A 72,089-nucleotide genomic window follows, 5' to 3' on the forward strand; every position below is an offset into this window, starting at 1 on the left:
GGATTCGCCACCCCTCGCAGACTCGACAAATACCTCCACTGGATGGAAACAGAGTGCAGACAGCCTTTCCTTCCTTGCAGCAAAAATTCTGTAATCCAATTGATCGTTTTGCCAAACATTTCATCTCATGTGCCACGGATGCATCAAGCAGAAGAAAAGCTGGACAACGTCACACCTCCAGCACCTGCAGTGCGTTCTGATTGCGTCACAAGGACGCTCTCTCTCTCTTCAGTGGAGCTGGCACAGGGGCTGCAAACACACACACGTTTTTCTGAACTCATGAGTCAGTCACCAGAGACAATACATCATCCATTAAGGATTACCAGGTCACTTTTTCCAAGCCTCAGCAAGATAGCCCGTTCAAGTTCTGCCTTCTCATGTACAATCTCGGCCCACAATTACATTTAAGATACCCAATCTTTGTGTTCTGCTTCAAAGACCGTTCCCAGCACCACGCAAGGCGAAAGTGTTGGAGCAACTACGAGACCATAATGCAACATGGATGTTTCAAAATGTGCTGAAACTCGTTAGAAAACAAGGCTAAGATCACAAGTGCCAATTATGGGTGTACTTTTACCTGCATACATCATTTTACAGGTCCAGAACTATGAAATAAGTGCCAATGTTGTCAGCTTTTGATTTGCCTTTTGACAAACTGCAGGCCATTGATTTTTACTAAGTGCCTTCCATTGCTGCAGAGACAGTTGTCCTTCTGGAAGGTTCTCTTCTTTCCACAGAGGAACGCTGTAGCTCTGTCAAAAAATTATTGGTCACCTTCTTGATAAAAGCCCTAAACATACTGGGGCGGAAGGTACAGGGACCGGAGTGGACAGGGGACCGTGCGTACTCAAAGTGAACATCCGCAAGGCCCTTGCGCGCAAAGAACCCATTTTAGGACCACGTGGACTGTGCTGTGCACACCCTTTTCACACAAAACACTGCTCGGCTTGTATTTTCACCATCCACCAGCACTAAATGTGACATCGATCGACATTTTACCACCAAAGCATATCATAAAATTTAAATCAAGCCAATGTATGAATGAAAAACAACACTCTTGGTGTGCCCAGTCAATAACTGCAAAATGTTGCTCGGAGCAGCTGGTAGCGAACACTTCTACCCAAGAATACTCCTTCTTTATCTCTTGTGGAATTTAATGACCACACATTCCACCTCTTTAGTTCACTGCTTTGCAAAACAAGCCTGTAGAGCAGTTCCACTTCCTCTTTGTCCGTTTGGGGCGCCATGACGGACAAGGATTGTGGGAAGTATAGTGTTGTTCCCTATGGTTATGGTGTTAGTTCATTTCGAACAGTTTGGAAATTCTTTTTTAAACCTTCCCACCGACCCGATTCTTGGCTTTAGTAGTATAGTAACGGAAACTAACATGCTTTATGTTAGTTGACCCGGCTCACACTTCCGGTTCCGGGTCAACGTGAATGACTGCTCGCTGACTGCTCTTGTTGCAAAAAAGCTAAGTATCGTTCTATCTGTGTGATTTTAACTGTTTTGCAGCTTTATTTACAACTTATCGAACATATTTAATAGTTCAATTTAACTTGCAAATCACCCGATCTCTGTCTCACCACTTCGCCCTCAGCTAGCTAGCTGCTAAGCTAACGAGGCTAGTGGAGAAAGGCAGCGCCGGTCTGAAGGAAGCTTCTCCCCCGCCACCGTGACCACCACTTCCCGAAGACAGCTGGCACCCCACTCGGCGACGGAAAGTTTCTGTGAATATGGCTTCCTGCGCTTCGTGCACTTTACTCATGGATAGGTTGGCTTTGCTAGAGAGCCGTGTCCGCCAGTTAGAGGAGTGTAATTTCGTAACTTTAGATGTTGCGGACACATCTGCTAGCGTTAGCTGTAGCGAGCTAACTAGCCCAGCTTGTAGCAGCCCTAATCGGCCTACAAGCTACGGTGTACCGGTTGAGACGCATAATAGATTTAGCCCTTTAGCTAGTCCTACACCCCAGTCTACCGGGCACCACACTTTAGTCATAGGGGACTCCATCACCCGAAACATAAAGCTTAGCAAACCAGCCACAATTAAGTGTATTCCCGGGGGCAGAGCACCTGACATTGAAGCTAATCTCAGGGAGCTAACTCGCAACAGGTATAGTAAACACGTACGGCAGGCTAACCGCACCACTAGTTATGCGAATATAGTAATACACGTTGGCTCCAATGACGTTAGGATGAGACAATCAGAGACTACAAAGAGAAACATAGCCAGGGCTTGTAATCTCGCCAGAAAGATGTCCAGGCATCGAGTAATTGTCTCTGGCCCCCTGCCTGGGAGAGGCAATGATGAGAGATATAGCAGATTAGTCTCTCTTAACAGGTGGCTGGATAGCTTCTGCAGACAACAGGGATTTACGTTTATTGATAATTGGCCCTCTTTCTGGGGCAAACCTGGCTTGCTGAGGAGAGACGGCCTTCACCCTAACCAGGAAGGCGCTATCCTCTTGTCTCGGAACATAGACTTCGCATTGAGCCACATTTGACTAACTGCACTAGAGCAAGCCCGGTCACAGGCAATTACAGAGCCTGCTAGCCTGGGTATGGAGTCAGTTAAGTTAGAACTAGCCAGCGCCAGGCTGGATGATCCCTGTACACATAGCAATTTTCGTAGAATAATACACAACTCACAAAATGTTTTTTCTACTGTGTCTATGACTACGTCAGAGTTAGACATGCGTTCTACTGAGGTGGCAAATTATGATGCGTTCAGTTTATCGCAGCGCCAAGTAGACAATCTGAAAATTCCCGTCATATCAATTCCTAGATATGGTCGTAATTATTTTAAGTACACTGCGCATAATAAACGCAACATTATTAATATTGCTACTACGGATAATTTTATCAACAACTCCTTAAAACAGCCCACTACCTATAATATGGGCTTTCTAAACATCAGATCTTTGTCTCCCAAAACGTTATTAGTCAATGAGGTCATTAGAGACAACAACCTTAACGTCATCGGTCTTAGCGAAACCTGGCTTAAACCAGACGACTTTTTTGCGATAAATGAGGCATCCCCTCCTAACTATACGAATGCGCATATTGCCCGTCACCTCAAAAGGGGAGGGGGTGTCGCACTAATATACAACGAAAACTTTAACTTTAGTCCTAACTTAAATAATAAATATAAATCGTTTGAGGTGCTTTCTATGAAGTCTGCCACACCTCTGCCTCTGTGCCTGGCCGTTATCTACCGCCCCCCAGGGCCCTATTCGGACTTTATTAGTGAATTCTCAGAGTTTGTTGCTGATCTAGTGACGCACGCCGATAATATAATTATAATGGGGGACTTTAATATCCATATGAATACCCCATTGGACCCACCGTGCGTGGCGCTCCAGACTATAATTGATAGCTGTGGTCTTACACAAATAATAAATGAACCGACGCATCGCAGCGGTAATACGATAGACCTAGTGCTTGTCAGAGGTATCACCGTCTCCAAAGTTATGATACTCCCGTATACTAAAGTAATGTCCGATCATTACCTTATAAAATTCGAAGTTCAGACTCATGTTCGGCAAGCTAATAATAATAATAACTGCTATAGCAGCCGCAACATTAATGCTGCCACAACGACGACTCTTGCGGACCTACTGCCCTCGGTAATGGCACCGTTCCCAAAGTATGTGGGCTCTATTGATAACCTCACTAACAACTTTAACAACGCCCTGCGCGAAACCATTGATAGTATAGCACCGCTGAAGTTAAAAAAGGCTCCAAAAAGGCGTACGCCATGGTTTACTGAAGAAACTAGAGCTCATAAATTATTATGTAGAAAGCTGGAACGCAAATGGCGCACGACTAAACTTGAGGTGCACCATCAAGCATGGAGTGATAGTTTAATAACTTATAAACGCATGCTTACCTTAGCTAAAAATAATTATTACTCAAATCTCATCCGCATTAATAAAAACGATCCAAAATTTTTGTTTAGTACAGTAGCATCGCTAACCCAACAAGGGACTCCTTCCAGTAGCTCCACCCATTCGGCAGATGACTTTATGAAGTTCTTTAATAAGAAAATTGAACTTATTAGAAAGGAGATTAAAGACAATGCGTCCCAGCTACAACGGGGTTATAGTAACACAGATACGATTGTATATACGGCGGATACTGCAAATATCCAAAATAGTTTCTCTCGTTTTGATGAAATAACATTAGAAGGATTGTTACAACGTGTAAATGGAATAAAACAAACAACATGTTTACTTGACCCACTTCCTGGGAAACTTATCAAGGAGCTTTTTGTATTATTAGGTCCATCAGTGCTAAATATTATAAACTTATCACTTTCCTCGGGCACTGTTCCCGTTGCATTCAAAAAAGCGGTTATTCATCCTCTCCTTAAAAGACCTAACCTTGATCCTGACCTCATGGTAAACTACCGACCGGTGTCTCACCTTCCCTTTATTTCGAAAATCCTCGAAAAAATTGTTGCAGAGCAGCTAAATGAGCACTTAGCGTTTAACAATCCATGTGAAACCTTTCAATCCGGTTTCAGGGCAAATCACTCGACTGAGACAGCCCTCGCAAAATTGACTAATGATCTATTGCTAACGATGGACTCTGATGCGTCATCTATGTTGCTGCTCCTCGATCTTAGCGCTGCTTTCGATACCGTCGATCATAATATTTTATTAGAGCGTATCAAAATACGAATTGGTATGTCAGACTCAGCCCTGTCATGGTTTAACTCTTATCTTACTGATAGGATGCAGTGCGTCTCCTATAACAGTGTGACCTCGGACTATGTTAAGGTAACGTGTGGAGTTCCCCAGGGTTCGGTCCTTGGCCCTGTACTCTTCAGCATCTACATGCTGCCGCTAGGTGACGTCATACGCAAATACGGTATTAGCTTTCACTGTTATGCTGATGACACCCAACTTTACATGCCCCTAAAGCGGACCAACACGCCGGACTGTAGTCAGTTGGAAGCGTGTCTTAATGAAATTAAACAATGGATGTCCGCTAACTTTTTGCAACTTAATGCCAAAAAAACGGAAATGCTGATTATCGGTCCTGCTAGACACCGACCTCTATTTAATAATACAACTTTAACATTTGACAACCAAATAATAAAACAAGGTGACTCTGTAAAAAATCTGGGTATTATCTTCGACCCAACTCCCTCCTTTGAGTCACACATTAAAAGCGTTACTAAAACGGCCTTCTTTCATCTCCGTAATATCGCTAAAATTCGCTCCATTTTGTCCACTAAAGACGCCGAGATCATTATCCATGCGTTTTTTACGTCTCGTCTCGATTACTGTAACGTATTATTTTCGGGTCTCCCCATGTCTAGCATTAAAAGATTACAGTTGGTACAAAATGCGGCTGCTAGACTTTTGACAAGAACAAGAAAGTTTGATCATATTACGCCTGTACTGGCTCACCTGCACTGGCTTCCTGTGCACTTAAGATGTGACTTTAAGGTTTTACTACTTACGTATAAAATACTACACGGTCTAGCTCCAGCCTATCTTGCCGATTGTATTGTACCGTATGTCCCGGCAAGAAATCTGCGTTCAAAAGACTCCGGCTTATTAGTGATTCCTAGAGCTCAAAAAAAGTCTGCGGGCTATAGAGCGTTTTCCGTTCGGGCTCCAGTACTCTGGAATGCCCTCCCGGTAACAGTTCGAGATGCTACCTCAGTAGAAGCATTTAAGTCTCATCTTAAAACTCATCTCTATACTCTAGCCTTTAAATAGACCTGCTTTTTAGACCAGTTGATATGCCGCTTCTTTTCTTTCTCCTATGTCCCCCCCTCCCTTGTGGAGGGGGTCCGGTCCGATGACCATGGATGAAGTACTGACTGTCCAGAGTCGAGACCCAGGATGGACCGCTCGTCGGGACCCAGGATGGACCGCTCGCCTGTATCGGTTGGGGACATCTCTACGCTGCTGATCCGCTTGAGATGGTTTCCTGTGGACGGGACTCTCACTGCTGTCTTGGAGCCACTATGGATTGAACTTTCACAGTATCATGTTAGACCCGCTCGACATCCATTGCTTTCGGTCCCCTAGAGGGGGGGGTTGCCCACATCTGAGGTCCTCTCCAAGGTTTCTCATAGTCAGCATTGTCACTGGCGTCCCACTGGATGTGAATTCTCCCTGCCCACTGGGTGTGAGTTTTCCTTGCCCTTTTGTGGGTTCTTCCGAGGATGTTGTAGTCGTAATGATTTGTGCAGTCCTTTGAGACATTTGTGATTTGGGGCTATATAAATAAACATTGATTGATTGATTGATTGATGCTTCAAACCTGGTAACAATCTGAGACAACGGTTGGTGTACACTCCAAGGACGAGACCTTAATCTGGTCTATGCTGTCCATTTCAGTGAAGAATGCATAGATTTATTGACTCTGAGGAAACCAAGCAGTCGCTGAGCAAACACTTGTCAAAACTCAGACGGGCTAACTCTTCAGGTCAAGACTAGTCCGTGTATAATTTTAGAACTGAATATGAACAAGGTCGGACCAAAGCTGTCTTATCTCACATCTGAGCGTGATTTGATGAAACCTGCTAACATAAGAGGTGACTCATTCAAGACAACCTGAGCAGTCTGGATGCCATCAGTTCAATGCCTCGAACTCAACCAAGATGAATGCGAATATTCAGACATTTCTTCTACTCACAGATGATGGAAGTCACTTTGCTCATCGGGACTTTCAGAGCAACAGAACATTTTTTGAATTGTGTTTAGGCCTGGAAACAATTCTTTTGACATCATATTTGGTCTGTGCTGACATTCACTGTCAACTGTAGGCCAATTCAATCGACAGGTTTGCGCCGTTTCAAATCATGGCATATCAACCCTTACCTTTGTTAGAAACATCTCAAGGATGAGCCAGGGAAACAAAATGCAATGGAATTTAATTTTTGAGCTTCACACCAATCAGTGTGAATACATTAGTACATTTCTTATATATATATATATATATATATATATATATATATATATATATATATATATATATATATATATATAAGAATTATTTCCCATTGCACTGTATATGTGTTGCTGCATTGCGAGCTTGATGTTTTTTTGTTGTTGTTGTTGTTTTTAAATGCTGTCCTTTTATTTCCCTCCGCCAGTGAGTCCATTCAGGCCTCGGCCACCTTCTGGAGGCTGTCACGTTCCACACGGTGAGACCAGTTGAAGGACGGCGGAGACGTCGCACAGTTGGACAACAGCCATTTGTCACCAAATTCAGCAGTGAGCGTCAAAGAAGTAATACTGCAAGATGACTTCTTGGCCTTTTATTTCTTTTTAAATGCCCCCATGTATCAAGTGCGATATCTGCTATCCTCTGGCTCCAGACAACACGCGTCTTTTTTAAAGTCAATGAAATATATCTAACATGCGGTGGTTGGCTCTCGCGTTCGATTACCGGGCTCTGGATTTGTCTGTGTGTTGGCCCTGCTATGAGAAGGCCACTGGTGCAGCTGGAATAGGCGGTAGAAAATTGGATGAATATTGGATAATTGTTTTTGGTAAAATAATACCAACATAAAACAAAATGATCCAAACATTTTAAGTGAATATTTTAAAATGTACCGATTAACTATTTTTGGAACAATTTTTGCTAATATATTTTTTTTAATCGCAATAATGAGTTTTTAAAAACGTTATAACAAGGAATACCACAGCCAGATTCATTTTTATCTTTACTATTATTTTTTTTAACTCTGATTTTAAAGTCAAACATCATTGTCATGTTTATGGAAAAATTCAATGTTGGAATCATAAAGTGAAAAAAACATTATGAAATAAAATATGTTAATTTTACAAGTAGTAACATGATTTTTAATATGATTAATTAAATAACTGGACATATACAAGTAGTGTAATAAAAACAAAAACATATTAATTTTAGGAATTTTGCAATTTTACAGCTAACAAAGAAAAAAGGATACAAATATTGTCATTTTGCCAGTTACTATTGTATTGTATTTGACAACTCTAATGAATTCACATATAATTGTATAAATAAAAAACAATAAATTAAAAAAGATTATGCTTTGATAAAATATTGTAATTTTACAAGGTAGTGTAGTGAAGTGAATTATATTTATATAGCGCTTTTCTCTAGTGACTCAAAGCGCTTTACATAGTGAAATCCAATATCTAAGTTACATTTATACCAGTGTGGGTGGCACTGGGAGCAGGTGGGTAAAGTGTCTTGCCCAAGGACACAACAGCAGTGACTAGGATGGCGGAAGCGGAAATCGAACCTGCAACCCTCAAGTTGCTGCCACGGCCACTCTACCAACCGAGCTATACCGACAGAAATGGCGCATGGATCATCAAAATGAAGTTTGTCGTTTTACTGTGTTGTAATTACAGTAAAACAGTATACAAATTAGCATTTTTGAAATGTAAAACAAAATCCATTAAAAAAGTGGATAATAACCCTGTTTAACCCTTTTTTTACAAGAAGTCTTGCAATTTAGATGAAGCAAAAATGAATCATAAAGTACCACTGTTTAATACTATTCTGTTTCATATCTGCTGCGCCTGCATTGTTCTGATCATTACACAAATGTTTTATAAAATTGTTAACAAAAAGTGTCTAATTTGGTGTTCTGCTTGTTGCACCTGCTTGTTGAATCCAATCGCGTTAGCTCCGTCGATGACTACTTGACCATGAAGGTCACATGGCTTAGGGTCCGCCCTCTCTATCTGCGCACACTGATATCTTGCTCCATCCTGAAAACCGTGATCATAAATCAGCCGCCCGCCTGCAGTCAAGCGGCGGCATCGCTATTTGTCCTGCCAATCACGGAGGCGTTGGTGGCGACACAGCCACCAGTCATGTGTCTGCAGGTGGACAGCATGTGAGTGATTGGTGGTAACAAGCCCAGAAAGAAAAAAAAAAACATGGATTGACTTTCGTGTCATCATCATCGGACCAAAAATAGAGTTTTGACTTGTAACAAAGCCGTGGGGGTTCGGCCAGCGTTTAGGCGTCATGGGAGTCATGCTGGAGGCTTTTTGAGCTCCTTCTCAAGGTAATTTAGGAGGCAGGTATCTTGAAGAAAAATCACAATCACGATTTAACAGAGAAAACGAATAAAAAAATAAAAAAAAAGTGCAAGCGTCATAATTCCATTGACTCAGCAGGCACAAGACATTGATACAACGTTGATTATACGATGGTATATTTCGGACTATAAGTCGCAGGTTTTTTCATAGTTTGGCCAGGGGTGCGACTTATACTCAGTAGCGACTTATGTGTGAAATTATTAACACATTACCATAAAATATCAAATAATATTTTATACTTCATCCATGGCCACCGGACAAGGGAGGGGGGACATAGGAGAAAAAGAAAATGAACGGCAGATCAACTGGTCTAAAAAGGGGGTCTATTTAAAGGCTAGAGTATACAAATGAGTTTTAAAGTGAGACTTAAATGCTTCTACTGAGGTGGCATCTCTAACTGTTACTGAGAGGGCATTCCAGAGTACTGGAGCCCGAATGGTAAACGCTCTGTAGCCCACAGACTGTTTTTGGGCTCTGGGAATCACTAATAACCCGGAGTCCTTTGAACGCAGATTTCTTGCCGGGACATATGGTACAATACAATCGGCAAGATAGGCTGGAGCTAGACCGTGTAGTATTTTATACGTAAGTAGTAAAACCTTAAAGTCACATCTTAAGTGCACAGGAAGCCAGTGCGGGTGAGCCAGTATAGGTGTAATATGATCAAACTTTCTTGTTCTTATCAAAAGTCTAGCAGCCGCATTTTGTACCAACTGTAATCTTTTAACAGACATGGGGGGACCTGAAAATAATACTTTAAAGTAATCAAGACGAGACGTAACAAATGCATGGATAATGATCACAACGCCATTGGTGGACAAAATGGAGTGAATTTTAGCGATATTAAGGAGATGAAAGAAGGCCGTTTTAGTAACGCTTTTAATGTGAGACTCAAATGAGAGTTGGGTCGAAGATAATACCCAGATTCTTTACCGAGTCACCTTGTTTAATTGTTTGGTTGTCAAATGTTAAAGTTGTATTATTAAATAGAGGTCGGTGTCTAGCAGGACCGATAATCAGCATTTCCGTTTTTTTGGTGTTGAGTTGCAAAAAGTTGGTGGACATCCATTGTTTAATTTCATTAAGACACGCCTCCAGCTGACTACGATCCGGCGTGTTGGTCGGCTTTAGGGGCATGTAGAGTTGGGTGTCATCAGCATAACAGTGAAAGCTAACACCGTATTTGCGTATGATATCACCTAGCGGCAGCATGTAGATGCTGAAGAGTGCAAGGCCATAGACCGAACCCTGGGGAACTCCACACGTTACCTTAACATAGTCCGAGGTCACATTGTTATGGGAGACGCACTGCATCCTGTCAGTAAGATAAGAGTTAAACCAAGACAGGGCTAAGTCTGACATACCAGTTCGTGTTTTGATACGCTCTAATAAAATATTAAGATCGACGGTATCGAAAGCAGCGCTAAGATCGAGGAGCAGCAACATAGATGACGCATCAGAATCCATCGTTAGCAATAGATCATTAGTCAATTTTGCGAGGGCTGTCTCAATAGAGTTATTTGCCCTGAAACCGGATTGAAAGGATTCACATAGACGCTAAGTGTTCATTTAGCTGCTCCGCAACAATTTTTTTCGAGGATTTTTTAAATAAAGGGAAGGTGAGACACCGGTCGGTAGTTTACAATGAGGTCAGAATCGAGGTTAGGTCTTTTAAGGAGAGGATGAATACCCGCCTTTTTGAATAGATCATTAGTCATTTTTGCGAGGGCTGCGAGTGATTTGCCCTGAAACCGGATTGAAAGGTTTCACATTGATTGTTAGACGCTAAGTGTTCATTTAGCTGCTCCGCAACAATTTTTTTCAAGGATTTTTGAAATAAAGGAAAGGTGAGACCCCGGTCGGTAGTTTACCATGAGGTCAGGATCGAGGTTAGGTCTTTTAAGGAGAGGATGAATAACCACTTTTTTGAATGCTAGGGGAACAGTGCCATAGGAAAGTGATAAGTTTATAGTATTTAGCACTGATGGACCTAATAATACAAAGAGCTCCTTGATAAGTTTCCCAGGAAGTGGGTCAAGTAAACATGTTGTTTGTTTTATTCCATTTACACGTTGTAACAATTCTTCTATTGTTATTTCATCAAAACGAGAGAAACTATTTTGGAGGGCAGTATCTGTGTTAATAGAAACCAGTTGTAGCTGGGACGCAATGTCTTTAATCTCCTTTCTAATGAGTTAAATTTTCTTATTAAAGAAATTCATAGAGTCATCTGCCGTGTGGGTGGAGTTACTGGAAGGAGTCCCTTGTTGGGTTAGTGATGCTACTGTACTAAACTAAAATTTAGGATCGTTTTTATCAAGGCGGATGAGATTTGAGTAATATTTAGTTTTAGCTAAGGTAAGCATGCGTTTATAAGTTATTAAACTATCACTCCATGCTTGATGGTGCACCTCAAGTTTAGTCGCGCGCCATTTGCGTTCCAGCTTTCTACATAATAACTTCTGAGCTCTAGTTTCTTCTGTAAACCATGGGGTACGCTTTTTTGGAGACTTTTTTTTTACTTCAACGGTGCTATACTATCAATGGTTTCGCGTGCGGCGTATTTAAAATTGTTAGTGAGGTTATCAATAGAGCCCACATACTTTGAGAATGGTGCCATTACCGAGGGCAGTAGGCCAGCAAGAGTCGTCTTTGTGGCAGCATTAATGTTGTGGCTGCTATAGCAGTTATTATTATTATTAGCTTGCCGAACATGAGTCTGAACTTCGAATTTTATAAGGTAATGATCGGACATTACTTTAATATACGGGAGTATCATAACTTTGGAAACGATGATACCCCTGACAAGCACTAGATCTATTGTGTTACCGTTGCGATGCATGGGTTCATTTATTATTTGTGTAAGACCACAGCTATCAATTATAGTCTGGAGCGCCACGCACGGTCCGATGGGGTATTCATATGGATTTTAAAGTCCCCCATTATGATTAAATTATTGGGGTGCGTTACTGGATCAGCAAAAAACTCTGAGAATTCATTGATAAAGTCCAAATAGGGCCCTGGGGGGCGGTAGATAACAGCCAGGTATAGAGGCAGCGGTGTGACAGACCTCATTTAGCACATCAAACGATTTATTATTTGGTTAGGACTAAGGTTAAAGTTTTCATTGTATATTAGTACCCCCCCCCCCCCCCCCTTTAAGGGGACAGGCAATATGCGCATTCGTATAGTTAGGAGGAGAAGCCTCATTTAGCACAAAAAAGTCGTCTGGTTTAAACCAGGTTTTACTGAGACCGATGGCGTTAAGAGTGTTGTCTCTGATGACCTCATTAACTAATAACGTTTTGGGAGACAATGATCTTATGTTTAAAATGCCCACATTACAGGTAGTGGGCTGTTTTAAGGAGTTTTTGATCAAATTATCCGTAGTATCAATATCAATAATGTTGCGTTTATTATGTGTAGTGCACTTAAAATAATTACGACCATATCTAGAAATTGATATGATGGGTATTTTCAGATTGTTTGCTTGGTGCTGCGATAAACTGAATTTATCATAATTTGCCATCTCAGTAGAATGCATGTCCAACTCTGGCACAGTCATAGCAAAAAAAAATTATTATGTGGGTTGTGCATTACTCTAAGAAAATGCTATGTGTGCCGGGATTATCCAGCCTGGCGCTGGCTAGTTCTAATCTAACTGACTCCTCACCCAGACTAGCAGGCTCTGTAATTGCCTCCGAAAAATGCGGTACATGTCCTTAAAAACTGACCTGGAAACAACGTTGAAAAATAGTTGTATTTGTACATTGAGACAACGTTGATGTCTAACGTTTGATCCACGTTGTTGATTGGGAAATGACCAAATTTCACCATCAAATCAACGTCAGAACCCAACGTTGATTAAACGTCATCAAAAAGCATGTTGTTTCAACATTGTATTTGTGTTGTAGAATATTGATTTGAAAATTACCAAATTTCAATGGTCAAATCAAAGTCACAACCTGGCATTGAATAAACGTCATCAAAAAGCATGTTGTTTCAACGCTAGGTTTGAGTTGCTCAACGTCAGGACCTAATTCAACAAGTTCTCAACTTTTTTTTATTGTCTTGTGCCTCTTGGGATGAACTCTACTCAGCTCCGTATGGCTTTTTAGTGTTTTAGCCTGAGCTGTGGAGAGTATTTACAGCAGGACTCTACAGTCTCCACTTTGCTGCCCTCAGTCTCTTCCCGGAAAAAATGTGTCTCTGACTACGATTGCACTACATGCCAAAGTAGCTAGCCCAAATTTGATTTTTTAGAAATCTGATTTTGTTCCAGCTGACTATTTACACTGCATGGAAAATGTGATCTTTGAGAAATACATAAGCCGCACAGGCCCCAATGTGGCCCCGAGGTCACTTGCATGTGAAAACAAAGGAAGTTGACCAGATTCAGAAAATGAACAAGAAGGTCGCTAATACTATTACTTTGCAAAATAAAGGTTGCGACACCTTAAAAATTGACAGGGTTTTTTACATAAAAATAAAGTAAAAGTAATATAATGTATGACTGGATATATATAGTGTAATATATTTGGGAGGGTTCTAATCTTTTAATGGCTGTTAAGTAGATTGGATCTATGTTAGCTTTATTTTTCAACTCACTAAGTAGACAATTTACACAATGTACAAAACATGTAAGCGAATATGTAAATTCCAGTCCTTCAACAATCGCTATTTCTACAGAATCAAAATATATATTCCTATATTAAAAACCCCGTTTCCAAATGAAATGTGAAATTGTGTTAGATGTAAATATAAATGGAATACAATGATTTGCAAATCCTTTTCAATCCAAGATATTTGATGTTCAAACCCATAATCTTTAATTTTTTTTTTGCAAATAATAATTAACTTATAATTTCATGGCTGCTACACTTGCCAAAGTAGTTGGGAAAGGGCATGTTAACCACTATGTTACATCACCTTTTCTTTTAACAACACTCAATAACAGTTTGGGAACTGAGGAAACTAGTTGTTGAAGCTTTGAATGTGGAATTCTTTCCCATTTTTGTTTTATGTAGAGCTTCAGTCATTCAACAGTCCGGGGTCTCCGCTGTCATATTTTACGCTTCATAATGCGCCACACCTTTTCGATAGGAGACAGGTCTGGACTACAGGCGGGCCAGGAAAGTACCCGGACTCTTTTATTACAAAGCCACGCTGTTGTAACATGTGGCTTGGCATTGTCTTTGTTACACCAAGGAAATCATGTTTTGTTTTGGTCATGTTATGTTTTGTTTTTTGGACACTTGTTTCCTGCTTTGCACTTAGGGTAGGATAGGATAGGATAGGTGTTTATCGTCATTGCACAAGTACAACGAAACTTTGTTTTCAGCACAAACCTGTTCAAGGTTAGATAAACAGTGTACAGGGTTACAGAACAAGAACGCTGATGGGTCGTCATAAGGCGCCCCGTAAAAGATGGGAAAAAGGTAAACGCTGGGGAAGGATGAGTAAAAAAAATACAATACAGACTGGGCTCCTAAGGGGGCCCAGTTCGGAGTTGGAAAAAACTTCCATAGCAAACCACATATACATACTACAACATACATCTCGAGATATCCAGCAACAGAGTGAAGGTAGTTCAAGGTCATGGTGGTAGGTCGCAGCTCTCAGGCGCTGACCATCCATTCATCACCCCTACGGGATTTGCGTCCAGGGCATTGGGTTGGGAGGGGGGGGGGGGGGGGGGGGGGGGTTGTGTGGAGTATATTTTTTGTGTGTGTGTGTGTGTGTGTGTATAAGCCCGTAGTGTGTCTCTGTTCCGCGGCCCTGATGTATTGGACCGTCTTGTCCAAAGTCAACAACAACAGGTGTGTGTCCATGAGAGACAAGAAGGGAGTTGTGTCTTCGCTGTGCTGTTCTTTGGGAGAGTCTCAAAGCCAGGGAAACAATCCAACTTCGAATGATTTTGTATGCGGGTGAACATAAAATTTGCTTTTCACTCTAAATTGTCTATGACTGGTCCTAAAACCTGCGGGACAGTCCAATGTAATCCACAGTTTTTCCTGCATCCTCCAATCATTTGTGGCAGCTTTGGGGTATTTTGAACACTGCCAGCAACTTCCAATTTGTCGACAAACCAGAGTAACGCTTACTCCAATCAGTAGATGTCCTGTTGTCATAATTCTGAATAGGTGGATAGCTTCACGTCCTCGAAAGAAAAAGGGTCGCCAGGCACGCAGCACTCCTTCGTCTCCCAAAAGTCCGTCGTGTGTCCAGCAACAACCGCTTTGTCACAACAGCAGGTTCCCCCAAACCCAAGATCTTGTCAATTTTGTTGAGGCCAGTTGAATAGTTCCAATGTTTAGATTTGGAGAGCAGTGCAAAAAGAGGCAACAAGAAAGTTAAGACAAGACAAAACAAAGAAGCAAGCAGGAAGATAAGGGAGAGGAAAGGGGAGCGTCCACCCTCGTTGAGAGCCAGAGAGAAAGAAAGCCTGGTTTGTTTTCTTTACGATGCCAACTCATTAGTTTCAGCTGTCATGTCACGCTCCTGTTCCATCACTAATTATGTCACTGCTATTTAAAACATTTTGTTTCTGTTCTTCGGCCAGGCAACTTTGTACCTCCACATTCTGCATCATCTGCTTCATGCCTTACTGTTTGTTTTAGTCCACGCCACGTAAGTTTTGTATTCATGCCTCAGTGCAAGTTTAGTTTTTTCATGCCACACTGCATGTCTTTTTGTTTCATGTTTGTAGTTTATAGCATTTATGCTAGTCTTTTGTTTTTTCATTAGCCAAGTTTGTTTTCTGCCCCCGTGCGCACCCTTTGTTTCCTTTGTGTAGTTTTGTTAGAATATTAATAAATATGTGTTCACGTTCACGCCTGGCTCGTGCCAATCATCCTTTGCGTTGGAAAAACAAAATATCCCATTGTCCAAGTCCATGTTTGACAGAAAGTTGCCAGCAGAAATGTTTTTCCGCAAGTTTGGACGGGCCAGACAATTTGGACGAGGCTTCTTTGGCGGTCCTGCGAGCCAAGGAAGACGAGACGCTGCACTATTCCTCCGTGGATCACCGAGAGATGATGTGGGGGCCAGATGTAAGACTGGTGTCGCTAACATCCATTTGGTCCGAGGACAACGCCATGTTGTGAAGATCCCGGAAGCATCGCTCCCGACGAATGCCGTCAGGGAAGGCTTCCACAAGCGGACAGGAAGCGTCTCTCCCGCAAGCTCCTCCCACTCCGGGCAGGAAATAGGCTGCAGCCTGCCCGGATTCTCCAGGACAACGTCACGCCACCGTCAGCAGACGACGTCACATCTCAGGAGGGTTTTTTTTTCAGAACTTTCACTCTTGATCTCCTACTTCCACCAGAAGACTCTAGCCCCACAACAATGATTAAATACTACCAGAACATGATTTTGAACATCAGATCTATTCAGTCACAGCCATCTAAATTTCATGCCACGCCCCCCAAGACTCAAGCCTCGCCCACATCACACAAAAAAATAATTCTTCACCCTCTCAAACCAAGACCGAAGAAAAAAGACTTTTGGGACAATATAAAGGGGAGGATTCTGCCCCCCTCCTTACCTCCCTCTGCCCCCGTCCTTACCTCCCTCCGCCCACCCCAAGAGACTGTTCCGGATCGCGATGAGTGCGTCTGGTATACGCCCCTTGAGGAAGGGGACTAGGGCTAGGGCTTGGGACTGTTCAGATGAAGCCAAGCCACAGGCGCCAGCTCGCCCGCCACCACCAGTCCTTCAGCCTGCCAAGCCACAGCCGCTAACACGGCCGCCACCACCGGTCTTTCGGCCTTGCTAACCCGCAGCCTCCAGCTAGGCCACCGCCACCTGCACCACGGCTAGCTGCACCACGGATCGCACCTGTCGCTACTCCAAGGCTAGCACCAAGTCCAAGACCTGCACCAAGTCCCAAGGCTAGCACCAAGACCAAGTACAAGGCTAGCACCAAGTCCACGCCAAGCTCCAGTGCCTGCACCATGTCGGTTCCCAGTGCCTGCACCACGCCAAGCTCCAGTGCCGCCAGTAGCTGCACCACGCCAAGCACCGATGCCTGCACCACGCCAAGCACCAGTGCCTGCACCACGTCGGGCCTCAGGGCCGTGTACCAGGTATGACCCCTGTGCCTGCACCACAAGAAGTACCAGCGCCTGCACCACATCGGGCTCCAGTGCCTGCACCACATCGGGTCCCAGTGCCTGTACCACACCAAGCTCCAGTACCGCCAGTAGCTGCACCAAGCCAAAGCTCCAGTGTCGCCAGTGCCTGCACCACGCCAAGCTTTAGTGCCGCCAGTAGTTGCACCACGCCAAGCTCCAGTGCCTGCACCACAATAGGTACCCCGTGCCTGCACCACGCCGGGTCCCAGTGCCTGCACCACAAAAGGTACCAGTGCCTGCACCACGTCGGATCCCACTGCCTGCACCACGCCAAGCTCCAGTGCTGCCAGTAGCTGCACCACGCAAAGCTCCAGTGCCTGCACCACGCCGGGCCCCAGTGCCTCCACCATTACAGGTACCAGTGCATGCTCCACGCCAACACCAGTGCCTGCACCACGCCAAGCTCCAGCAACGCCAGTAGCAGCACCACGCCAAGCTTCGCCGCCTGCCACGATGACGACGCGTCCGCCTCCTTGTCGGTCACGGCGGATGTGGCCACTACGTGCTCGTACGCCACGCCCAAAGGCGCAGACCTCCTCATCGGCCACGGATGGTGGACACTACGTGGTTGTACGCCACCACGCCAAAGGTGACAACCTTTTCATCGGCACGGATATGGCCCTTCAAGATGGGCCAGTATGTGCTGTGGCTTGCCGTCTCTCGCTGTCAGCTCTGTTTGTTTGTGTGCTGTTCACGTTTTTTTGTTGTACCTATCAACTCACTGTTTGTGTATGATCGCCAAACGCTGTTGGATCTGTCTCTCTCACACAGACATGATTCAACTTCGACGTTGGCTTTTCGATGTCCAAGTCAGCGTTTTGACCTGGCCAGATTCCTGCTTTCCTTTTTCGCCCACTGGCTCCTTCCCCCCTGGCGAAAGCGCCAGGGGGAAGGAGCCAGTGCCGCGGCAAACGTGGCGACCAGCTGATGAGAGTTAGGGCGCTCCTGGCCCGGCTTTCCGTGGCTTCCCGAAGGAGGTATGGTCCAGTACCTCGTTCTTCCTGCATCCGCGTTCGCTGGATCCCGCCGGGTCCTGGATTGTTCCCATCATCGTTCTGCAGGGGGAAGCTCACCCGCCTTGCTCTTGCTGTCTCCACCCCCGGAGGCGCGGCGTGAATTCCGCCCACCTGCGGGCTGTGTGTCGGACCCCACCTGGATTAGCAGCGGCCTTGGACGCGCCGGCCCCCGTTAAGTTCGGTCTTGTTAACTCAAGATCCTTGACAAACAAAACATTTATCCTGAAGGATTTATTCATCTCCCGCGGACTGGACTTCCTCTGTGTGACGTAGACATGGCTGAGAGCCGGTGAGTCCGCCCCTCTTAATGAACTTTCATCACCGGAGTGCTCGTATTTTAATTCTCCGCGGTCGTCCAGCCAAAAGGAGGAGGATTAGCAGTCGTTTTTAAAAATGACTTTAAATGCCGTCAGATCCGCCTGCGATCCTCCTTTTACAGCTACGAACTATACATGTTTGAGCTGGGTCCTTTCTGATGTCCTGTGTGCCGTCGTCTATCGACCACCCAAGTACCACAAAGACTTTATAAATGACTTTTCTGAATTTCTGGCCGAAATCCTCCCCAAATATGATCGTGTCCTAATTGTTGGTGATTTTAATATTCACACCTGCCTGCCCAGATGAACCTTTATCCAGAGCTTCCTGAATATCATTGATTCTTTTAACTTTGTACAGCCTGTGTGTGTGTTCCACACATGAACGCGGGCATACACTCGATTTAGTGCTCTCGTATGGTTTGTGTGTTTTTAATTTGGACATTTGCGACGCTGTGTTTTCTGATCATATGCCGATCCTGTTTGATATTCCCACTCAGTGTCCGGTTAAATTGTGCGCTCTGCCTCAATGCTCTCGCATGTTTAATTTGTCGTCTCCTGCTCTGTTCTCCTCCATTTTTTCAACTCTTTGTGATGATAATTCTGCAGCCTCTGTATGTCCGAATACTGAAGTGTTGGTTTCTGGGTTCAACTCTATTTGTTTACAAACACTGGCCACGATCGCTCCTTTCAAGTGCCGCCGTTCTAAAGCCACGCCTCAGCCCTGGTTGAATGACGTCACTCGTGCAGCTAGGCGCGAATGTAGGAGAGCAGAGAGAAGATGGAAAAAGGACAGGCTGCATGTGTCCTTTGCCATTTTTAAAGAAAGCCTGCTTTCCTTTCAGATGACTGTAAAAGCAGAGATGAATATATATCTATCTCAGATTATATCTTTTAACTGTAACAACCCCAGAGTTCTGTTCAAAACTATTAACACTGTCATTGATGCTCCCAAATCTGTTGGTTTTGATGCTTCTTTTGAATTCTGTGAAAATTGTCTCCATTTTTTCACTGATAAAATTGTGTCAACTAGAGCCAGTTTATTCCAGCCTTCATATGACCCTTCTGTTCCTCTGCATTTCTCTTCTGTTTTTCCATCAGTTTGAGCCGGTGTCCTTTTCTTTTTTTAATGACACAGTTAGTCATATGAAACCCTCTGGTTCTCCTGCAGATGCCCTCCCACCTCGCCTGTTTAAGGAGGTACTTACTACTATTGGATCAAGTGTATTTAACATTATCAATAGTAGCCTCTCTTCTGGAATATTTCCAGTAGAGGTTAAACATGCAGTGGTACGACCTCTACCTAAAAAAACAAACCTGGACCCCTCTCTCCTCTCTAATCTTAGACCTATCTCTATTCTTCCATACATTTTCAAAATATTAGAGAAGGTTGTCTACAGTTTGTTGTTGCCCTTCTTAGAGGATAATGGTATCACTGAGCTGTTCCAGTCCGGTTTTAAAGCCCTCCACAGCACAGGGTCAGCGCTTATAAAAGTTTTTAACGATATCGTCCTGCCAACTGATTTTGGTAAATATGTCGTCCTGGTGCTTTTATATCTGTCTATATAAGATGGACTGATGCAAAGTGGAAAAGTGTTCTGTGGTCTGACGAGTCCACATTTAAAATTATATTTGGAAACAGAGGACGTGGTGTCCTCTAGAACAAAGAGGAAAATAACCATTCAGATTGTTATAGGCGCAAAGTTCAAAAGCAAGCATCTGTGATGGTATGGGGGTGTATTAGTGCCCAAGGCATGGGTAACTTACACATATGTGAAGGCAACATTAATGCTAAAAGGTCCATACAGGTTTTGGAGCAACATGTGTTGTCATCCAAGCAACGTTATCATGGATGCCCCTGCTTATTTCAGCAAGACTGTCAAACATGGACTTGGACAATGGGATATTTTGTTTTTCCAACGCAAAGGATGATTGGCACAAGCCAGACGTGAACGTGAGTACATATTTATTAATATTCTAACAAAACTATACAAATGCAAACAAAGGGCGCGCACGAGGGCGGAAAACAAACTTGGCTAACGAAAAAAAAAAAAAAGACTAACATAAATGCTATAAACTACAAACATGAAACAAAAAAACTTGCAGTGTGGCAAAAAAACTAAACTTGCACTGAGGCATAAATACAAAACTTACTAAAACGAACAGCAAGGCATGAAGCAGATGAATACAGGATGTGGAGGTACAAAGTTGCCAGGCCGAAGAACAGAAACTAAATGGCTTAAATAGCAGTGACATAATTAGTGATGGAACAGGAGCGTGACATGACAGCTGAAACTAATGAGTTGGCATGGTAACGAAAACAAACCAGGAAGTGCAAAACAGGAAACAAGTGTCCAAAAAACAAAACAAAACATGATTTCTTTGGCGTGAAAGAGCCCCCCCCCCCCCCCCCCCCCCCATTAAGGACAGCTCCCAGATGTCCAAAAACAAAAACTATGATCAAGAGTCATGGGAGGGCGACATGGCGGTGGGTCGCCATACCACGTGTCTCCGTATCCACTGGGGAAGAGTCAGGTGGCAGCGACGCGTAGAGGCCCGCTGCACCTGACGACATGGGCGACCCGCGAATCAAATCAAATCAAATCAACTTTATTTATGAAGCACATTTAAAATTTACCACAGGGGTAGCCAAAGTGCTGTACAATGGGCAGGTTAAAAGATAATACGAGAACCGAGCAAACAACACAACACAAACAGAACATGATAAAAAATAAATACAACATAAAAACATGTTCACAGCAGGTGTACAATGAGGCGCCATTGAAGGATGGATATCACTCAGTGTTAAAAGCCAAGGATTAAAAGTATGTTTTTAAGAGAGATTTAAAAACAGGAAGAGAGGAGGCTTGTCTAACACTCAGAGGTAGGTCGTTCCAGAGCTTGGGAGCAGCAGCGGCGAAAGCTCTATCACCTCTAAGCTTCAGCCTTGTGTCAGGGACTGTCAGTAGCAGCTGATCGGCTGAGCTTAGGGATCGAGTGGGGCAGTAAGGCTGAAGGAGGTCGGAGAGATATGTTGGCGCGAGGCTTTTTAGACATTTAAAAACAAATAGAAGGAGTTTAAAATTGATTCGATAATGCACGGGGAGCCAGTGAAGGGACCGTTCGACACGGTCGACCACGCCACCTTAATCACTCGTCTTGAGAACTATGTGGGTATTAGGGCGCCGCCCTCAACTGGTTCCGGTCGTACCTAGCCGACAGGAGTTTTTGTGTAAAAATAGACAGTTTTATGTCTTCCACAGCTCCACTACCACACGGGGTCCCCCAGGGCTCAATCCTTGCCCCAATCCTATTTGCGCTTCACCTTCTCCCCCTTGGTTCTATTTTTAGGAAGTATGGTATTCCATTTCATTTTTATGCCGATGATTGCCAGATCTATTTTCCCATGGCAAAAAATAACACGGTTCAACGTCTCATTGACTGCCTGCACGACATCAAAGCCTGGCGTTCAGCTAACTTCCTGAGTCTAAATGAAGACAAAACAGAAGTTATGTTGTTCGGTCCAAGTCGCTCTCCCTCCCCCAACGTTGACCTCGGCACTCTGACCCCGTATCTCAGCAACTGTGTCACAAACCTGGGGGTAAAGTTTGACTCAGATTTTAAATTTGAAAAACAAATCAGCAGTGTCGTTCAAAAAAGCTTTTATGAATTACGCCAAATAGCAAAAGTGAAACCGCTTCTGTCAGGACATGATCTCGACAAATTAATTCACGCCTTTATATCTTGAATTGTTCAGACTACTGCAATGCTCTGTATGTAGGCATTAGCCAGGTCTCCCTCGCGTGCCTGCAGCTTGTGCAGAACTCTGCTGCTCTTCTGCTAACACAGACCCGCAGACGTGAGCACATCACCCCTATATCAGCGTCCCTTCACTGGCTCCCCGTGCATTATCGAATCAATTTTAAACTCCTTCTATTTGTTTTTAAATGTCTAAAAAAACTTGCGCCAACATATATCTCCGACCTCCTTCAGCCTTACTGCCCCACTCGATCCCTAAGCTCAGCCGATCAGCTGCTACTGACAGTCCCTGACACAAGGCTGAAGCTTAGAGGTGATAGAGCTTTCGCTGCTGCTGCTCCCAAGCTCTGGAACGACCTACCTCTGAGTGTTAGACAAGCCTCCTCTCTTCCTGTTTTTAAATCTCTCTTAAAAACATACTTTTAATCCTTGGCTTTTAACACTGAGTGATATCCATCCTTCAATGGTGCCTCATTGTACACCTGCTGTGAACATGTTTTTATGTTGTATTTATTTTTTATCATGTTCTGTTTGTGTTGTGTTGTTTGCTCGGTTCTCGTATTATCTTTTAACCTGCCCATTGTACAGCACTTTGGCTACCCCTGTGGTAAATTTTAAATGTGCTTCATAAATAAAGTTGATTTGATTTGATTTGATTCGCGGGTCGCCCACCTCGTCAGGTGCAGCGGGCCTCTACGCGTCGCTGCCACCTGACTCTTCCCCAGTGGATACGGAGACACGTGGTATGGCGACCCACCGCCATGTCGCCCTCCCATGACTCTTGATCATAGTTTTTGTTTTTTGACATCTGGGAGCTGTCCTTAATAAGGGGGGGGGGGGGTCTCTTTCACGCCAAAGAAATCATGTTTTGTTTTGTTTTTTGGACACTTGTTTCCTGTTTTGCACTTCCTGGTTTGTTTTCGTTACCATGCCAACTCATTAGTTTCAGCTGTCATGTCACGCTCCTGTTCCATCACTAATTATGTCACTGCTATTTAAGCCATTTAGTTTCTGTTCTTCGGCCTGGCAACTTTGTACCTCCACATCCTGTATTCATCTGCTTCATGCCTTGCTGTTCGTTTTAGTAAGTTTTGTATTTATGCCTCAGTGCAAGTTTAGTTTTTTTGCCACACTGCAAGTTTTTTTGTTTCATGTTTGTAGTTTGTAGCATTTATGTTAGTCTTTTTTTTTTTTCATTAGCCAAGTTTGTTTTCCGCCCTCGTGCGCGCCCTTTGTTTGCATTTGTATAGTTTTGTTAGAATATTAATAAATATGTACTCACGTTCACGTCTGGCTTGTGCCAATCATCCTTTGCGTTGGAAAAACAAAATATCCCATTGTCCAAGTCCATGTTTGACAGTCTTGCTGAAATAAGCAGGGGCATCCATGATAACGTTGCTTGGATGACAACACATGTTGCTCCAAAACCTGTATGGACCTTTTAGCATTAATGTTGCCTTCACATATGTGTAAGTTACCCATGCCTTGGGCACTAATACACCCCCATACCATCACAGATGCTTGCTTTTGAACTTTGCGCCTATAACAATCCGAATGGTTATTTTCCTCTTTGTTCTAGAGGACACCACGTCCTCTCTTTCCAAATATAATTTGAAATGTGGACTCGTCTGACCACAGAACACTTTTCCACTTTGCATCAGTCCATCTTAGATGAGTTCGGGCCCAGCGAAGCCGGCGGCGTTTCAGGGTGTTGTTGATAAATGGGTTTGGCTTTGCATAGTAGAGTTTTAACTTGCACTTACAGATGTAGCGACCAACTGTAGTTACCGACAGTGGTTTTCTGAAGTGTTCCTGAGCCCATCTGGTCATATCTTTTACACACTGATGTCGGTTTTTGATGCAGTACAGCCCGAGGGATCAAAGGTCCGTAATATCATCGCTTACGTGCAGTGATTTCTCAAGATTCTCTGAACCTTTTGATGATTTTACTTTTTACTATTTATTTTTCGTAGATGGTAAAATCCCTAAATTCCTTGCAATAGCTCGTTGAGAAATGTTGTTCTAAAACTGTTCGACAATTTGTTTACAAAGTGGTGACCCTAGCCCCATCCTTGTTTGTGAATTACTTAGCATTTCATGGAAGCTGCTTGTATACCCAATCATGGCACCCACCTGTTCCGAATTAGCCTGCACACCTGTGGGATGTTCCATACAAGTGTTTGATGAGCATTCCTCAACTTTGTCAGTATTTATTGCCACATTTCCCAACTTCTTTGTCACGTGTTGCTGGCATCAAATTCTAAAGTCAATGATTATTTGCATACAAAAAAAAAATTGTTTATCAGTTTGAATATCAAATATGTTGTCTTTGTAACATATTCAACTGAATATGGGTTGAAAATTATTTGTAAATCATTGTATTCCGATTATATTTACATCTACCACAATTTCCCAACTCATATGGAAATGGGGTTTGTACATAGAGTCTATTATTCTTGAATTTTTGATTAGTGATGCACCGAAACTTTAAAAAACTGGCATTCGGGTTGCTTTAAGTCCCATTAGAAAATATTAGATTCCAGTCAGATTTAGACTACCTCCTGATGTGGCCTGAATCTGATGCGAAAAACTTCACTTTGGAGACCTTTCGCCTGGTAAAAAAAAAATGTGCAGTGTAAACGGGGCTTCTGTAAAAATATACAGTGAAACTCTCATCAGTTTATTTATCCACAAAATATCACCGACAATTACCAGAGCGGAAACGAGTAAAAACTGATGGACCCTCAGCCTTCATTTTCCTTTTGTAGTCAAAAAAAAAAAAGTTTTTTCATTTGCATATCTTTACCACATATCACGAGCCGCGCTCAATCTCGACCGCCTGTCACACGCCGCCGCTGCCCCAGATTCCATTAGCGTCTCAATCTTTAATATGAAATCACACTGCCAAAATAAAATTAAACTTGGAAGTGTGACCACAGTGTTGACCCCTCCTTCACTGTGATGGCCTTCCAACATCTCTTCTTCTTTTCCTCAGAAATAAAACATTCTCCTCTCAAAGTAGAATTTCAAGCATAAATTTGGCGTATTTTGTTCCACCTTTCACTGAACTCTATGAAACCAAAGCACTTTTTAAAAGTTTTTATGTGGTGTTGTGCTTACTTATCTCACCTTACAGACTGTTTATTTGACTTTTTTAGGTGTATTGCCGTGCTTTTTTTGACATCAAGGGCCTGGTCAAATAAGGGTTTGCATTTATTAAACATTGATCAAACGTTGTCAAAAAGTAAGTTGTTTCAACGTTGTAATCCATTTCCATCCATTTTCTACCGCGTATTCCCTTTTTGGGGTCGCGGGGGGGGGGGGGGGGCGCTGGCGCCTATCTCAGTTACAATCGGGTGGAAGGCGGTGTACACCCTGGACAAGTTGCCACCTCATCGCATGGCCAATGCAGATAGACAGACAACATTCACACTCACATTCACACACTAGGGCCAATGTACTGTTGCCAATCAACCTAATTCCAGGTGCATGTCGTTTTAATTGTGTTGTAAAATATTGGTTGGAACCTGACCAGATTTCAATGGTGAAATGAACGTCTAAACCCAGCATTGATTAATCATTGTTAAAATGCATATTGTTTCAACGTTGTATTTGTGTTGTAGAATATTGGTTGGGAAATTGTCACGGCGCGGGCTCGATCCCGCTTTTCTCCGGCAGCTGGGTCTGCCAGCACCTCAGCTGGCAGCGCGCCGAGACACGCCCCTGCTCGCGCTGGCCGCATCACGCCGGCAAGGCTGTGGACGATCAGCAATCAGCACACTTGGTACTGATGAGGGCGGGCTGTATATAGACCGGTGGACCCAAGGATCCTGGCCGGAACTTGATCTCCAGTTACGTGTGTAAGCACCCGTGCCTGGCTTCCATCCCGCGATATTGCTCTCCCCACTGTGATTTCCTTGTTTACATGTCTGATGCCCCTGTTGTCTTCCAGCTGTGCCCCCCGTGTTCTCCTGTGATCCCCTGTTGTTCCCCTCTGGATTCTGGTCTGCTTCCCTTCATCCTGGACCTCCTTTTTGCAAACATACCTTTTGACGCCTCTATCAGCCCCACAGACCTCTCACCTGGATCACGGACCTCTCACCTGGATCACAGACCTTCTTCTGCTTACCCATTTGGACTTGTCTGCTTCCTCATCCAACAATTAGGTAATACTCAAAAGGTAATCATTCATACACAGTCTCCCACCACACACCATTTTTGGATTAGTCAGACTCCATTTTCTTAGTTTAAGTATTATTGTTTTATCATTATATATATTGTGTGTAAATATATATTAAATCATACTGCTTTACTGTGTCTGTGCCGTCAACTACCCATGCAATACACAATAGAAATGACCAAAATTCAATGGTCAATTCAACGTCACAATCTGGCATTGATTAAATGTCATCAAAAAGCATGTTGTTTCAATGTTGTAATTGTGTTGTAAAATATTGGTTGGGAAATTGTAACAGCGTTGAGGCATGTTGATGCCGAAGGTGTCTTTCCACAAAGCGGCGGAACGACAGGAAGCAGCTTGCAGGTAAGAAGAATGATTTATTGTTCTTGACAACATACGTATACAAAAGCAGGCCTATAGCACGAGAAGCTAACAGGATAGCCAACAGGAAAAGCTAAGCACAAGAACAGGGCGAAGCTTAGCTCAGGAAAAGATTATGTAGACGTCATAACTCATTGCATGGCAGCAAGAAAAAGCACAAGACAGAGTGAGGCGAAAAGACAGGACTAAATAAGTCTCTGATTAGTGCTCAAGAACAGGTGAGAGTCCCGAACACTAATCAGAGGCAGGTGACACTAATCAGCACCCATGACAACCGAGAAACACAAGACATGGGTGCTGAAACAGAACTTGTACCACACGTGAATGAAAACCTAAATAAACTTAAACTACGATCCGGGCAACGGATCATAACAGAAGTGACAAAATTTAAATGGGTAAATCAACATCTGAAACCAACTTTGATTAAACGTCGTCAAAAAGCATGTTGTTTCAACATTGTAATTGTGTTGTGAAATATTAGTTGTGAAATGACCAAATTTCAATGGTCAAATCAACGTCTGAACCTGACATTGATTAAATATCGACAAAAAACATGTTGTTTCAACGTTGTGTTTGTCTTGTAGAATATTGGTTGTGAAATTACCAGAATTCAATGATCAAATCGACATCAGAACCCAACATTGATTAAACATCGTCAGAAAGCAAGTTGTTTCAACGTTGTATTTGTGTTGTAAAATATTGGTTGAGGTTTGACCAAATTTCAATGGTCGAATCAACGTCAGAACCCAACATTGATTAAACGTTGTCAAAAACATGTTTCAACTTTGTACTTGTGTTGCACAATATTGGTTGGGAAATAACCAAATTTCAATGGTCAAATCAACATCAGAACCCTGTCAAAAACATGTTGTTTCAACGTTATATATGTGTTGTAGAATATTGGTTGAGAAATTACCAAATTTCAGTGGTCAAATATATCTCACAACCCGACATTGAATAACCGTTGCCAAAAAGCATGTTGTTTCAAAGTTGTTTTTGTGTTGTAGAATATTGGTCCAGAAATGAACAAATTTCAATGGTCAAATCAACGTCACAACCCAACATTGATTAGACGTCGTCAAAAAACATGTTGTTTTAACGTTGTTATTGCGTTGTAGAATATTGGTTGGGAAATTACCAAATTTCAATGGTCAAATCAATGTCATAACCTGTCATTGAATAAACGTCATTAAAAAGCATGTTGCTTCAACATTGTATTTGTGTTGTAGGCATTTAGCTTTCTCAATGGCATGTCTGTGCTTTTTTTGACATTTAGGGCGTGGTTGAAAAAGTGTTTGCATGTATTAAAACCAGGGCTGCCCCATAGTAAAGCCCACACTGTGCGTAAGGTTCCATGATCTGTGGAGGGCTGTGTTTTCAATTAACAAATGACCGGGTGCTTCGTATGAAATTTTATCGAAAACGTATTCCTAGCCCCTTACTGCTCTGTATTTGAGACAAATGTAATGGCAAATCTCTCCAAACATTTGTTGCATCGCGTGTGGTGCAAAATGTTAGTGCGAAGCTAATAGTTAATTTTGATTTTGTTTTTTTTGTCCTGTCCAGCTACTCACTCAGGCAAATCATATTGTTGATGTAGATGCACGTGTAGATGCTGGGAGTTCAAACCATGATCCACATGGTTGTGGAACAAGAGCACATTTATTATTTTGTTATTGTGCACTAAATAAATACGTTTCAGTGCAAAACATGCCACAAATTAAATGACCTCTGATTAAAAAAAGTCCCCCCAAAAATTTGACATAATGAAAACAAGTGTGGAAAAAATGTTGTGAATGAGGAGGTGGCTTCAAAATAAAATTCTAAATCGGGCCCCTATCTAAACCCGTGGCAGCCCTGACTAATACACGGACAAACCCGATAGTTTAAGCAAAACTGATCTACTAAGCTTGTGCCCTGAAGATTGAATCGAGCAAAATAGCCACTGAGCATTTGCCTTCATCTAAATGCAGAATATATGCTGATAATCTGAATGCAAACAGTATGCAATGTGATTAATCAAACCTGCAACTGTTTTTTTTTATCTATATTTAGCACATTCAGGCCCCATTTCCGCTATACACCAAATCAGATTTTTTTTTTTGCCATTGCTTCAAATCTGATCTTTTGGCATCAGATTCAGGCCACATCAGGTATCGGATCTTTTCTTATGTGATGTAATTTTAAATGGAAATGCGATGTGTATGTGACTTTTTTGTCAGCTTTGGGCGAGCTATGTCTATGGTGTGTGCGGGGAAAGTTGCCATACTTCATCACAACATCCGGTTTTCGTGAAAAAGTATTTATTTTTCTCGACGGCTCAATATTCAGTGCATCACGATTCAATAATGCACAAATAATAGACTATATGTAATATAGGAACACATATGTTTATTTCGAAGAAATGGCGATTGTTGAAGGACTAGAATTGATGCTATGGCGTATTTGCTTACATGCAATACCTAAGAAAGTTCTCATTCATCCAGGCCATTCAGATGTCGCGCACAACAATTACACCTCTCAACATGTCCGAAAAGGAATCGGCACACGCAAAGCTTATATATCCATGACCCTTCTACAAATCACAACAATCACAATCAGTGAAAGATGTGCTTGTCGTATGTATTCTTGGCAAAAACAATACTTCAAAGTGCATATTTGTTCAATTCCCAAAACAATTTTTTTTCACTAAAATTGATTGAAACCAATTTAATCCGTGCATTGTCATACTAAAACACCAACATTTAGTAAATTAGTACCTTCGCGTACAAGTTTGGTTTTCTGGTTTGTAATCCAAAAAGCTTGCATCTCAAATCTGTGTTCCCCATTGAAATTAATTTAAATACATGTTATCTCTACTTGGACCCCAAAACTGCAGGATTTCAATGAATATTTGTACACAACGAATTGTCCATAACTTCAGGGCGTTCAATCGTTTGCAACTGGACTCTGCTTGGTTTTTTCTTAGAAGACGTTTCGCTGCTCATCCGAATAGGCTTCATCAGTTTGTGCTCAAAGACTTAGATTAGTCAGATCTAGTCTTAGACTTAGATTGGTCTGATCAAGTCCAACGGTTGGTGCTAAAATCCCAAATACTTACACTCCAAAAACCACGAATGTGTGCCTGGGTTAGGATGGTTTCTCCCGATTGTAGTGACAAGAACAGCCGTTTTAATGCAAACGAGCAATCTGATCCGTCAAAGTCAACGACAGTCTGTGAAGAGTAATTCCCCCCTCGTTAGCATTGAGGTATTGTGTGGCAGAACGATCGCTGTGGATTGACCACTGCCAGTCCAAAATAGTCGGAATCCCCTACTTAGATATTCCATTCAGGTGTAAACAAACGGCACAAATGGCATTCCGTGACCAGAATGTTTCTAACTACTGTTATTTGTTGGAGGCTAAGTTATTTTAAGAATGGTTGAAAGGACAGAGTTGTATGTGGGAGACAGGTGGTGTTGCAGACCACCTACTCTGTTCAGGGATAGTTTTTCAACCTTGACATAGATGACTTTCCCCGCTCTTCCGTACCATCTGTCCTCTCTGTCCAGAATCTGTAAATTTTTGTAAAAAATGTTGTTGGCTTTGACAGTCAGGATTGCTCGTTTGGATGACAACAGTTGTTTCTCTCACTACGATTAGGTGAAACCATCTTTGCCCAGGAACACCCTCCTGCTTTTTGCAGTATAAATATTTGGGGCTTCGGCACCAACCGTTGGACTTGATCTGACCGATCTAAATCTAAGACTAGATCTGACCAATCCAAGTCTATTAGCACAAACTGATGAAGCCTACTCGGATGAGCGCTGAAACATCTTCGAAAATAAACCAAGCAGTCCAGTTGCGAACGACTGAACGACCTGGATCATACTTGCCAACCCTCCCGGATTTTCCGGGAGACTCCCGAAATTCAGCGCCTCTCCCGAAAACCTCCCGGAAGAAATTTTTTCCCGAAATTCAGCCGGAGCTGGAGGCCACGCCTCTTCCAGCTCCATGCTGACTTGAGTGGGGACAGCCTGTTTTCACGTCCGCTTTCCCACTGTATAAACAGCTTGCCTGCCAAATTTTGTTACATCTACGGATTTGAATAAAAAACTGCACAAACAAGGAGATGAAGCAGAAGAACGAGAAAGTTACACCCATGGCGACGCCGTCGACGAGCAAAATGAAGAAATATCCTTGCAAGTTCCAAAACTAATGGAAACAAGAATTTCAGTTTATCAGGAGAGTTCGAAGGGGAAGGGGTATGTTGCCTGTAAATTTTGTAGAACAGACTTCTCCATTGACCACAGTGGCCGAACGGATATACTCAGTCATGAACGGTCAGGGAAGCACACAGCGTCTGCAGCGCAGCATTGTTCACAACTCTGTATTAAGGGCCACCTCGCAAAATGGAGATCCGATTGTGTAACTTATGCTGAGACAAAGATAGCTATGCTGATAACTGGAAGCAACATCCCGTTCTCCTTTGCGGATGTCTACAACAAATCCGTGAAGGATATGTTGCCGGATTCGGAGATTGTTCGCCAGTACGCAAATGGCAGAACAAAGGTTACTCAAATAGTGAAAGGTAAGTGTTTTTTTTTTTTTTAGTAACCAGCAAGCACAGTACAAGAACAACAGTTTTTTTTATTACTGTGCATTTGATAGGTGCCGTCTGAAATTCAACTATTTATTTTATTTATATATATATATACACATATATTATATATATGTATATATATAATTAAAAAAAAAATATATATAGCTAGAATTCACTGAAAGTCAAGTATTTCATATATATATATATATATACTGTATATGAAATACATATGAAATACTCGAGTTGGTGAATTGTAGCTGTAAATATACTCCTCCTCTCTTAACTCCCCAACCACGCCCACAACCACGCCTCTGTCCCACCCCGATCACGCCACCCACCCCCCACCTCCTGAAATCGGCGGTCTCAAGGTTGGCAAGTATGACCTGGATGAATGAGAACCTTCATAGGTATATTTCGGCCACTTGTACACGTGATCTTGTCCTTTCCGTCACAACCCAAAGCCCATTACCATAGGGTGAGGATAAGAAAGTAGCTCGACCGAATAATCTGGGAGCTTTGCCTTCTGGGTCAGCACCTTCTTCACCACGGCGAACCGATACAGGGTTTGCATCAGTCATTAAGTACAATGCGTTGTGTACAAATATTCATTAAAATTGTGCAGTTAGGGGGGCCAAGTACAGATTAAATTGATTTAAAATAATTTCAATGACGAACACAGATTTGAGATGCAGGTTTTTCGGGTTACAAACTTCGTCACAGAACCAAACCAGAAAACCAAACTTGTGGGCGTAGGTACCCATTTAACAAATGTTGGTGTTTTGGTAGGACAACGCACAGACTACACTGATTTCAATCAATTTTAATGGGCAGTTGAACAGTTGATGTACGTATTTGAACGCTTGTCAGCGACGAATTGGATAGACGAATGGCCAAAATGTGCCGAGAAGTTTTGGATTTTAACAAAGATGCAAGGTGGTACTTTGTTCTTTCAATTTGTGTTTTTGCCAAGAATACATAGGTCTAGCACATATTTCACTGATAGTGATTGTTGTGATTTGGATAGGAGTCAGGGATATACTGTATAAGCTATGCTTCTTCCGACTCCTTTTCGGACATGTTGAGAAGTGTAATAGTTGTGCGCGACATCTGAACCAGTCTAAACTTACTCGAAATAAACAAAGGTTTTTTTCCCCTCCCTTTGAGGTATCGCCGAGATTCGGAAACTGCCACCACCCTTATCTACCCTACAATAAACAGTTATGTTCAACTGGCATGACTTTGTTATGGTTTGGAAATGTGAGTGGCAAAGAATGAAGGTCTAAGATGGTGGCGCCCGGACGAGCTGCGGCGTCTAGGAGCTCTTGGTAAAGATGGAACATTTGGCAAAAATACCGGACAATTCTGCAAATTTGATGGCTGGCTTACAGCGTGGTCACTCCGCGCCGGACAGTTCTGGATGTGGATTGATCGGGCCGTTTTGGACTGAATGACGCGTGCTTGCTAGACCTGCTAGCGAGCATGGGAATACTTCGCCGGCTACATCCAGCGGCCTGTGAAGCAGCGGAGTATAGTACCAGCGGGGGCCGTCAAAGGAACAGACGCAAGCGGTGTGATCGGTAGCAGAAGCGCGGATGCCGAGCGGGGCTAAAAACAAAGCAAAAGGCTAATCCCCACATAACACCACTTCCCTCCATTCTGAAGCCGGATTTAAAAGGAAGATGCTTGCCTGCTAAACTGGGTGAGGAGTCAGTTAAGTTAGAACAAGTTTGGTCTGCCTTGATTGTTTCTGAGTTAGACATGCGTTCTACTGAGGTGGCAAACTATGATGCGTTCAGTTTATCAAAGCACCAAGCAAACAATCAGAACAAGCGTTATACTGAGGTGGAAAATTATGATGCGTTCAGTTTATCAAAGCACCAGACAAACAATCGGAACATGCGTTCTACTGAGGTGGAAAATTATGATGCGTTCAGTTTATCAAAGCAGCAAACAAACAATCGAAAAATTCCTGTCGGATAAATTCCTAGATATGGTCGTAATTATTTTAAGTGCACTACGCATAATAAACACAACATTATTAATATTGCTACTACGGATAATTTGATTTAAAAAATTCCCTAAAACAGCCCACTACCTATAATATAGTTTTTTAAAACATAAGATCATTGTCTCCCAAAATACTATTAGTTAATGAGGTCAGCGAAACCTGGCTTAAACCAGACAAATTTTTTGCGCTAAATGAGGCATCTCCTCCTAACTATATGTATGCCCATATTGCCCGTCCCCTTAAAAGGGGTGGGGGGTTGCCCTAATATACAACGAACATTTTAACCTTAGTCCTAGCATAAATAATAAATATAAATCGTTTGAGGTGCTTACTATGAGGTCTGTCACACCGTTGCCTCCCTACCTGGCTGTTATCTAACGCCTCCCAGGGCCCTATTCAAACTTTATCAATGAATTCTCAGAGTTCGTTGCTGATCTAGTGACGCACGCCAATAATATAATTATAATGGGGGAATTTAATATCCGTATGAATAACCCATCGGACCCACCGTGCGTAGCGCTCCAGACTATAATTGATAGCTGTGGTCTTACACAAATAATAAATGAACCCACGCATTGCAACTGTAATATGGGAGACCTAGTGCTTGTCAGGGGTATCACATTTTCCAAAGTTATGCTACTCCCGTATACTCAAGTAATGTCCGATCATTACCTTATAAAATTCGAGGTCTGGATTCATGTTCGGCAAGCTAATAATAATAATAACTGCTATAGCAGCCGCTACATTAATGCTGCCACAAAGACAACTCTTGCTGACCTACTGCCCTCGGTAATGGCACCATTCCCAGAGTATGTGGGCTCTATTGATAACCTCACTAACAACTTTAATGACGCCCTGCGCGAAACCATTAATAGTATAGCACCGCTAAAGTTAAAAAAGGCTCCAAAAAGGCGTACCCCGTGGTTTACAGAAGAAACTAGAGCTCAGAAATTATTATGTAGAAAGCTGGAACGCAAATGGCGCATGACTAAACTTGAGGTGCACCATCAAGCGTGGAGTGATGGTTTAATAACTTATAAACGCATGCTTACCTTAGCTAAAGCTAAATATTACTCAAATCTCATCCACCTTAATAAAAACAATCCTAAATTTTTGTTTAGTACGGTAGCATCGCTAACCCAACAAGGGACTCCTTCCAGTAGCTCCACCCACTGAGCAGATGACTTTATGCAATTCTTTAATAAGAAAATTTAAGTAATTAGAAAGGAGATTAAAGACAATGCGTCCCAGCTACAACTGGCTTCTATTAACAAAGATACGATTGTATATACGGCGGATACTGCCCTCCAAAATAGTTTCTCTCGTTTTGATGAAATAACAATAGAAGAATTGTTACAAGGTGTAAATGGAATAAAACAAACAATGTGTAAATGGAATAAAACAAACAACATGTTTACTTGACCCACTTCCTGGGAAACTTATCGAGGAGCTCTTTGTATTATTAGGTCCATCAGTGCTAAATATTATAAACTTATCACTTTCCTCTGGCATTGTTCCCCTAGCATTCAAAAAAGCGGTTATTCATCCCCTCCTTAAAAGACGTAACCCCGATCCTGACCTCATGGTAAACTACCGACCAGTGTCTCACCTTCCCTTTATCTCAAAAATGCTCAAAAAATGTGTTGCAGGGCAGCTAAATGAACACTTAGCGTCTAACAATCTATGTGAAACCTTTCAATCCGGTTTCAGGGCAAATTCCTCTACGGAGACAGCCCTCGCAAAAAAGACTAATGATCTATTGCTAACGATGGATTCTGATGCGTCATCTATATTGCTGCTCCTCGATCTTTATTAGAGTGTATCAAAACACGAATTGGTACGTCAAACTTAGCCCTGTCTTGGTTTAACCCTTATCTTACTGACAGGATGCAGTGCGTCTCCCATAACAATGTGACCTCGGACTATGTTAATGTAACGTGTGGAGTTCCCCAGGGTTCGGTCCTTGGCCCTGCACTCTTCAGCATCTACATGCTGCCGCTAGGTGACATCATACACAAATACGGTGTTAGCTTTCACTGTTATGCTGATGACACCCAACTCTACATGCCCCTAAAGCTGACCAACACGCCGGATTGTAGTCAGCTGGAGGCGTGTCTTAATGAAATTAAACAATGGATGTCCGCTAACTTGTTGCAACTCAACGCCAAAAAAATGGAAATGCTGATTAGCGGTCCTGCTAGACACCGACCTCTATTTAATAATACATCTTTAACATTTGACAACCAAACAATTAAACAAGGCGACTCGGTAAAGGATCTGAGTATTATCTTAGACCCAACTCTCTCCTTTGAGTCACTCATTAAAAGCGTTACTAAAACGGCCTTCTTTCATCTCCGTAATATCGCAAAAATTTACTCCATTTTGTCCACAAACGACGCTGAGATCATTATCCATGCGTTTGTTACGTCTCGCCTCGATTACTGTAATGTATTATTTCCGGGTCTCCCCATGTCTAGCATTAAAAGATTACAGTTGGTACAAAATGCGGCTGCTAGACTTTTGACAAGAACAAGAAAGTTTGATCATATTACACCTATACTGGCTCACCCGCACCGGCTTCCTGTGCACTTAAGATGTGACTTTAAGGTTTTACTACTTACGTGTAAAATACTACACGGTCAAGCTCCAGCCTATCTTGCCGATTGTATTGTACCATATGTCCCGGCAAGAAATCTGCGTTCAAAGGACTCCGGTTTATTAGTGATTCCCAGAGCCCAAAAACAGTCTGCGGGCTATAGAACGTTTTCCGTTCGGGCTCCAGTACTCTGGAATGCCCTCCCGGTAACAGTTTAAGATGTCACCTCAGTAGAAGCATTTAAGTCTCACTTTTAAACTCATTTGTATACTCTAGCCTTTAAATAGTCTCCCTTTTTAGACCAGTTGATCTGCCGCTTCTTTTCTTTTTCTCCTCTGTCCCACTGGAAGGGATTAGGTCCGGTGGCCATGGATGAGGTGCTTGCTGTCCAGAGCCGGGACACAGGATGGACTGCTCGCCTGTGTATCGGCTGTGACATCTCTGCGCTATTGATCCACCTCTGCTTGGGATGGTTTCCTGCTGGCTCCACTGTGGACGGGACTCTCTGTGCTGTGTTTGATCCACTTTGGATTGGACTCTCACGGTTGTGTTGGATCCACTATGGATTTAACTTTCGCAGTATCATGTTAGACTCGCTCGACATCCATTGCTTTCGGTCCCCCTAGAGGGTGGGGGGAGGGGGGGGGGGGTCGCCCACATATGCGGTCCTCTCCAAGGTTTCTCATAGTCATCATAGTCATGACGTCCCACTAGGTGTGAGTTTTCCTTGCCCTTATGTGGGCTCTACCGAGGATGTCGTTGTGGTTTGTGTTGTGGATTGTGCAGCCCTTTGAGACACTAGTGATTTAAGGCTATATAAATAATCATTGATTGATTGATTGAAGGTGGCCATGATGGATTGTAAAATATTTACTTAATGGGATGTAAATGAGCCAGCTTTAATGACAGGACATGTTGAAACGACGCTATCAGCAGAGTGCTAAAAGTTCACGGAAATCCCTCGTCTGACATGACACTAATGCTGGTTGCACGCCCGAGGCCCTTTGATTTTTTTTTGCCCTCAAGTGACACGGATCTGATTTTTTTCTGCCAGTTTAAACTGTCCAAAGTGCTTCGAATCTGATCATTTGGTATCAGATTAAGGCCATATCAGGAGGTAGACCTGAATCCGATTGGAATCGGATCTTTTTAAATGTGACTTTAGTCTAAACGCAATGTTACCTGAAGGTGATTTTTATCACCAGCCCGCCAGCGTAAGTGGATACTTCATCAGAACATCCGATGTCAGTGAGCAAAGTCTCTTTTCGGCGGCCGCATTTTCAGTAGCGGTACAAAATGGATTGATATATAGTAGCAACTTCCTTTTTCATTTATTGATTCTGGTTAACATATTTTGTTTTTAGTTTATCGAACTACTGATGCGAGTGACTTCGAGGCCACACTGGGGCCACATCGGGGCCTGTGCGCGTTTACACTGGAGTCTGAAAAAGATACAATTTTACTTGCAGTGTTTGGGCCAGTTTGGCCTGCAGTGTAACCATAGCAAGTAAGTAAGTTATTTGATGCAGGGACAATACAATGTGATAATGTAACAAGTTGAAATGGTGATACAGTACATGTTTCAAAAGGTTATAAATCACCAATTCCAGAGTAAAAATGTCAATAATTGTAATAACAATTTTCCCAGTAACAAAATGCCTTGTGCTTGTCTTGCACGTGATTTGATTTATTTAGTCAAGTTGAATGGTGGCGACTTGTCCAGGATGTATACCGCTTTCCGCTCGAATGCAGCTGAGATAGGCTCCAGCACCATCCGCCACCCCAAAAGGGACAAGCGGTAGAAAATGGATGGTCGGATGGAATGTATAAAGCAAAACCGCCGTGTATTCTTAGTTTGTATTTATATTTCAAAGCGTCTTATGTCCTGTCAAAGAAAATGTGATTTATAGGCCGTCTTTTGTATGAAACATTCCACTGAAGCTCTCAGTGGGGAAGCCCATTGTCCCTTTTCTGATCGTCCCTCCCCCTTTCAGGGTTGTGACTAACATCTGATGAAATGTTTTCCACCTTGATTAGCTGACTGCTGGAGAGGCATTTCTTCTCGATTGGCGGCAGGACATTGCTGACATCTATTCCGGACTCAAACGTGCCCGTCATGAAACCTTTTGAGCAACGTTTTAAACAACACTGCACCGTTATTAAGTGTAAAAAGAAGTACAAATTTACCACACACTTTAAATGGTAAATGGGTTATACCTGTATAACGCTTTTCTACCTTCAAGGCACTCAAAGCGCTTTGACACTATTTCCACATTCACCCATTCACACACACATTCACTCCTGATGGCCCTAACCACGACCCATCAGGAGCAAGGGTGAAGTGTCTTGCTCAATGACACAACGGACCTGACTAGGTTGGTAGAAGCTGGGGATCGAACCAGGAACCCCCAGGTTGCTGGCATGGCCACACTCCCAACTGCGCCACCCCGTCCCCACTTTAGAGTGTGTGCCTTCAATTCGTTGTATTTATATCGTCTGTACAACTTGTCCAGGGTGTATGTACCCTGCCTTCCGCCCGAATGCAGCTGAGATACGCTCCAGCGACCCCCCGCGACCCCAAAAAGGGACAAGCAGTCAAAAATGGATGGATGGATATATCGTCTGTAAGGAAGTGAGCCAGCAGATGCAAACTTTTTTTCATGGTGTTCGTTTTTTTTATTGTTTTTTTTAGATAAAAACAACAAAACCTTCTTCCAAGATTCATTTTCTTGCATGTGGATCATTCTAGTGTACAGTCAAAGTTATTGCCAGGACCTTTAGCACAACGCCAGTGTTCCTCACTGCGCACTTTCAAAATAGTTTCTGATGTCTAGATTGCACTCCTATTTAGGCCAGAAAACCCCACAAGTTGGAGCATATGATGCATTGGATGAAATCATAACTAAGATTGATAGGTGAAATAAAGACATTCCATGTTGGATGACAAAATCCTAAATTGACAAGTGAGCTAACAGGAGATGTCTGGAATGTGTACTTGCAATTAAGGTTGGATTTAGGTGGAACAGTTAAAACTGAAAGTACAAATGTTTTGAGGGGAACGGCAGGGTTTAATCTGATTAACAAAACAATTTCCCAAAGCGACTCTGCAAAAATTCTCTGCATTATCATTGACTATTTTTTTTTTAAGCACATTTTATTTAACTATGGTTCATTTATGAATCTCCTAAGAAGATCAATGGCCAAATGAACGAAACGTGCCAATACTTCAGTGATATTGGTCACTCGATATGATCAACCGAATCAGACCATAGAATAGAATATAATAGAATAGAAAGTACTTTATTGATCCGTGGGGGGAATTCAGCACCACAGTTCGCTCACAATAGACAATAATAATGATAAGTAATATATAACATATATTATATATATGTATGATAAGTAGTATATGAATAATATAAATATATTCTACATTTAAGTGCAGTCAAGAAGGAACATATGCAATATACAGTCTGATGGCTGTCGGTATGAAGGACCTCCTGTGTCGTTCCGTGTTACATTTTGGGAGTCTGAGCCTTCCACTGAACGTGAAGTTAAGTGAATTATATTTTATATAGCGCATTTTCTCTAGTGACTCAAAACGCTTTACATAGTGAAACCCAATATCTAATTTTTTACATTTAAACCAGTGTGGGTGGCACTGGGAGCAGGTGGGTAAAGTGTCTTGCCCAAGGACACAACGGCAGTGACTAGGATGGCGGTAGCGGGGATTGAACCTGCAACCCTCAAGTAGCTGACATGGCCGCTCTACCAACCGAGCTATACCGTGCTCATTCTCTCTGCAAGGGTCCGAGTGTAGTGGGTGGGAGGTGTTGTCCATATTGGCTAGGAGTTTTGCTAGACTTCTCCTCTCTGACACAACCGCCAGAGAGTCCAGCTCCACTCCCACCACGTTGGCCTTCTCTACCAGCTTTTCCAGTCTGTTTATGTCCCTCTCTCTTAGCCCGCTGCCCCTGCAAGCCACGGCGTACCGACTCGTAGAACATCTTCAACATCTTTGTAAAAACGGTGAAGAATCCTAGCCTCCTGAGGAAGTAGAGGCGGCTCTGTCTCTTCTTGTAGAGGGCCTCAGCGTGTTTTGACCCATCCAGCTTGTTGTCGATGTGTACTCCCAGGTATTTATAATCCACTACCATGTCCACATCCACCCCCCTGATGGAAACAGGGGTCGCTGAAGTACTCCTCCTCCTTCCCAGGTTCACAACTAGCTCCTTGGTCTTCGTTACATTGAGCTGGAGATGGTTCTTTCCACACCATGTGAAAAAGTCCTCCACCAATGCCTCATCATCCTCATCATCACCATCCTCAATACACCCCACTATCGCAGAGTCATCAGAAAACCTCTGAAGGTGGCAGGACTCGGATTGACAGTGGAAATCGGTTGTGTAAATGGTGAAGAGGAAGGGAGAGAGGACTGTGCCCTGCAGGGCCCCAGTGTGTCTGACAAGCCTGTCAGACACACAGTCCTGCAGTCGAATGTACTGTGTTCTGTCAGTCAGGTAATCTACAACCCAGGACACCAATGGGGCCTCCACCTGCATCTTTTCCAACTTTACACCCGGTCGCCCAGGCCGTATGGTATCGAAAGCACTGGAGAAGTCAAAAAACATGACCCTCACACTGCTCGCAGGCTTGTCCAGGTGGGTGTGGGCTCGGTTCAGCAGGTAGATGACTGCGTCCTCCACTCCCAGTCGTGGCTGGTAGGCGAATTGGAGTGGGTCCAGGTGAGGCTTGACTGTAGGGCGGAGTTGTTCCAGGACCAACCACTCCATGGTCTTCATGATATGGGAGGTTAGAGCCACCGGTCTGTAGTCATTCGATGTGCTGGGTCATGTGCACTTAGGGTTGGGGACCACGCATGAGTTTTTCCACAGTGTGGGGACTTTCTGCAGCCTGAGGCTCATGTTGAAGATGTGCTGGAGCACACCACACAGCTGTGGGGCGCAGGCTTTGAGCACCCTGGGGCTCACACCGTCAGGACCCGGGGCCTTGCCTGTGTGTAACTTATTTAGCTGTGCATTCACCTGTTCTGCAGACAGACACACTGGGGGGGTCTCGTGTGGTTGGGGAGGACGGGGTCATCCTTTTGAGGGTGAAGGGTTTAAGTGGGGGGAGGTATTCATTGGAGTTTGGGGGCTGTGAGGAGGGGAAGGGGGGGTTGATTGGTTCGCTGAAGTTGACAGCGGGCCGGCTGGCATGATTTGGGGGGGCGGGGGGGGGGGGGGCAGGAGCTTGTCGGAGCCACTGTGTCAAACCTGTTAAAGAACTGCTTTAGCTCATTGGCCCTCTCGTTGTCTCCGTCCACCCTCCTACTCCCCGATGGTTTGAGTTTGGTAATGGTCTGTATACCTCTCCAAACCGCCTTCAAGTTGTTGTCCTTCAGCTTCTCTTCCAGCTTCCTCCTGTAGTTCTCGTTGGCCTCCTTTAATTTATCCTGAACTCTTTCCACCTCCTCCCTGTTACCAGCAATGAATTCCCCCTTATTCTCATTCAGTATGGCTTTGATGTCTTTGGTCACCCGCGGCTTGTTGTTTGGGTACCAGGTGACCATCTTTGATGGGACATTTGAGTCAACCCAGAAGTTGCTATAGTCTGTGATGCACTCTGTGAGCCCGTCAATGTCCTCACCATGAGGCTCCATGAACACCTGCCAATCAGTTACCTCAAAACAGCCTTGTAGTGTCTCTTGGACCCATTCTGACCACTTTCTCAGTTTTTTTGGTCACAGGCAGTCATTTGACCAGGGGCACATAACATGGGTTGAGGTAAACAAGGTTGTGGTCTGACCGGCCCAGCTCTGGGAGTGCTATTGATGTTTGCGTACATCAGGTCCAGGATCTTATTTCCTCTGGTGTGGCAGCTGATATACTGAGTGAAGTTGGGGAGTGATTTGTCCATAGTAACATGGTTAAAATCCCCCGAGATGAGGATGAGAGCTTTCGGGTGCTGGGTTTGTAGTCTGGCTATGGAGCTGTGGATGACGCCACTGGCAGCTGCAGCGTTAGCAGAGGGGGGGATGTATACTGCCATCATGGTAACATGTGGAATCTCCCTGGGCAAATAATATGGTCTGTGTCCTACAGCTAACATCTCTATATTCGGGTCACAGTGGCGCTCTTTTATTGTAATATGACCGGGATGACAATATTTCTTCTTAATAAACCAAGCAAGCCCCCCTCCTTTCAGCTAGCCGTTGGTTCGGTCCCGGTCAGCGTGCACCATTTCAAAGCAGTTTATAGAGACGTTACTATCCGGACCATCGTCGTGCAGCCACGTCTCAGTAAAACACATTAGGCTACACTCACGATATTCTTTCTGACTACCGGCAAGCACCGACAACTCATCCATTTTGTTTGCCAGAGAGCGCACGTTACCCATGACGACGGAAGAAATATATGGTTTATTTCTCCTTCGCTCCCTCCTCGCTTCAGCCCTCTTCTGTCTCGAGCATCTCCCTTTCCCTTGACAGCTACGAGCACCTCCATAAGTCCTTTTTAATTTCTCCGAAATCTGGTTAGTTAGCGCCGGGTCCTTTGGCTGGATGCTAACAACTGGTGCCGCTAACAATTGTTCCCTGGTGTAGATGAAAGAGCCTCTGCACTGTTGTTGCCCATCTGAGCTCATCAGTAGCGTCCCCGCCGTCAGTACGATGAACAAAACACTTCTAAACTGCATGTTTAGAAGGGCACAACTTGATAAAAAGTAAATGTAGATTAAATGTAAAAGTATACAAAAGTACAGAAAGAGCAAAGAACAAAGACAAAAGACGAACTGCAGCAGCGGCCGTCTAGATCGACGCATGCGTACTGTCATATTTATGCTTTTCAGTACCATGGCCACTGAACCAATCAATGGCCATGTGGCCAAGGCCGTTAACAGTTGTTTTAGACTTAGACTTAGACTTAAGAGTTCCTTTCTATTGTCATTCAAATTGGAACTTTACAGTACAAATAAGAACGAAATTTCGTTGCTTCAGCTCATGGTAGTGCAGGATAAAAAAAAGCAATAAGGTGCGGATAAAAATAAATAAATTACTGTACAGATAAATATACTGTTGCATATGCATCCAGGTTTATGATTTGATTTGATTTGTATTAAGGATCCCCATTAGCTGGTTGCCATAACAACCCACTAGTCTTCCTGGGGTCCACAACTCAACACAATTACAAGTAAAAGCTTATAATTGTAACTACGCAATACAAACAAAAACAATAAATAAATAAAAATAAAAGCATCAATAAGAAAACAGGCAAAGAATTTACAGTCACACAATAATAATTACCATATAAATATAACTACACAATATAAAACCAAACACAAAAAATCATCAATGAGCAAAGTAATTTAAAAACTCTGATAAAATATTACTTTCATTTTAAAAACCTGTTTACTTTCAGTGCCGGTTAGAAATTGAGGCAGGTTATTCCAGAGCGATACAGATCTATAAATAAAAGATTTTCGCAAAGCATTCTTCCTGGGACGAGGGAGTACAAAATGCCCCTCACTGGATGCCCTGGTATTATGATTGTGCATAGTGCTAATGTGAACTATTTGGGCCATGAAAAAAGCAGGAGTTTTACTACCGGTTACTGATTTGAAGAAAATAAGAGTATTAGCTGACAACCTGTTCTGCACTGTTAGCCAGGAAAGAGAAGCATGCATTTGGTTAACATTGTTTCTTAGTGAACAACCCAGAACCAGCCTTGCCGCCCTATTCTGGACAATCTGGAGCTTACTGATCTCACCACTTGCAGCAGATGCCCAGACTGTAGAACAATAGTCCAGATGACACAAGACTAAACTCTTAACAATTTGACAAAGAAGAGGTGGATCAAAAAAAGCAGCAAATTTCCTGGAAATACCGATAGCCCTTCCCATCTTTGTAACTATATCACTGATATGATTTGACCAAGATAGAGTGCAGTCCAGCATCACTCCAAGGAGCTTGGCACTTCTGACTTGTTGAACTGTTGAAATACCTAGCCTCAGATCCAACTTTGAGTCACAAGATAACCCTTGCCTAGTCCCCAATACAATACATTTGGTTTTTGAGATGTTAAGGACAAGTCTGTTACATACTGTCCAGTCATGCACAGCTTTTAGTTCCTCACTCAATACTACTTTAAGTACACTGCATGATGGTCCAGCATAATATAAGGTTGCATCATCAGCATAAAGAACCAATTTGGCACACCTGGTAGCCCAAGGTAAATCATTGGTGAATATAGAAAAAAGTAAAGGTCCCAGGCAACTTCCCTGTGGAACACCACAATCCAAACTTTTGCTATTAGACAAGCTGCCATTAAAATACACCTGTTGAGATCTTGAGGACAAATAACTTTATCCACATTAAAGCTGAAGTATTAAAACCATAACATTTAAGTTTATCAATTAAAAGAGAGTGGTCAATCACGTCAAATGCAGCACTAAAATCTAACAGCACAGCTCCAACCAACATAGAATTATTTATAGCATTAAGCCAATCGTCGGTCATCTGTATAAGAGCAGTGGACGTAGAGCGGCCCGTTATATATGTTGAGAATCAGTAGCTAGCCCATTTGACTGAAAGTAAGCTTGAATTTGGGCATACACACATTTCTCCAGTATTTTACATAAACCAGGTAGGATGCTTATTGGTCTAGAATTGCCCTCATTGAAAGCCAATTTAGTATCCTTATGGATTTATATTGTATTTTTATTCCAGCGAGTTAATCCATTTTGGGGGGAATTGAGGGGATAGTTATGATGCGTTCAAGAGTCTTACGGCATGAGGGAAGAAGCTGTTACAGAACCAGGAGGTTCTGCTTCGGAAGCTGCGGAACCTCTTCCTAGAGTCCAGCAGTGAAAACAGTCCTTGGTGTAGGTGGGAGGAGTCTTTGCAGATTTTCTGATCCCTGGTCAGGCAGCGGCTTTATGCGATCTCCTGGATAGGAGGAAGAGGAGTCCTGATAATCTTTCCAGCCGTCCTCACTACTCTCTGGAGAGACTTCCAGTCTGAGGTATTGCAGGCTCCAGTCCAAACAGAGATGCTGTTGGTCAGTAGGCTCTCTATAGTGCCTCTTTAGAATGTGGTGAGAATGGGGGGAAGGGAGCTGTGCTCTTTTCATCTGACGCAAAAAGTGCATGCGCTGCTGAGCTCTTTTTACAAGTGCTCCGGAACAGGTTATATTGTCAGTAATCTGCACGCCCAGGAACTTGGTGCTGCTTACCATCTCCACCGCTGTGCCGTTGATGAAGAGTGGAGCGTGGCTGGACTGGTTTTATGCTGAAGCCATGAAAATATTCTATTTCTGAACTGATAGTTTCTACTTCATGAAAATTAGTTTACCAATGTCAGGCCTGGTGTTCCGGCGAGACATGCTCCCCGCAGCTGCACATAACGCATCAAAATAATGCGGAACATGTACCTGTACACTTGTTGCACAAAATAATGCTATGAATATGTATATGGCTAAAACTACAAATGATCAAATCTAGGATTTATTAGGTTTGGTTTTGTTTTTGCTGGAAAACCTAAAATGCCCTCATCATGCCTTAAGTACTCACATGAAAGATTCCTTTAATACGCAATTGTGTTTTTGCATTCTTGGATGAATACTCATGCGCAAATGCAAGTGATAGGTGGATTCAAATGCGCAGCCAGTACACCGGAACCAAATAAGGATAACAAAACGAGGGTTTACTGTACAGTACTAGCATATTGGTTGGAGCATTGGCCACACCCCTTACATATTTGGGTTAGTAGCATAAAATGTAATCAGTTAAATATAGTTAATATTTGCATTTGAAATAAAGGTAAAGGTAAAAGTAAAAAATAAAGGGAATCAACCAGGCAATAATTTATCAATCGATGCTTTTTTTTGTTTTTGTTTTTAAATAAATAGATAAAAAATAATAATGTGCTAAAATATCAATTATGCAAACACCTATTGTGGTACAACCATGTTATTTTACTGGTGCTTTTATTTTGAAGGCGTGGCTTTAAAGGCTACGGGTTGTGTTGGTATGTTTTGCGGAGCGGGCTGTGTATTTTGATTAATTCAAATATGAATATTATTGACAGTATTGATACCCAATCACATTCCTGTTAAATAGTCAAGTGGTGCTAAAGCCGAACAATAGTCAATTGTAAGGGATTTCTTATTAAGTAATTTTTTGTAGAAATTCTACCCAAAAAATATTTTGTGCGTGCCCGTGTTGTCTTCTGAGCAGCTGCAGCTCTCGCGGCACTGTGCAGGTTTATTCAATTAACTGTCTCTGCGACGTTTTTCTAATTAGTGAGCAGAAATAATTACGCTGGTATGATATCCTTCGGGGGCTCCTTTCCACGCGGCCGCAGACGGGCAAATTAAAAATGATGGCCCGGAATGTCTCAGAACGCTCGGTCGCCATACACCCTACTTCCTCTTCTCACCGTGGAAAACAGGTGAGATGGATGGCTCCTCGTCTCGCCCACACTTGCTTGCTTTGCACTGCAGACACTTCTTTTGTTTCTTGTTGCGAGCAGACCGAAATGTGCTGTAACAAGCCAAGCAGTGTGATGGTGTTCGCTGGCGGAATACACTTTATTGTCTTAGCGGGTGTTCGTTGTTGAGGTGACGCAAATAACAAGTTAAGGAAACATGTAATCAACTTCCTGTGGCAATTATTCAACTTGAATTTGACGAACATAACTTTTATCTGAATCGGACTTGAACATTGAAGTCAGCGGATCCTCTCTCAGCCTCCATTATCAGCCTATTCTATGTAAATGATGCTTGATTTTTTTTGTCGATTATCGTTATTATTACAGTCTTACAGGTGTATATATTTTGCCAGACTTCAACTTTAGAAGAAAAAAAATTGTGTCAGCTATTAGTTCACTAACATCACCTTATATTTTCCCCTCCAAACACCTTTCCTTTTTAGGGCAATTAACAGAGGCAGTTTGTAATGTGCGACACGTACTCTTACATTAACTTAAGTAACTTTTTGGATCAATTGTACTTGTCAGAGTGGTTTTAATGAAACACAGTATTTACTTTTACTTGAGTATTTTTGTGACTACTTTTACTACGTTACATTGAGTTTCATTCCAGTAGCTACATTTATTCAAGGAAGCATTTAAGTCCCGTCTTAAAACTTGTTTAGGATTCAGTTTTCCCTTGCCCGGACGCGGGTCACCAGGGCCCCCCTCTGGAGCCAGGCCCAGGGTTGGGGCACGATGGCGGGCGCCTGGTGGTCGGGCCTGTCCCCGAAGAGGTAAAGTGGGGCACTCGTCCAATGGGCTCATCACTCATGGGAGGGGCCATAGAGGTCGGGTGCTTTGTGAGCTGGGCGGCAGCCAAAGGCAGGGCACTTGGCAGTCGGATCCTCGGCTACATAAGCTAGCTCTTGGGACGTGGAACGTCACCTCACTGGGGAGGAAGGAGCCTGAGCTAGTGCGCGAGGTGGAGAAGTTCCGGCTGGATATAGTCGGACTCACCTCGACGCACAGCAAGGGCTCTGGAATCAGTTCTCTCGAGAGGGACTGGACTCTCTTCCACACTGGCGTTGCACACCGTGAGAGGCGACGAGCTGGGGTAGCAATTTTGGTTGCCCCCCGGCTCAAAGCCTGCACGTTGGAGTTCAACCCAGTGGACGAAAGGGTAGCCTCCCCCCACCTTCGGGTGGGGAGACGGGTGCTGACAGTTGTTTGTGCTTACGCACAAAACAGCAATTCAGACAACCCACCCTTTTTAGACACATCTGAGGGAGTACTGGAAAGTGCTCCCCCAGGTGATTCCCTTGTCCTACTGGCCTTCAACGCTAATGTTGGCAACGACAGTGAAACCTGGAGAGGTGTGATTGGGAAGAAGTTCCGCCCAGATCTGAACCACAGTGGTGTTTTGTTATTGGACTTTTGTGCTTGTCACAGATTGTCCAATACAAACACCATGTTCAAACATAATGGTGTCCATATGTGCACTTGGCAACAGGACACCCTAGGCAGCAGTTCCATGATCGACTTTGTAGTTGTGTCATTGAATTTGCGGCTTCATATTTTGGACACTCGGGTGAAGAGAGACACGAAGCTTTCTACCAATCACCACCTGATGGTGAGTTGGCTGAGATGGTCTGGGAGGATGCCGGACAGACCTGGCAGGCCCAAATGCATTGTGAGGGTCTGCTGGGAACGTCTGGCAGAGTCTCCTTTCAGAGAGAGTTTCTATTCCCACCTCCAGAAGAACGTTGAACATGTCACGAGGGAGGTGCTGGACATTAAGTCCGAGTGGACCATGTTCCGCACCTCTATTGTCGAGGCGGCTGATTGGAGCTGTGGCCGCAAGGTAGTTGGTGCCTGTCGTGGCGGTAATCCTAGAACCCGTTGGTGGATACCGGCGGTGAGGAATGCCGTCAAGCTGAAAAATGAGTCCTATCGGGTTCTTTTGGCTCATCGGACTCCGGAGGCAGCGGATATGTACCGACAGGCCATGCGGTTTGCAGCTTCAGTTGTTCTGGACCACCATCCGCCGCCTTAGGAAGAGGAAGCAGGGCACTGTCAACACCGTGTATGGTGCGGATGGTGTTCTGCTGACCTCGACTGAGGATGTTGTGGATCGGTGGAAGGAATACTGCGAAGACCTCTTCAATCCCACCGACACGTCTTCCTTTGAGGAAGCAGTGCCTGGGGAATCTGTGGTGGGCTCTCCTATTTCTGGGGCTGAGGTTGCTGAGGTAGTTAAAAAGTTCCTCGATAGCAAGGCTCCGGGGATGGATGAGAACCGGACATTTAAGGAAGTGTATTAAATGCAAAGGAAGCATTTCAGTCCCGTCCTATAATTTGTTTATATACTGAAGCCTTTAATTGGACTCCTTTTTAGAACAGTTGACCTGCCGCTTCTCTTTTCTGCTCTGCCCTTCTCTCTTACATAGAGAGGTTTTTGGGCGCGAGCTGTTCCTAGTCTGGTGGACCCCTCCTCCATGCCTCAGTCGATGTTTACATGGTGTCCTCCCTACAGACTGGACTTTCACATTTTGAACCATACTCACTCGGCCTCAATTGCTTGTTCTCTCCCAAGGTTTTTCATTGTTCCCATGGGGTTGGATTTTTTATTTTTTTGCCTGTATATGGATTCAGATCCGAGGATGTTGTTGTGGTTGGTGAAACAGACATTTGTGAGTAAGGGCTATATAAATAAATCTTGATTGTTGATTTATATGGGCTTCACGGTGGTAGAGGGGTTAGTACGTCTGCCTCACAATACAAAGGTCTTGAATAGTCTGCGGTTCAATCCCGGGCTCGGGATCTTTCTGTGTGTGTTTGCATGTCCTCCCCGTGAATGCGTGGGTTCCCTCCGGGTACTGCGGCTTCCTCCCACTTCCAAAGACATGCACCTGGGGATAGGTTGATTGGCAACACTAAATTGGCCATAGTGTGTGAATGTGGGTGTGAATGTTGTCTATCTGTGTTGGCCCTGCGATGAGGTGGCGACTTGTCCAGGGTGTGCACTGCCTTCTGGCCGATTGTAGCTGAGATAGGCACCAGCGCCCCCTCGCGACCCCAAAGGGAATAAGCAGTAGAAAATGGATGGATGGGATGGATGTTGATTTATATCATCATTATATTCAGTTTATCTATTGCCAAAAAGTACTTCTTAGAGAGACTTCTTCCAGCAGGCACAATCACATTTTTCTGCTCCACCAATCCCAAAGAAACTAAGTGATGTTTTACTCTGTTTTACCAATCAAACAGAGCCTGGCAGACACATGGTCTAACTCAATCGACACACTGTCAAAAGTCATATAACCTTATATGAGGCAGTGCAACCTCTTAATGTTTACCTCAAAAACTAGGGAAAATAACATCTATATACTGCACTGTCATCTGTGTAAGTAAAAATGTTCATATTTCAGCCTACGAGAATTCTGTTTCCAACTATAGAAAGCATGGTGCGGTAGGTTGTAGATGTCATTCATGTTTTTAGCTGCACAAACGCAAACATTAGCCATGTTAACGTCACAAGTCACTTTAAAATGTGCATCTCGTGTGCACACCAACTACAGTTGTAGTAAAATTACAAGGTGAACTGAAAAACCGGAACCCACAAATCTTTGAATAAATCTGTTCATTTAAAAAATCTTCTTTTTTTGCAGGGACAATACAATATTAGTCTTTCCCAAAATGTTTAGGTCAACCAAGGAAAACTGTCAAGATCAGCTTTGTCAGAATAGGACCCCAACGCAGAGAAGAAATAATTACAGTAAACACTACACGGCAGCGCCGAGGGCAGAGTGACAGGAACGGAAAGCGTGGGTGGAGCCAAAGAAGAGATGAACACGACTGGAAGTGTGAACCAACAGGGATATACTGCCGCCGAGTTGTGGCGGGCCGTGCGTTTCTCACCTAGGTCATCAGCGATGTCCTACTCTGTCCGACTTCAGTAAATACCCTTTTAGAATACCATAATTTATGTCACCACATGACCCCAGCTTGAGAAATACTATACAGAAATCCACTTTTGCACTACTGTCAGTAGTGTACCAAACAGGCCATTTCAAAAAAGAAATACAATTGAATTCATAATTTGTAGCGCCCACCTGACGCCGTATAAGCCTGTGGTACCCCTCGCAGTTGGTTGATTCGAGTAGAAGTGGTGGGCAAACTATTTCACCACCGGGACAGCTTAGCTCACTTTCGGGGTCGGCCGATCGCGTCTCACAAGATGTAGTTTCTCTTTAAATATCATTCTTCAAAACGTCCTTGTAAATATACTGTACATCTGCCACCAAATCAACATTTTGCTCTACTTCTTTGTGGGTTTACACAAGCTGATTTCTCTGCTGGCCGGGTGTGGCTCCAGTACCACTTCCTGCTTTCATAAATCACAACTTGTGATTGGATACTCACTTAGGGATGACAAGTGAGTATTCAATCACAGTCGTGTTTATCATAAGGCTAACTAGATGGGCTACTGTCAACAAATCTTGATCTGATTGGCTGTTGATGCAGAAGGCCTCCGACATAATTTATTCAGCACTAACAACAACGTTGCTGAATTCTGATAGGATAAAAGCTCTATTGTAAAAACAGCAACACTGGAGTCTAATATGACATAAATAGAATATGATAAATATTTTACTATATTTTTATGTAAAGTAAATAAAAAAGAAAATGTATTTTTATTAATGTATTATTGTGTTTAAATTTAGGCCAGCAGCCCTGACATCACACCATTGGCGCCGAGTGAAGGGACTGGAGAGTATAAGTAGTCAGGAGGAAATGAGTATCAGGTGTGGCTACGCCCCGTTACCCAGAAACCAGGTAATGCAACAAAAAGCAGAAAAATTGATTTTACACGAAGGCCTATCTCTTCAACAAATCGTACACTCTGAAAAATTATTTACTTACTCTTTAGACTATTTAATAATTGTTGAACTAGTAGTACAAAATGTGTTGGTAATTGTTATGATACAAAAAAGGGGTAGGATTATAGAAGCTCTGCTTCTTCCTACTCCTTTTCTTACGTGCACATTTGAAAAATCTTCAGAATAAACTAACACCAAAACCATAACCGGCAACAGAATGTTGTAAACTCTCTGGTGGTAAAACCACTCTCTTTAGACATGTCAATATTCAATGTGATTCACCTTCTCGCTTCGTAAATCCTGCCTTTCTAGCTGCACTGTCCATTGAGGATTCCCTCCACCCTTACTCACGGACTCTGACTAAATTAAATATTGTATTTTCCCTGCACTGAAGTGTCTACATTTTGGAGTTCAGTCTACAATCCCAGTGCCACCCTTGACTGACTCAGCAGTCCGACCCAGACAAGTCTGCATCAAGCAAATGATCCCTCTTATGGACTGTTGTCCAGTCAGACAATTTCCTCCTGGCAAGCCATACCCCGTAGCATAAAGGATTTGACTTTCTCCATGTGGCATGATGGTGGACTTTGAAGTACAGTATATCATTGAAAGCATACGTTTGCTGATCACAAGTAGGGTATTGTAATAGCAGCTGCACTGCACATGATTGAAACTGTTTAACCGTATCCACTCGGCATCCATTGCACCGATCAACCGCGGGTTGGGGGGTCCTTACAGCTACGATCCCTTCCAAGGTTTCACGTTGTTCCCGATGAGTTGAGTGATTTTATTTCCTTGTTGCGGGATCAGAACAGAAGATGTCGTTGTGGCTTGTGCAACCCTTTGAGACTTCGACCTGGATCTGTCACGGCCAGGGCGCATAGGAATGCGCCCTCATCCTTGCGCTCTGCGTGTTGCACTCCGGGACACGCCCACGGCCGCGCAAATCCAGGGACGCGCCGCCCTGCAGCAGCCGCCAGCTGTAATCTTTCTCTGGTAATCACCACACCTGCCCGTGATGAGGAACCTGCTTTCATAAGCCTGCACAACTTGGCATGCCGGTGCAGGAATATAGTCATCTGTACCATTACCAAGCTATGCGTCTTGTGCTCCCGGATCTTCCCTGTCTTCCTCAAGCTTCACTCCTGCCTCTCGACCACGTTTCCGCCCCTGGACAACCCTGCTTGCCTTGCCCTTGTCTGACAGCACCGCGTCTCTCAACACGCACCTCCAACACTTACGGTAAAACGTTCCAATTAAATACTTCACATAGTCTTTCACCATACACACTCTTGTTTTTTGACACACACCATTCTATAGTTTATTAGTGATGTATATATATATAGAATACATCATTGAACTTTCCCACCCCTGGTGTCAATCTGCTGTCGTTTGCTCTTGCAAACCATAACACGATCGATCTACATATACTATGGATCGGTTAGGAAGTCATGAATCGGTCACTCGTAGATATACTACGAAATATGGCTGCTCTATTCTTGTGAGATTTCTGTGATGACATAATACAAAAGCACCGTTCTCGTTTGCGTCCGACGACGTGGCAGACACTGCAAAAACTGAAATCTAAGTAAGATTAAATATCTCAAATAAGGGTGATATTTGAGTATTTTCTGTATGATAAAATAATTCTTCTCACTAAGCAGATTTTATGTTAGTGTTTTACTTGTTTTAAGGGTTTTGGTCGTAAATTAGCTCAGTAAGATATTATAGCTTGTTGCTGAGATTTTACGACCTATATTGAGTAAAACATGCTTGAAACTAGAATATCAACTGTTGCACAGCTGTGTCATCAACACTCACGAGTATAGAACTACTTTTTTAAAGTAATCAATTCTTATCTCAAGCAGGAAAAAAGAAATCATGACTTTGACGAAATTTTGTCTCAAATTTACTTTGCTGTTTCATTTTCAATGAAACAAGAGAAAATACGTACTCATTTAGTAGTACAGTTATTATTAGTGAGAAAGTACTTATTTTAAGGTATTTTTGATTTCATTGAGGTTAGCTAATTGTACTTGTTTTGGACAGTCTTAACAAGCCGCATTTTTTTGTTCTATAGGCAGATAATTTTGCTTAGTTCAAATAAAATACCCCCTAATATTTGTATTTTTTTTCTTGTTTTTGAACACTGACTTTTTGCACTGAAATAGTTTACAAACAATGCACCCCCTAAGATTAAATCAAAAGTGTGGTTAACGTTTGGATTCTTTTTAAAAAAAATGAATGTTCCATTGGATAAAAGTATGGCCATTTGTAATTTTGGGAAAACAGCGATAAAGTAATTTGAGCACTTACTTGTTGTGACGGCATGAAGACACTCAAGCCGGTGATGAGGGAGCTATGGATGCTAATACTAGCAGAACTACCAATTGATTGGAAAGACTTCCAGCCCCAACTTAGCCACAACTCGCCGAGGTAATCACACCAACCACTACACTGTTCATTTGGGATGTATACCGAGTAGTAGTATATTTTGGTAGCGGTTTTTAATTGGGTCGATCCTTCTGGATCGTGAAAAATCTGGACGAATGATACGGCTTTTGGTTTTCTTTTATCCAGTTGGCCGTCATATCCGGTTTAGCTGCCGCTGCATACCCATAGCAAATCAGCATATAATAACTACAAATAAGACGCAACACCGCACAAAAGCCACAAAAGTTTAAAGCGAAGGGAAACTGCACTTTTATTGGAACTTTGCCTATCATTCACAATCATTATGAAATATGTGACGACAGATGTCATTTTTTTAATGCATTGGAAATAGTAAAGTATTTGAGCGTGGCGCAGTGGTAGAGTGGCCGTGCGCAACCCGAGGGGGTCCCTGGTTCAATCCCCACCTAGTACCAACCTCGTCACATCCGTTGTGTCCTGAGCAAGACACTTCACCCTTGCTCCTGATGGGTGCTGGTTAGCGCCTTGCATGGCGGCTCCCTCCATCAGTGTGTGAATGTGTGTGTGAATGGGTAAATGTGGAAGTAGTGTCAAAGCGCTTTGAGTACCTTGAAGGTAGAAAAGCGCTATACAAGTACAACCCATTTATCATTTATTTATCTTTTACACTGAAGCTGCTGTTTAGTTTAAGTGGTGGCACCTAATTGGATCTTGCACTCGTGTCACTGTGGTGTTACAACACCTCTCCCTGATGCACAGCTTTCTGTATATAATTGTTTTTACTTGATCAAACAACAGTAACTACCTGGAATCTTTTCCAAAAGTGTTTTGTTTCCGTCTTCTTTTCTTTGGGTTTTCGGATTGCAATGCTTTGAAGTTTAAACTTCTACTATTTGTTCATTATTCATGTAGGCCTTGCTATTTGAAAAATAAACATATGACATTGTCCTGACATAATACATAGATTTTTTTTTCACCATGCAAAGCTTTCATCTGCATGACTCCAATATAGGAACATATTTTTGGTAACGAGTAATTCAACGGGTTAATATTTCCAAACAAGTAATCGGATTAAAGTTACTTATCTAAGTCACTTAGAGCCTGATTTATTAGGACCCAAACACCTTGCGCTAATCACCGTCTGCAATCTGTAAAATTGCAAGTACTAATATTGGGTGCGCTGAGTGTGATCTACCTAATAAAAAGTGGTGCAGACCGCCTTATTTATATGATGATTTTGTGTGTACTATACGGTGCATCACCAAGGCGACACTCATTTAAAGCACATTCATGTTAACATGCTCCTACCTGTGTTGTTTTGCTATGTTTTCAAATTAGCAGGAGACATCTACCACTTTTTATGGGGATTTTAGAAGCAATCGTGCATTGCATCTACATTGGCATCACTTAGTTTTTTTAGATTGTTTTTTTTTACCTCTAAAAGGGCATAAGACCTTGCTCAAGACGCAAAAAATATATACTTCAAGACATTTTTTTTCATATAGGATGTGTGTTAATAATCCAATCCAATCCACTTTGTTTACATAGCACATTTAAACAACAAGAACGTTTCCAAAGTGCTCCACAGCAATGTTAAAAACACTGGGTGTGAGTTTTCCTTGCCCTTTTGTGGGTTCTTCCGAGGATGTTGTAGTCGTAATGATTTGTGCAGTCCTTTGAGACATTTGTGATTTGGGGCTATATAAATAAACATTGATTGATTGATTGATTGAATATTAAAAACAATATTATGCTCCACCAATGACTGAATGAAAAAAGAAATAAATAAATATATAAAACCAATACAAAAACTATATAAAATCAATATGATTACAACTATTTTAAAGGGTAAAAGCATTTAAAACAGTAAAATAGAAACCAAAATGTATAAAAACACAGAGAACAACAGAGGACCACACAACTCACGTAGTGTTAAAACCAAAGAATAAAAGTGGGTCTTAAGATGAGACTTAAAACACTCCACTGTGGAAGCAGTTTGAACATGGAAGGGCAGAGTGTTCCAGAGCTTAGGGCCGACCACAGAGGAGGCCCTGTCTCCACTAGTTTTAAGTCTCATCTTGGGCACCCCGAGCTGGAGCTGGCTCTCGGACCTTAGAGCACGCACAGGAGTGTAAATTTGGATGAGGTCCGAGATATACTGAGGTGCCAGTCCATGTAAAGATTTAAAAACAAACAGCAATGTTTTAAAATCAATTCTAAAATGAACAGGGAGCCAGTGCAAACTCTGAAGAATTGGGGTTGTATGCTGGCGTTTCCTGGCCCCTGTTAAAAGTCGTGCTGCCGCGTTCTGGACTAACTGCAACCGGGAGAGAGCTTTTTGGCTAATGCCAGCATAAAGTGCATTGCAGTAGTCCAGGCGACTTGAAATAAAAGCATCCACGACTTGTTCAAAAAGGTTAAAATATAAAAACAGTTTTACCTTTACTAAAAGACGAAGGTGATAAAAACACGATTTTAAAACGGCATTGACTTGTTTATCAAGTTTAAAATCGCTGTCTATAGTGACGCCAAGGATGGTGACTTTGGGACCCACATAATTTTGCAATGGTCCCAAGTCAGTGAGGGCCGGACCAAAATCAGAAATTTCCGTTTTTCCCTCATTCATTATTAAAAAATTCTGGGCTAACCAAGCCTTGACGTCGCATAGACAGTTAAGAAGGGGTGTCAGGGGGCCGTGGCCTTTTGAAATTGGCATATAAATTTGACAGTCATCTGCATAAAAGTGATAAAACACTCCATGTTTCTTAAAAATATCTCCAAGTGGGAGGAGATAAAGAGCGAACAGGATGGGGCCTAAAATAGATCCCTGGGGGACACCACAGTAAAGCGGGGCAGAAGAAGAGGTGGCGTCCCCCAGCCTGACAGAGAAGGACCTCTCAGACAGGTAAGATCTGAACCACTGTAATGTAGTCCCCCTGACACCCACACAGTCTCTCAGGCGGTCTAAAAGAATTGCGTGGTCGACTGTGTCAAAGGCAGCTGTAAGATCCAAAAGCACTAAAATGGCAGAGCTGCCAGAATCAGACGTTAAAACCAAGTCATTAAAAAACCTTAAAAGTGCAGATTCAGTACTGTGCAGAGCTTTATATCCAGACTGAAATGGATCTAAAGTGCTATTTTCATCTAAAAAAGGCTGCAGTTGTGCCAAAACACATTTCTCCAAAATGTTTGACACAAAAGGTAATTTGGAAATGGACCGATAATTTGACAAACTTGTCGGATCAAGACCTGTTTTTTTAATCAAAGGCTCAACAACAGCTCTTTTACAAAAAGAGGGGACACAGCCAGAAATCAAGCTGCTGTTGATGATGTTCCTAACAGACGAGTCAATAGTGTCCCAAAAGCGAGGGGGGATTGGGTCTGTGGGACAGGACGCGGGTTTTAGCTTGTCGACTATTCGTATAAGCTCAGGCATGGACACAGGCTCAAAGTGACAAAACCTAGCCGAGCACTGAGTGGCCACATTAAAAGATTTGCCCGAATAGAAGCAGCCTTGTCGTTAAAAAAGGAGAGAAATGTTTCACAAGTTTCACTTGTCATCTCCAGTGAAGTGGCTGGATTCGGATTAAGAACATAACTAATAGTATTGAAAAGAACACGTGGCTTGCTGATACTATTTAAAATTAAATCTGACAAATATTTTGTTTTCTCAGCTTTAACCACACTTTGATCATTTCGACAGTTTTCTTTTAAAATTTGATAGGAGACTTCCAGGTGATCCCCTTACCACTTGCGCTCCGCCCTTCGCCACTCACGCCGAGCTGTGCGTGTGATTTCATTGAGCCAAGGCTCCTGTTTTGGTTTTGGAGGTATAGCTCTGAGGGGCGCTATACTATCCAGAATCTCAGAACATGTTGAAAGAAAAGAGCACATCAATTGTTCAGTGTCTGCAGAGTGTGCTATTCTCTGCATGGACTCAGTGAACAAAGGAGAAAAGGCGGCTGCAGTGTCAGACCTAATAACACAGCCATGACGCACGGCAAGCGGTTTTACATCAGGTTCAAAACTTAAATTAAACATAACAGGACTGTGATCACTGAACACCGCATCACCAACAACGACATTGTCAACATTAAAACCATAAGACAGTACGAGGTCTAGTGTATGCCTGTGTTCATGTGTAGACCCACACACAGGCTGTACAAAGTTAAAAGAGTCAATGACATTCAGGAAGCTCCTGGATAAAGGTTTGTCTGGGTAGCAGGTGTGAATAATAAAATCACCAACAGTTAGACCACGATCATATTTGGGCAGGATTTTGGCCAGAAATTCATCCATCCATCCATTTTCAACTGCTTATTCCCTTTTTGGGGTCGCGGGCGCCTATCTCAGCTACAATCGGACGGAAGGCGGGGTACACCCTGGACAAGTCGCCACCTCATCGCAGGGCCAACACAGATAGACAGACAACATTCACACTCACATTCACACACTAGGGCCAATTTAGTGTTGCCAATCAACCTATCCCCAGGTGCATGTCTTTGGAAGTGGGAGGAAGCCGGAGTACCCGGAGGGAACCCACGCATTCACGGGGAGAACATGCAAACGCCACACAGAAAGATCCCGGGCCTGGGATTGAACCCAAGACTGCAGGGCCTTTGTATTGTGAGGCAGACGCACTAACCCCTCTTCCACCGTGAAGCCCGCCAGAAATTCAGAAAAGTCATTTATAAAGTCTTTGTGGTACTTGGGTGGTCGATATACAACGGCACACAGGACGACATCAGAAAGACCCAGCTCAAACATGCATAGTCCGAAGCTTGAAAAGGAGGATTGCAGGCGTATCTGACGGCATTTAAAGTAATTTTTAAAAACGACTGCTAATCCTCCTCCTTTTCGGCCGGACGACCGCGGAGAATTAAAATATGAGCACTCCGGTGATGAAAGTTCATTAAGAGGAGCGAACTCACCGGCTCTCAGCCATGTCTCCGTCACACAGAGGAAGTCCAGTCCGCGGGAGACAAATAAATCCTTCAGGATAAATGTTTTGTTTGTCAAAGGATCTTGCGTTAACAAGACCGAACTTAACGGGGGTCGGCGCGTCCAAGGCCGCTGCTAATCCTGATGGGGCGCCTCCGGGTACAGCAGGAGCGAGGCGGGCGAGCTTTCCCCTGCAGACAGACGACTGGAACAATCCAGGACCCGGCGGGATCCAGCGAACGCAGGTGCAGGAAGAAACCAGGTACCGGACCATATCTCCTCCGGGAAGCCACGGAAAACCGGGCCAGGAGTGCCCTAACTCTCACCTGTTGGCCGCCATGTTTTCCGCAGCGCCGGTGGCGCTTTCGCCGGGGGGGGGAGGAGCCAGTGGGCGAAAAAGAAAAGCAGGAATCCGGCCAGGTGAGAACGCTGACTTGGATGTCGAAAAACCAACGTCGAAGTTGATCATGTCCGTGTGAGAGGGACACAGATCCAACAGCGTTTGGCGATCATACACAGTGTGTTGACAGGGACAACAAAAAAACGTGAACAGCACAAAAACAAACAGAACCGACAGCGATAGACGGCAGGCCACAGCACATACTGGTGCCATCTTGGATTTTCCCATCATGCATCTGCTGCATTTACTGCAGGAAAAAACGAAAAAACAAAATAATACATATGTGTAAAAAAAATGACATTAAAAACTATTTAATGACACAAAAGCACATCAATTACATTTGTTTTAAGCAGTCCTTTAAGTCAGTAGTTCTCAACCTCTTTTCCATGATGTAACTCCTGTGAACATGTTTTTAAACTCAAGTACACCCTGATCAGAGTAAAGCATTTTTGGTTGAAAAAAAGAGATATAGAAATAAAATACAGCAGTAGGTCATCAGTTTCTGATTTATTAAATTGTATAACAGTGCAAAATATTGCTCATTTGTAATGGTCTTTCTTGAACTATTTGGAAAAAATATATAAAAATAACTAAAACTTGTTGAAAAATAACCAAGTGATTCAATTATAAATAAAGATTTCTACACAAAGAAGTAATCATCAACTTAAAGTGCCCTCTTTGGGGATTGTAATAGAGATCCATCTGGATTCATGAACTTAATTCTAAACATTTCTTCACAAAAAAAGAAATCTTTAAGATCAATATTTATGGAACATGTCAACAAAAAATCCAGCTGTCAACACTGAATATTGTATTGTTGCGTTTCTTTTCACAGTTTATGAACTTACATTCATATTTTTATAACTTTTATTTCTGACTGTCGAAAATGTTGACACACCCAGACAGGTAAGACGGAGGATTCGCTCTCAGTTGTGTGTCTTTGCAGCGCAAACGCTCCTCTTTTACAGGCGTGTTTGGAACTGTCCGTTTGTATGTCCTTTTCAAACGTGCAAACAACTTAGTTGATTTGGTCTCTAAAAATATGGCAATGATATTGTTTAGCGGCAATAATTTGTAGTTCATTATATCGTCGGACAAAAAATTTGTTATTGACCCAGGCCTACTCCCACAGCTGTAGCTGACGGACAAATATTTTAAGATGTGTAGCAAAGCCTCCCTTTTTACAACGTTATGGGCACAGAGCTGGCTCATGGAGCTAGGGATGGGGCAGAGAAGTGTTATGTCCGAAAGGTTTACTTTTTGCCTCTTATTTCAAAAGTGGTGCACACAAGTGAGAGACATGATAGATTTTTCTGACATTGAGTGCTCATAAAAAGGCTCTATGGCAAAAAAAACGAAATGCTGATTATCGGTCCTGCTAGACCCCGACCTCTATTTAATAATACAACTTTAACATTTAACAACCAAACAATTAAACAACGCGACTCGGTAAAGAATCTGGGTATTATCTTCGACACGTTTGAGTCACACATTAAGAAAGTTACTAAAACGGCCTTCTTTCATCTCCGCAATATCGCTAAAATTCGCTTCATTTTGTCCACTGTTGACGCCGAGATCATTATCCATGCGTTTGTTACGTGTCGTCTCGATTACTGTAACGTATTATTTTCGGGTCTCCCCATGTCTAGCATTAAAAGATTACAGTTGGTACAAAATGCGGCTGCTAGACTTTTGACAAGAACAAAAAAGTTTGATCACCTGCACTGGCTTCCTGAGCACTTAAGATGTGACTTTAAGGTTTTACTACTTACGTACAAAATACCACACGGTCTAGCTCCAGAATTCTGCGTTCAAAGGACTCCGGCTTATCAGTGATTCACAGAGCCCCAAAAAAGTCTGCGGGCTATAGAGCGTTTCCGTTCGGGCTCCAGTACTCTAGAATGCCCTCCGAGTAACAGTTCGAGATGCCACCTCAGTAGAAGCATTTAAGTCTCAACTTAAAACTAATTTGTATACTCTGGCTTTTAAATAGCCCCCCCTTTTTAGACCGGTTGATCTGCCATTTCTTTTCTTTTTCTCCTCTGTCCTACTCTCCCTTGTGGAGGGGATCCGGTCCGGTGGCCATGGATGAAGTACTGGCTGTCCAGAGTCAGGACCCAGGATGGACCGCCCGCTTGTGTGTCGACTGGGGACATCTCTGCGCTGCTGATCCGCCTCGGCTTGGGATGGTTTCCTGCTGGCTCCACTTTTGACTGGACTCTCGCTACTGTGTTGGATCCACTTTGGACTGGACTCTCACGGTTGTGTTGGATCCACTATGGATTGAACTTTCACAGTATCATGTTAGAACCGCTCGACATCCATTGCTTTTGGTTCCCTAGATGGGGTGTGTGTGTGGGGGGGGGGGGGGGGGGGTTGCCCACATATGCGGTCCTCTCCGTGGTTTCTCATAGTCATCATTGTCACTGTCACCGACATCCCACTGGGGGGTGAGTTCTCCTTGCCCTTATGTGGGCTCTACCGAGGATGTCGTTGTTGTTTGTATTGTGGTTTGTTCAGCCCTTTGAGTCACTAGTGATTTAGGGCTATATAAATACACATTGATTGATTGATTGATATACGCTTCATGTGTAGTGTTGGATTTGTCCGACTTTTTGTGCGGCCCTAAACGCATTGGTGGCTGATATGACAGACGACAGGAGTTGGTCTTAGCCCAGTTTTTACGGCACAAAATGACCAGTTTTGCGAGATGGACGTTTTGCACTAAGGTTTTTTGTTGTGTTTACGTCCGAAAACAAAACATTTTTGCTAAAGCGTCTCGAAAGACGTCACAATGAATAGTGTTGACGATCATTGTTTTATCTGCTAGGGTTACCTGTCACTCACAGTTGCATTGCAAAATCCCACAAAACAAACAAGTTACGTTTATTTTGTTTACTGTTCGGATTGGATTTTATTGTGGCGGCCTAAAAATATTGATGTGAAAAGCTTCTTTTGTTATTATATAGGCGTGCAGTGTCACGGTTTCGCCAATGTGGGCCGGTGTCGCGCATTCCACAAACGTCATTATAATGGCGGCGTGCGTCCCAACGAGGGCGATTATAGCCACCAAAATGATGTTGTGGATACCCCCCGAGTCCATTCCGTGTAAGTCCTTCGCGTAGGGTATTGAATTTGGCCTATATAATGGCTATTTTGGTCGAAATGGCACCCATTTTCAGGGGGGAAACGAGATGGCAGGACCACATCGTGCTGCAATCGTATCTATTTGTCGTCTCCAAACAATACAATAAAATAAAATAAAAATACGGTTTCGAGGCAACAATGATGAAAAAATAAACAACTCAAGTTTGTTCTTCAGATTTGTTATGCACAGAGTTATGCGCTATTGTGCAGGCGCATACCTTGGACGGAACGTTGCTCTGGGTCATATATAAGTTAAGTTAAAGTACCAATGATTGTCACACATACACTAGGTGTGGCGAAATTATTCTCTGTATTTGACCCATCCCCTTGTTCACCCCCTGGGAGGTGAGGGGAGCAGTGGGCAGCAGTGGTGGCCATGCCCGGGAATAATTTTTGGTGATTTAAGCCCCAATTCCAACCTTTGATGCTGAGTGCCAAGCAGGGAGGTACAGGTCCAATTTTAATAGTCTTTAGTATGACTCGGCAGGGGTTTCAACTCACAACCTACCGATCTCAGGGCGGACACTCAGCGGACATAACAGGGCACTGTAACGACAACAATACAGTAGTGCTCTGCCATTCACAAGGAGTTACAATTGCCAGCCCACCCACGTATAGCAGCAGGAACCGGGTAATTAAGACGCAGTATAAATGTCTATTTTGCTATGTCTGGCGGAATAAAAAAAGTGTTCAGCACAGCAGCACCACGAGCAACGCATTTAATGGTAGCAATTAAACTGTGTAGGTTACATTGTCATTTGTTGTGACTAATATGTCATGAGAAATATGGTTCCTATTTGAACGGCCAGGTGCTTTATTGAGGTAAATAAATGAGGTATCGGTATCAGTACTCATGTATCATATTGAATGAAAAACTCTGGTTTTGTCATTACACTGTATGTAGCTACTGTAGGCTTTAAAAAAACGTTTATGATTCATGGTCATGTATACATTTTTACTGATGCTTTTTAGAGAAAATAGATAATAAAACTGTTTGTAAAATGAAATATTGAGCGGTCGCTGAATCTGCAGGGATTTACTGTAGGGAAGAATGGGGTTGGTTGTTACTTTTTACTGGAGTGTGAATTGTGTGATGATCTGTAGCCTGGATCAAGTTTTTTTGTTTAAGTTTAGGATTCCCTTAGTTCTGTTTCAGCACCCTTGTTTTTGTGTTTTTTGTTGCCATGGGTGATGATTATGTTCACCTGACTCTGATTAGTGGTCGGGACGGTCACCTGCTCAGGACTTGGGCATAACACTGCTAAGGTTCTGGCACCGCTCATGTCTGCCTCCTGATCGGCCACAAATATATTATTTCCGTGGGCGACTGCCTCACCAGTTGTCAGCTGACGTTTCCCAGTGGATTAGGGGACACTTGGCCTGGGGACCCACCACCAAGTCCTTCCTTCGCCCTTCCCGTGACTTTGAACTGGTTCTGTTTTCTTTCTTGGGACGTCTGGAATGTGTCCCTTAAGGGACCAGATTATCCGTAGCCCTGATCATGTTTTGTTTAAGTTTATGTTTCTGATTTAGTTCTGTTTCAGCACCCTTGTTTTTGTGCTCCTTGTTGCCATGGGTGCTGATAATGTTCACCTGCCTCTGATTAGTGGTCGGGACGCTCACCTGCTTTCGGTCACTAATCAGAGAGCTATTTAGTCCTGCCTCTCGCCACACTGTCTCTTGGTGTCAGAGGTGGGTAGAGTAGCCAGAAACTGTACTCAAGTAAGAGTACTGTTACTTTAGAGATGTATTACTCAAGTAAAAGTAAGGAGTATTCACCCAAATATTTACTTGAGTGAAAGTAAAAAGTATGTTGTGAAAAACCTACTCAAGGCACATTGAGCTACAACAACTTAAAAGCACCATAGGCTCAGTAGGCATTGATTGATTGATTGATTGATTGATTAAAACTTGTATTAGTAAATTGCACAGTACAGTACATATTCCCTACAATCGACCACTAAATGGTAACACCCCAATAAGTTTTTCAACGTTATTCAATTACTTAATAAATGACCAAGTCGAGGTGATCTACCTCATATATACATATACATACACACACATATCATATATATATATATATATATATATATATATATATATATATATATATATATGTATCCGCATTTATATATACAGTATATAATTTATATTTATTTCTTTTGCAGTTTTTTTTTCACGTTAAAGTTGTTTTAATGAATATACATGCATGTTTAACACATAGATTCCTATCTTTCATGAAGACAAGAATATAAGTTGGTCTATTACCTGATTCTGATGACTTGCATTGATTGGAATCAGACAGTATAGTGCTGATAACGTCCACGTTTTCAAATGGAGGAGAAAAAAAAGGTCCTCCTTTCTGTCTAATAACACATGAAAGTTGTTGGTTTTTGGCATCTTTTTTGTCCAGCTTCCATATTCGTTTTTATACACTTTACAAGAAATACATTGGCGGCAAACTCCGTAGCTTGCTAGCTTGTTTGTGCTGGCTTTCGAAGACTCTTATTTTGTTAGCGCAGGCGTGATGGAGCGGCACTTTTATTGTGAAGACAGGAACTGTGCGATCAGTCTTTAGGCTTTTGACGGGATATTATGGTTGAAATAAAAACTGTCTTTTTTCCTTAACACTTTTGATTGATTGATTGAAACTTGTATTAGCAGATTTCACAGTACAGTATATATTCCGTACAATTGACCACAAAATGGTAACACCCCAGTAAGTTTTTCAACTTGTTTAAGTTGGGTTCCACGTGTGACTGTCATGTGACCGACTGGCTCTGTTTGATTGGTCCAACAGCACCAGTGACTGCATGTGATTGGTGAAACGTAGGCATGCGCAGATCCTACTGTGAATGTGTGTCTAAAAAACCAAAACAAACATTAACAAGTCGATGAAAAAAAGTAGCGAGTAGCGAGCTGAATGTAGATAAATGGAGCGGAGTAAAAGTAGCGTTTCCTCTCTATAAATATACTCAAGTAAAAGTAAAAGTATGTTGCATAAAAACTACTCTTAGAAGTACAATTTATCCCAAAAGTTACTCAAGTAGATGTAACGGAGTAAATGTAGCATGTTACTACCGACCTCTGCTCGCTGTTGTGTTTGCGTCACGCAACACGATACATTTGTTTCTAGCTCCATATTCTGAACTTAAATTTAGAATATATGTATAGAACAGTGGTTCTCAAATGGGGGTACGCGTACCCCTGGGGGTACTTGAAGGTATGCCAAGCGGTACGTGAGATTTTTAAAAAATATTCTAAAAATAGCAACAGTTCAAAAATCCTTTATAAATATTTTTATTGAATAATATTTCAACGAAATATGAATGTGAATTTATAAACTGTGAAAAGAAATGCAACAATGCAATATTCAGTGTTGACAGCTGGATTTTTTGTGGACATGTTCCATAAATATTGATGTTAAAGATTTCTTTTTTTATGAAGAAATGTTTAGAATTAAATTCATGAATCCAGATGGATCTCTATTACAATCCCCAAAGAGGACACTTTAAGTTGATGATTACTTCTATGTGTAGAAATCTTTATTTATAATTGAATCACTTGTTTATTTTTCAACCAGTTTTTAGTAATTTTTGTATCTTTTTTTCCAAATAGTTCAAGAAAGACCACTACAAATGAGCAAAATTTTGCACTGTTATACAATTTAATCAATCAGAAAGTGTTGACATAATGCTGTATTTTAGTTCTTTATCTGTTTTTTTCAACCAAAAATGCTTTGCTCTGATTAGGGGGTACTTGAATTAAAAAAATGTTCACAGGGGGTACATCACTGGAAAAAGCTTGAGAACCACTGATGTACAATATATTTATACTATTCATATATTATATATTATATAGATAATATATGTTGTATATTATTTATTATTATTATTGTCTATTGTGAGCGAACTGTGGTGCTGAATTTCCCCCAGGGATCAATACAGTACTTTCTATTCTATCTATTCTATTCTATTCCTGTGCTAGTTTTTCTATAGTTTCCTGTGTTCCTGTGTTTTTTATTCTTGTTTAGTAAACCCTTTTTCTACCTGGACGCTTCTTCCGAACATCGATCTGCATCTTTTGGGGAAACGACTAGCGCATAACCATGTGACCCCATTGTATTAAATTGTTTATCATCCAAACATAATTCAATATTCATTCCTACGTGAGATTAAAGCTTCAGATGTTGGCATGACATATGTACAGCTCTCAATTTGCAAGTTATTGTCACAAAGACCTGTCAAAAACACCTGGGACAACCATTGAAATGACCAACTATTGGTTTGGTTGTTTAAATGGAATAAAATATTTGAAAAAAAAGGTAAATAAAAAATAAATATTTTTTTTGCTTAAACATAATTGACTATTACATAACTTAGAAGTCTGGGCCTCTCTGCTTAGGCTGCTGCCCCCTCGACCCAACTATGGATAAGCTAAAGAAGATGGATGGAACGCATCTTAATGCAAAATGAACAGTGAAGACATCTTTAGGCCAGTCTGCTGTGTATATGTGACATACTGGTTGAGTACACGTAACAATGTGACAATCAACTGCAACTAACTTCTTTAGTGAGAACCAAGGCTAACAACCGTATTGAATTAGTTAACTTATTGATAATAATCTAACCGATAGCCTTCCCCTTCATACATTTTAAGGGAAACAATTGTTTTGCCATAAACTCATTGTGTAAAAAAAAACTAGAAGACAAACACTAAATATATACCCAACTTAAACACGTTGAAAAACGTATTAGAGTGTTACCATTTAGTGGTCCATTGTACGGAATTTGTACTGGAGTGGTTCTCAAATGGGGGTACGCGTACCCCTGGAGGTACTTGAAGGTATACTAAAGGGTACGTGAGATTTTTTAAAAATATATTAGAATACAGCAACAATTCAAAAATCCTTTATAAATATATTTGTTGAATAATACTTCAACGAAATATGAATGTAAGTTCATAAACTGTGAAAAAAATGCCACAATGCAATATTCAGTGTTGACAGATACATTTTTTGTGGACATGTTCCATAAATATTGATGTTAAAGATTTCTTTTTTTGTGAAGAAATGTTTAGAATTAAGTTCTCTATTACAATCCCCAAAGAGGGCACTTTAAATTGATGATTACTTCTATGTGTAGAAATCTTTATTTATAATTGAATCACTTGTTTATTTTTCAACAAGTTTTTAGTTATGTTTATATCTTTCTCTCAAAATAGTTCAAGAAAGACCACTACAAATGAGCAATATTTTGCACTGTTATACAATTTAATAAATCAGACACTGATGACATAGTGCTGTATTTTACTTCTTTATCTCTATTTTTTCCAACCAAAAATGCTTTGCTCTGATTAGGGGGTACTTGAATGAAAAAAATGTTCACAGGGGGTACATCACTGAAAAGAAGTTGAGAACCACTGACATACTGTACGGTGCAATCTACTAATAAAAGTTTCAATAAATCAAAAATACCACAGCGGTTGTCTTTTGTTTATCACGTTTAATTGTTACAACGTGTAAATGGAATAAAACAGACAACATGTTTACTTGACCCTCTTCCTGGGAAACTGATCAAGGAGCTCTTTGTATCTTTGTATTATTAGGTCCATCAGTGCTAAATATTATAAACTTATCACTCTCCTCGGGCACTGTTCCCCTAGCATTCAAAAAAGCGGTTATTCATCCTCTTCTTAAAAGACCTAACCTCGATCCTGACCTCATGGTAAACTACCGACCGGTGTCTCACCTTCCCTTTATTTCAAAAATCCTTGAAAAAATTGTTGCGGAGCAGTTAAATGAACACTTAGCGTCTAACAATCTATGTGAAACCTTTCAATCCGGTTTCAGGGCAAATTACTCCACGGAGACAGCCCTCGCAAAAATGACTAATGATCTATTGCTAACGATGGATTCTGATGCGTCATCTATGTTGCTGCTCCTCGATCTTAGCGCTGCTTTCGATACCGTCGATCATAATATTTTATTAGAACGTATCAAAACACGAATTGGTATGTCAGACTTAGCCCTGTCTTGGTTTAACTCTTATCTTACTGATAGGATGCAGTGTGTCTCCCATAACAATGTGACCTCGGACTACGTTAAGGTAACGTGTGGAGTTCCCCAGGGTTCGGTCCTTGGCCCTGCACTCTTCAGCATCTACATGCTGCCACTAGGTGACATCATACGCAAATACGGTATTAGCTTTCACTGTTTTGCTGATGACACCCAACTCTACATGCCCCTAAAGCTGACCAACACGCCGGATTGAAGTCAGCTGGAGGCGTGTCTTAATGAAATTAAACAATGGATGTCCGCTAACTATTTGCAACTCAACGCCAAAAAAACGGAAATGCTGATTATCGGTCCTGCTAGACACCGAACTCTATTTGATAATACAACTCTAACATTTGACAACCAAACAATTAAACAAGGCGACACGGTAAAGAATCTGGGTATCATCTTCGACCCAACTCTCTCCTTTGAGGCACACATTAAAAGCGTTACTAAAACGGCCTTCTTTCATCTCCGTAATATCGCTAAAATTCGCTCCATTCTGTCCACTAAAGACGCTGAGATCATTATCCATGCGTTTGTTACGTCTCGCCTCGACTACTGTAACGTATTATTTTCGGGTCTCCCCATGTCTAGCATTAAAAGATTACAGTTGGTACAAAATGCGGCTGCTAGACTTTTGACAAGAACAAGAAAGTTTGATCACATTACGCCTGTACTGGCTCACCTGCACTGGCTTCCTGTGCACTTAAGATGTGACTTTAAGGTTTTACTACTTACGTATAAAATACTACACGGTCTAGCTCCATCCTATCTTGCCGATTGTATTGCACCATATGTTCCGGCAAGAAATCTGCGTTCAAAGGACTCCGGCTTGTTAGTGATTCCCAAAGCCCAAAAAAAGTCTGCGGGCTATAGAGCGTTTTCCGTTCGGGCTCCAGTACTCTGGAATGCCCTCCCGGTAACAGTTCGAGATGCCACCTCAGTAGAAGCATTTAAGTCTCACCTTAAAACTCATTTGTATACTCTAGCCTTTAAATAGACTCCCTTTTTAGACCAGTTGATCTGCCGTTTCTTTTCTTTTTCTTCTATGTCCCACTCTCCCTTGTGGAGGGGGTCCGGTCCGATCCGGTGGCCATGTACTGCTTGCCTGTGTATCGGCTGGGGACATCTCTGCGATGCTGATCCGCCTCCGCTTGGGATGGTTTCCTGCTGGCTCCGCTGTGAACGGGACTCTCGCTGCTGTGTTGGATCCGCTTTGGACTGGACTCTCGCGACTGTGTTGGATCCATTGTGGATTGAACTTTCACAGTATCATGTTAGACCCGCTCGACATCCATTGCTTTCCTCCTCTCTAAGGTTCTCATAGTCATCATTGTCACCGACGTCCCACTGGGTCATTATTGTCACCGATGTCCCACTGGGTGTGAGTTTTCCTTGCCCTTATGTGGGCCTACCGAGGATGTCGTGGTGGTTTGTGCAGCCCTTTGAGACACTAGTGATTTAGGGCTATATAAGTAAACATTGATTGATTGATTGATAGTTGGTTTCAATGATAAAAAATCGAATGATGACAGTATAAATGATACATTTCATAGTAAGAGCATAAAAAACTGTTTACCACTTCTTAAATATGTTTTTCTCAACATTATCGTAGCCCTGTAAACATGATGTAATAGTCACCTTGACACTACCTGTTACAGTGACCTTGAGTTTACAGTACTTTAAGCATCATCGCTGTGGCCATCACTCGGCCACTACAGCACGATCACGACGTAGAAATGATTAGTCCCATCCTGGGTTATTCCTTTAAATTAGAACTGGCCTCTCCTGTGCTGAAACCACCAGTCTAAGTTGTCCTGCAAAAAGCAGGTCAACTTGACAGCCATTGGAATACGATTATTAGCTTTTTTGTTAGCATTCCAGATGGCTCAAGCCAAAAGATCCAAGTCCATTTTGAGTCAAGACTGTTCATCTCCACCTAACCGGGACAGCTGTTGACAGCTGACAGCTGTCTTGTTGGCCTGTAATGCTGTGCCAAATTTCCGATGCTAGGTCACGTTGATTTCTTTTGATGCTGCTACCGTCAACGTGGAGCTGGGTTATCGATGAGGCAAAAGTGAAGATGAAGTCCATAAAAAAAATTGTTTTGCCAAATGTTGTCAGTGGAAAGATAGTGCCAACATGAGTGGAAAGATAGTGCCAACATGAGCCACAGTGTTTTTGTAAGTAATGTTAACCCTTAACTTTATTCATTAGAATTGCATTTAACGTACAAAACTTCTAGGTATTCTTCTGCAATATTTTAATGATCCCAAAAGTCCAAACCCAAAACTTAGGTTTGCAAATGTTAATATTTCTGAAAGTAAACCAACATTTTAAAACTTGAAATCTTTTTTAGCCAAGCTTGTTTTTCATTGTAATTTTTTTATTTGTTCTACTCTTTTTGTATCCTCTCTGAGCTGCCACCTTAACGTGGTAGAGGAGTTTGCGTGTCCCAATGATCCTAGGAGCTATGTAAAGGGTCTCCCAAGGGAAACTGGTCCGAGGTGAAGGATCAGACAAAGAGCAGCTCGATGACCTCTATAAAGCACACAAACAAAGGACCCAGATTTCCCTCACCCGGACGCGGGTCACCGGGGCCCCCCTCTGGAGCCAGGCCCGGAGGTGGCGCACGATGGCGTGCGCCTGGTGGCCGGGTCTGTACCTATGGGGCCCGGCTGGGCACAGCCCGAAGAGGCAACGTGGGTCACCCCTCCAATGGGCTCACCACCCATACCAGGGCCATAGAGGTTGGGTGCAGTGTGAGCTGGGCGGGAGGCAAAGGTAGGGCACTTGGCGGTCCGATCCTCGGCTACATAAGCTAGCTCTTGGGACGTGGAATGTCACCTCGCTGGGGGGAAGGAGCCTGAGCTAGTGCGCAAAGTGGAGAAGTTCCGGCTAGATATAGTGGGACTCACTTTGACGCACAGCAAGGGCGCTGGAACCAGTTCTCTTGAGAGGGGCTGGACTCTCTTCCAGTCTGGCATTGCCGGCAGTGAGAGACGACAGACTGGGGTGGCAATTCTTGTTGCCCCCCCGGCTCAAAGCCTGCACGTTGGAGTTTAACCCGGTGGACGAGAGGGTAGCCTCCCTCCGCCTTCGGGTGGGGGGACGAGTCCTGACTGTTTTATGTGCTTACGCGCCAAAAAGCAGCTCAGAGTACCCACCCTTTTTGGATTCACTCAAGGGAGTACTCAAGAATGCTCCCCCGGGTGATTCACTCGTTCTACTGGGGGACTTCAACACTCATGTTGGCAACGAAAGTGAAACCTGGATAGGCGTGATTGTGAAAAATGGCCGCCAGGATCTGAACCCGAGTGGTGTTTTGTTATTGGTCTTTTGTGCTCGTCACAGATTGTCCATAACGAACACCATGTTCCAACATAAGGGTGTCCATATGTGCACTTGGCACCAGGACATCCTAGGCCGCAGTTCCATGATCTACATTGTAGTTGTTTCATCGGAATTGCGGTCTCATGTTTTGGACACTCGGGTGAAGAGAGGGGCGGAGCTTTCTACCTACCGATCACCACCTGGTGATGAGTTGGCTGCGATGTTGGGGGAGGATGCCAGACAGACCTGGCAGGCCCAAATGCATTGTGAGGGTTTGCTGGGAACGTCTGGCAGAATCTCCTGTCAGAGAGAGTTTCAATTCCCACCTCCGGAAGAACTTTGAACATGTCACGAGGGAGGTGCTGGACATTGAGTCCGAATGAACAATGTTCCGTACCTCTATTGTCGAGGCGG

This window comes from Nerophis ophidion, linkage group LG03 (assembly GCF_033978795.1).
Source record: "Nerophis ophidion isolate RoL-2023_Sa linkage group LG03, RoL_Noph_v1.0, whole genome shotgun sequence".
NCBI lineage: Eukaryota > Metazoa > Chordata > Actinopteri > Syngnathiformes > Syngnathidae > Nerophis > Nerophis ophidion.